The 62,029-nt window shown below is 44.2% G+C and overlaps 2 protein-coding genes across 5 annotated transcripts in view; both read left to right on the top strand.

Moving 5' to 3' along the window:
* Positions 1–10,095: 10,095 nt before the first annotated feature.
* On the top strand, positions 10,096–44,343 carry ABCB10 (ATP binding cassette subfamily B member 10). 3 transcript variants are annotated; one of them, XM_049645064.1, is made up of 14 exons: positions 10,097–10,816; positions 20,519–20,719; positions 21,585–21,787; positions 26,013–26,147; positions 27,168–27,314; positions 28,338–28,473; positions 33,409–33,504; positions 34,880–35,089; positions 37,128–37,207; positions 38,692–38,872; positions 40,299–40,342; positions 41,741–41,775; positions 42,225–42,283; positions 42,359–44,342. In XM_049645064.1, exons 1-14 carry the CDS (start codon positions 10,300–10,302, stop codon positions 42,442–42,444), a joined length of 2,130 nt encoding a protein of 709 aa, XP_049501021.1. In that variant the 5' UTR covers positions 10,097–10,299; the 3' UTR covers positions 42,445–44,342. The 3 variants fall into 3 exon arrangements, with proteins under 3 accessions (XP_049501020.1, XP_049501021.1, XP_049501019.1); XM_049645063.1 differs by having other exon boundaries at positions 10,096–10,816; positions 34,883–35,089; positions 42,225–44,343; XM_049645062.1 differs by having other exon boundaries at positions 10,098–10,816; positions 42,225–44,341.
* A 4,313-nt stretch (positions 44,344–48,656) lies between these two features.
* NUP133 (nucleoporin 133) overlaps positions 48,657–62,029 on the top strand; it is a 58,009-nt gene continuing 44,636 nt past the window's right edge. For both annotated transcript variants that reach the window (XM_049645065.1, XM_049645066.1), the window contains exons 1-8: positions 48,657–48,935; positions 51,474–51,592; positions 53,587–53,690; positions 55,752–55,859; positions 57,500–57,634; positions 58,257–58,427; positions 60,039–60,194; positions 60,494–60,564. In XM_049645065.1, the coding sequence (XP_049501022.1) occupies positions 48,754–48,935; positions 51,474–51,592; positions 53,587–53,690; positions 55,752–55,859; positions 57,500–57,634; positions 58,257–58,427; positions 60,039–60,194; positions 60,494–60,564 (1,046 nt within the window). In that variant the 5' untranslated portion in view covers positions 48,657–48,753. The remainder of the gene's footprint in view (positions 48,936–51,473; positions 51,593–53,586; positions 53,691–55,751; positions 55,860–57,499; positions 57,635–58,256; positions 58,428–60,038; positions 60,195–60,493; positions 60,565–62,029) is intronic.

Raw genomic sequence — 62,029 nt, forward strand, 5'->3', positions numbered from 1 at the left:
AAAGAAAGAAAGAAAGAAAGAAAGAAAGAAAGAAAGAAAGAAAGAAAAGAAAATGTATCCTTCTTCACAGTCAGTGCTTTTTTTGGCTTGAGTTCTATTTTGTCTGCCATCAAGATCACAGAACTTGCTTTTTTGTTTGTTTCCATTTTTCTGTCCCCTTTTTTTTCACCTTTCTTTTATATACAGACTACAGTTGATCTTGCTTTATCGGACACATTGGAAACCTTTCTGTTTCATAGATCAACCTTATCCATTCACATTTATTTATCCATCTTGCGTTAAAATTGCTTTGTATACATATAATTAGTTGAAATGCTTCTCTACATGTGTTTTCTTTGCTGTTTTATTTTTATTTTTATTATTTTTTTAATGTTTACTCATCTTTGAGAAAGAGAGAAAGACAGAGTGTGAGTGGCTAAGGGGCAGAGAGAGAGAGGGAGACACAGAATCTGAAGCAGGCTCCAGACTCCGAGCTGTCAGCACAGAGCCTGATGCAGGGCTTAAACCCACAAACCGTGAGACATGATCTAAGCTGATGACTGAGCCACCCAGGCACCCCCGCTGTTTTATTTTTTAATTTTCTTTTTTTACTTAAAATGTTTTCATGCTTGTTTATTTATTTTGAAAGAGAGAGAGCAGGGGAGGGGTGCAGAGAGAGAGAGAGAGAGAGAGAGAGAGAGAGAGAGACTCAATCAGGCTCCAAGCTGTCAGTGCAGAGTCAGACACAAGGCTTGATCTCTTGAAACATGAGATCATGACCTGAGCCGAAATCAAGAGTCAGATGCTTAACTGACTGAGCCACCCAGGTGCCCTTAAATTTTCTTTTGATATTTAGGAAACTTTGTAATTTTATACTAATGCTTAGTTTTGGAATTCTCTCCTTTATGTTCTTGTTTTTACTTTATTATTATTTTTTAATTTACATGCAAGTGAGTTGGCATTTAATGCAAGCATGATTTCAGGAGTAGAATCTAGTGTTTCATCCCCTGCATATAACACCCAGTGCTCATCCCGACCAGTACCCTCCTCCATGCCCCATATCCAATCAACCCATTCCCCCATCCCAGAGCCCCCCAGCAACCCTCCGTCTGTTCTCTGTATTTAAGAGTTTCTTATGTTTTGTACCCTCCCTGTTCTTATATGATTTTTGCTTCCCTTCATTTATGTTCATCTATTTTGTATCTTAAATTACACATATGAGTGAAGTCATATGATATTTGCCTTTCTCCGACTAATTTCGCTTAGCATAATACCCTCCAGTTCCATCCATGGAATTCTCTCTTTTCTGATGCCCGTCCCCTTTTACTTTCTGATTTGTCCATTTGTATTCATATCCACCGTTCCCATCTGTTGTCTAGACGATGAGTTTGTTTTGCTTTTTCTTTCTCTCTTCCTTCCCCTCCTATTTTAGTTGCTTAAGTTTTTACTTAGAACATATCACATTTATATATTACTATTTTATTCTCATTCCCAACTTTGTTTTGGCCTTAAATTTAATTTTTATTACATGCTCATCATCAGCTCGTTTGCTAACAATCTCTCAATCATCTCTTAGTTGAAGGTCACCCTCTCATAGACTCCTCAAGAAAGATTCATAAGTTCCATATTTCCCAAGCTTTTCCATGTTCAAAACGATTTTCCTATACTCTTGGTACTCAAGTATATTTGCAGATACAATCAAGGATCTAAGGATGAGACTATCCTGGATTTGGCATAGGCCCGAGGTCCAATGACTGGTGCCCTTATAGAGGAAAGAAGGTGAAATTTAAAACACAGAGGAACCTAGGGGAATGCCATGTGAAGACAAAGATAAAGACTGGAGTTACACAGCCCCCAAGGCAAGGGATGCCAGTTTTGTCAGAAGCCACCAACAGTTCAAGGCCAGCCATGGGACAGATTATCCCTCAGAGCCACCAGAAACACCAATGCTGCCATCACCTTGAGTTCAGATTTCTGGCCTCCAGAACTCTGAAAGAATAGATGTCCATTTGTTTTAAGCCACCAAATTCCTGGTAATTCATTATGATAGCCCTGCGAAGAGAACATAGACAGCTTGGCTGGTTATAAAATCTCTAGTTCATGCTTTCTTCCCTCGAGTTTCCTTTCTTTCTTTTAAAAACACTGCTCCTGGGGCGCCTGGGTGGCGCAGTCGGTTAAGCGTCCGACTTCAGCCAGGTCACGATCTCGCGGTCCGTGAGTTCGAGCCCTGCGTCAGGCTCTGGGCTGATGGCTCGGAGCCTGGAGCCTGTTTCCGATTCTGTGTCTCCCTCTCTCTCTGCCCCTCCCCCATTCATGCTCTGTCTCTCTCTGTCCCAAAAATAAATAAAAAACGTTGAAAAAAAAATTTAATAAAAATAAAAACGCTGCTCCTGGGGCGCCTGGGTGGCTCAGTCAGTTAAGCAGCCGACTTCAGCTCAGGTCACGATCTCGCGGTCCGCGAGTTCGAGCCCCACGTCGGGCTCTGGGCTGACGGCTCAGAGCCTGGAGCCTGCTTCCGATTCTGTGTCTCCCTCTCTCTCTGCTCCTCCCCCGTTCATGCTCTGTCTCTCTCTGTCTCAAAAATAAATAAAAAACGTTAAAAAAAAATTAAAAAAAAAAAACACACGCTGCTCCATAGCTGCCTACTTTGCATATTACTTTTGAAGAGTCTGGAGGCTGAAAGCTGTCTCATTCTCTTGCCCTTACAAGTCATTGGATCCTTTTGCCTGGAAGCTTTGAAAACATGTTTTTATTTTTAACGTTTAACCGTTTTGCTATCCTATGTCTGAGAATTGATTGTTCAGTGTCCATTTTCTCCAGTGGCTGTGGGCTTTTTAAACAGTAGACTCAGATTATTTTTATTTTTGGAATGTGTTCTTAGATTATAGGTTTTAATGTTAGTTCTGGTCTATTGTTTTGATTTGCTTCTCCATTATAAGAATCTTGGACCTTCTCAGCTATTTGTTCCCTTTTCTTTTATTGTTTTGCTGCTTCTTTCCAATGCTGCTCTTTAAATTTTTTATTTAAAACATTTTTCCTTGGGTACTTAACCATTTAGTCAATTCTTTTTTTTTTTAATTAAAAAAAATTTTTTTAAGTTTTATTTATTTTAAGAGACAGGATGAAAAGGGGAGGCGCAGACAGAGGAAGAGACAGAATCCCAAGCAGGATCTGTGCTGTCAGTGGGGAGCCTGATGTGGGGCTCAAACTCATGAACCATGAGTTCGTGACCTGAGCCAAAACCAAGAATTGGACGCTTAACCGACTGAGCCACCCAGGCGCCCTCTTCATAAAATTTATTTTTAAGTATTTATTTTTGAGAGCCACCTGGGTGGCTCAGTCAGTTAAGCGTCTGACTGCAGCTCAGGTCATGATCTTGTGGTTCCTAAGTTCGAGCCCCGTGTCAGGCTCTGTGCTGACAGCTCAGAGCCTAGAGCCTGCTTCAGATTCTGTGTCTCCCTCTCTCTCTCTCTGTCCTTCCCCCACTGGCACGCTCTCTCAAAAATAAATAAACATTAAAAATACTTAAAAATAAATAAATAATAAATATTTAAGACAGCTCCAGGGAGGGGCAGAGAGGGGGGACGGGGAAGAGGATCCAAAGTGGGCTCTGTGCTGACAGTAGAGAGCCCAACACAGGGCTTGAACTCACGAAATGTGAGATAACGACCTGAACTGAAGTCAGACGCTTAACCAACTGAACCACCCAGGTGCCCCAGAATCTGGCTCATTTTTTAGTTCTTTTGTTTTGGTCACTGGTTTGGCCCACAAGAACTTTCTCCCCACCCCACTGCCCCGCTCCATATTTTCATCTTTAAATTCTCCTTCGCTCTCATGACCTTAGGCCACTTTGAGACCCTTACATCACCCTCTTCTCTTGTTTTCAGTTTTTTAGGAGTCCTCCTGCCCCAGGTATGTTCAAAGCCTTGTGACAGACCTGGACAGATAGCTCTGGTAGAAACTGGTGTTGATTTTTCTATGTAATGGCAATATGAGGTCTGTAATTACATTATAGGTAAGAGATTTGTGTGTCTTTATTTGTTCTTTTTGTTACTCCATAGAGTTTTGGGGAGCAGGTATGAGAACCTTCATATTTAATCGGCTTCAATTACCAGACGTTTCCCTGGCTGCTTTATTTTTTTTATATCCTAGATTCACTTCAGCAAGTTTAGAAATTGCTTTTCATGGGTTTAGTTGGAATTATGTTAGATCTATAAATTAACGTGAGAAAACCAACTTGGCTGCTAGGCATGTGCTTTGGAAACTGATTGCCAGAATTCAAATCCTGCTCTGCCATCTACTATTTGTGTGATTTGGGGCAAAATGCCTCGCCTCTGAGGGCCAGAGCTTCTTCATTTGTTTAAAAACAAAAGAAAACAAAACAAGGGATGCCTGGCTGGCTCAGTCAGTTAAGCGTCCAACTCCTGATTTCGGCTCAGGTCAGGATCTCATGGATCATGAGCTCGAGCCCCGTGTTGGGCTCTGCATTGCAGGGAGCCTGCTTGGGATTCGCTCTTCCTCTCTCTCATCCCCTTTCCCTTAAACTAAATAAGCAAACATTAAAAAAAAAAAAAAAGACCCACCCCCTAAAAATGTAGTGCAATTATGTGTATAAATTGCTTAACATAGAACCTGGTACATATCGAGTAGTATTCAGTCTACATATCCAGGAAGATACTGCATTTCTTCATTTTATTTAAGTCTTATTTCTACCTAAGCACAGCTTTATTATTGTCTTCACATTTGTCTTGTACATTCTTTTTAATTTCTTAGGTGTTTTACCTTTTTATTGCAATTATGAATGCCATTTTTTGGTAGTGAATTCTCTACCTTCATACCCAGGAAAACCTATTTTTTGCCAATGTTGGGTTCAACGGTCTGGTAGAATTCTCTTATCGCTTCATTATATTTTCAGTTGACTCTCTTTGGTTTTTTTAAGAAGGATACAATTTGTCTGTAATGACAATTTCATCTTTTTCTTGTCCGTAACTACACCTCGCTTATTTTTGTCTCTTGCATTGGGTAGGACCTCCAGCACCACGTTTCACAGTAGCGGTGATAACTGGCATCTATGCTTTATTTCTGGTTTAGATAAGATGGTCTCTGTTAGTTCACTAGTAAGTTACCTAATGGCTTGATCGAGATGCTTTTTCTCAGGGCACTGATTGTGCAACGTGGCAGTTCTATTCTTATCATGTTAGTTTAGTAATAATGTGTTTTTTCTAAGTCTTTTAATATTCTGTCAGATATGATTTGCTGTGGTTTTATTAAGGATTTATATGTTGATATTTTCCTGTGTTTTGCTTTTGGTGGTGATCTTTGTTAGATGTAAATATTAAGGCTAATGAATTTCATAAAATGGATTAAGAAGTCTATCTTTTTCTTATGCTTCAGAATAGTTTATATACCACGGGAACCATTTATTCTTGAAAAATTTGAAAGAAGCCCTCGACACAAGTATTTGTAAAACTAAGCAAAAATAAAAAATAAAAATAAATAGCCCTCAACAGAAGAGTTTGTAAAGATAAGAAAAATAAATTTTAAAATTTTCCTCTTTTTTCTACATAGGAGGCTATCTTTTATTGTTTTCTTAATTTTTTAATAAATACTTTTAGCATATTTTTAAAAAAGTTTTGAATGTTTTTTGTTTTTTGGTTTTTTTTGAGAGAGAGAGAGCGTGAGCAGGGGAGGGGCAGAGAGAGAGGAGACACAGAATACAAAGCTGGCTCCAGGCTCTGACCTGTCAGCACAGAGCCTGATTCAGGACTCAAACCCACAGACCGTGAGATCATGACCTGAGCCAAAGCTGGATGCTTATGCGACTGAGCCACCCAGGTGGCATATTTTTTAATAGACATTGGAAAATCCAAAAAGACACATACCCTAATACCCTGGCCATTCACTTCTCCATAGAGAAAACCACTGTTCCTTGTGTATCCTTGCAAAGATACTCTGTTAATATATGAGTGTGTGTGTGAGTATATATATTTTTATTTTTTACTCAAATAGAGCATACTATACATGCAGCTCTGCACCTTGTTTTTTTCATTGTATGTCTTACGGTATGATTCCAAATTGGCACGTGTAGAGTTGCCTCATCCTTTCTAAAGATTGCATGGCCTTCCACTGCCTGAAGGTACCCCAATTTATTTAACTGATGCCTAATGCTAGACTATAGTTTCCAGGCTTTTTAAAAAAAAATTTTTTAATGTTTATTTTTTTGAGAGAGAGAGAGGGAGAAAATAGGGGAGAGGGAAAGAGAGAGAGGGAGACACAGAATCTGAAGCAGGCTCCAGGCTCTGAGCTGTCAACACAGAGCCCGATGTGGGGCTTGAACCCATGAGCTATAAGATCACGACCTGAGTTGAAGTCGGAAGCTTAACCCATTGAGCCACCCAGGCGCCCCCCCCTTCTTTAAATTACTTTTCCAGTCTTTTTCTATTATAAACAATACTGCAATGAATCTTTGTATAAATTTATCATTCCATACATGTGAGAATGTATATAGAATTTAAATTCCTAGAAGTGACACACCCATTGGAATGGCTAAAATCCCAAACAGTGATAACACCAAATTCTGGCAAGGATGTGGAGGAACAGAAGCTCTCATTCATTGCTGGTGGGGATGTGAAACAATGCAGCCACTTTGGAAGACAGTTTGGCAGTTTCTTACAACACTGAACGTACAATCCAGCGATCTCTCTCCTTTGTGTTTACCAAGAAGAGGTAAAAACTTTTGTTCGTATAAAAACCTGCATGTGGATGTTTATAGCATCTTTCTTCATAATTGCCAAAACTTGGAAGGAACCAAGACTTCCTTCTGTAGGTAACTGGATAAACTTCAGTACAGACGAGGGATTATTATTCAGGGCTGGAAAGAAATAAGCTATCAAGCCATGGAATGACATGGAAGAAACTCAAAGGCCATTACTAACTGAAAGGAGCCAATCTGAAAGGCTACATACTGTACATAGGACATTCTGGAAAAAGGCAAAACTATGAAGACAGTAAAAAAGATCAGTGGTTCCTGGGGCGAGGGGGAAGGAGGGATGGATAGGCAAAGCAGAGGATTTTTAGGCAGTGAAACAATTCTGTATGATGTTGTAATGGTGCGTACGTGTCCTTATACATTCATCCAAATGTACAACACCAAGAGTGAACCCTAATGTTAACTATGGACATCCATCAGTGGACTCTGGTGAGGGTGTTGTTAGTGGGGGGGTGGGGGGAGGCTGTGCTTGTGTCAAGGCACGGGGCAGGTGGGAAATTCTGTATCTTCCTTTCAATTTTGTTGTGAACCTAAAACTGCTCTGAAAAATAGTCTATTGTTAAAAATCCTGGAAGTGACATTGTGCAATCAAAGGATATATGTATTTTCATTGTTAATAGATACAGCAAGTGCTTTCGTGGAGCAATTGACATTTTTCACCAACATGTGGACACCTCACCCTCATCAAGGCAATGCAGTAAAACTTTTTGATCTTTATTCAAATGATTGAGGAGAATCATGGTATCTGCTTGTCATTTTAGTTTTCATGTCTTCTATTATAAATCAGATAGGGACACCTGGGTGGCTGAGTTGGTTAAGCGTCCAACTCTTGGGTTTCAGCTCAGGTCACAATCTCAGGGTTGATGAGTTCGAGCCCTTTGTCGGCTCTGGGCTGACAGCTCAGAGTCTGGAGCCTGCTTCGGATTCTGTGTCTCCCTCTCTCTCTGCCCCTCCCCTGCTCGTGCGCTCTCTCTCTCTCAAAAATAAATATTTTTTAAAAATTGATACCCTACTCCTACCTCAATATGGCTTCATCTTACTTTAATTTACTATATCTGCGACCACTCTGTTTCCAAATAAGGTCACATTCTGAGATACCAGGAGTTAGGATTTCAACATATCTTTTTTGGAGGAACACAATTCAACCCATAACAACCTTCCTCTAGAGTCTTTGGGGAGGGGGTGAGAGAGAACGTAAAAGCGAAAGATGCCGAAACCTTCTGCTTACACTGCATTCAGCCTGCCTGAGTCATATTGCTGAGATAGTTACAGCCTCAGCCTTCACTCTAAGCACACAATGCAGATGAGTTACCAAAAACTTCAATCTGGACTTCAGAGGAATTTACAAAACACTTCTGCCCCATGTAGATTGCACCCCTTCCTGGTTCATGCTTGAGGGAACTGTAGGCTCATCTTTCACCATTGCCTCGCCACTCCGGTCCTTGACTGGATAACCTGCAAGCTTGAATTAAGAGAAAAAGAAATGTACAAAGAAAGGTCAAATGACAGCCCCACCTCCATCCTTACCAGATCAGAGACCTCACACCAGGAAGATTTTTGTTTGCTTCTTGTGCTGCCCATGGGGCGGGGCAGGGCAGGGGTCCTGCTGTCCACATGAGCTCCCTATTCGCCCTTTGAGAGGTACAGGAACCCACAGGTGGAACTGTTCTCGAAGTAATTCCACTGCTCTCAAGTTTCCGTCAAAAGACGTCCTTTTTGAATTCAACACCTGTTACCCACTAAACCTATTAAGAGTCTATTCATGGAAGGCCAGATTTTACTGCTTGGTTCAACCACACCTCTACGAAGAGCCCTTTCTGTCTGTCATTGGTCAGGATTTGGACTTTCGTTTGTTGTCTCAGGATTAATGCACAGGCTTTTCTTGCTTTTCTATGGTGTTTTATACTATACGCTGCATCCTAGAATTTAGACACCGATGAGAGGCTACCCTAAGTCATGGTTAACTTGGGTGGGGATTCCATGCTCCCCTGGGTCTAAGAGGTTGGAATTTAGAGGAAGGCATGCTTCCTGCTCACTTCCTGCTCATCAGGGCATTTGAAGCACTATTTAATTCCACACCACCTTTCTATGATCAGTACTTCCTCTCAAAAGTCCTACACTCCTTACCTACCCGGGCCCCAAGTAGGGTGAGGTAAGTGAGGCACTCTCCTGGGGGTGAAACTTAAAGGGGCCTAAAAAGTGTCCGTAATCAAGATAAATAACACTTTCATGCAAAAATAGAATAATTGGCAAAGTAGGCCAGCTGCTAACTGCCTAATTTTGTGAATAAGGTTTTTTAGGGGTGGGATTAACGTGGGAGGAGAGAGGCAGGATTGTGCAAATGCAGAAATGCATTTGAAATTTTGATACATTGCTCATGATGGATTTTTTTGCATTAATTTTGATTTTAAAAAATATTGCATTAAAATATTTATCTTGATTATGGGGGTTTAGGGTTTTTTTTCTCGAATCCATACATTTTGCGATTGAAGCACGTGTCTCTCACTAGCCTTACCCTCGTATCGGCTTTGTAAAATTACGAGTCAACAAAAACTCAATCCACCTTCTTCAGCCACGCCTCATACGTGTTAGAGAATCAGGCTGGTCCCATCCCTAATCCCCCAGCGTACAGATGCCTGCACCTTGAAGTCTCCTTGCGTCCCGGTGGGTTTTAAGATCCTCTCCTCTGGCTTTCCTTGCACGTGCATTAAAATACTACATTGCATTTAGATTGGTCTTCTGCACTCTCAGCAGCCGGGGTGTCTCGACCATGTGTTTTTGCACTGCGGCTCAGGTTAGGAAATGATCTCTTCCTTTCCTCAAAGTTACCCAATTTCACGGCTCGCCAACCACCTCCTCCAACCACGACGCCTTCCATAACCGCGCTGACCCGCAGCGGTGTCCTCTCCAGCAACGTTCTGCGTCTCAGTCCGTGCTCGGCCCTGGGACGTAGGGTGACAGGACCGGCCCCAGCCAGGGTCGCCGGGGCCGCGGACCCTCCCCGAGCCCAGACCAGCTCGCTGTCGGGCCGCCGCATCCCTTCACCGGTCATCGTGTGATCCGGTCTGCGCGCTCCGCGGAGTCGTCCGGCGTGAGAAAGGGCTCGCAGGCTTTTACGGGAAGGGACTGAGAAGCGCGAAAAAGCTCCCCGCACGATAGTGCGCAGGCGCAGCAGCGCCCGACGCTTTCTTCAGCCCGGTCTTTGACGCCGCCGGCTCCGCGCCCCGCGCTCGGCAGCCCGGTGGGGGGCGCTGCTCCCGAGGCGGGAGGGGGCTCCTTGGAGGGGGTGTGGTGCGGCGCCCGGGTCGCCGCCCTCGGGGGCGGGGACCCGTGCGGGCGGAGGGCCGCGGCTAGGACGGGCATGGGGCGGGCGCGACCCGGGGCGTGCGCGGGGGCCGGGGGCCCGAGGAGAAGGGTGACGGCGGGTGACAACGGGCGGGGCTGCGGGCGGCGCCGCGTTCACGCCCTCTGCTCGGCCGGGCCGGGAGGGTCCTCGGCCTCTGTGCGCACCGGGCCGGGCAGGCTGAGGCGCACGGGGCGGACGCGGCGCCATGCACGGCCCCCCTGCTTGGCCGCTGCGGCTGCTCGTGTGGCGAAGCCCGGCCGCCAGAACGTGGGCCCCGGGCGCCCGTGTCCCGGGGCCCCGGCCGCAGTTGACGGGCCTTTGGCCGGCGCGGCCTTGGGGCGCGAGGCCGCGGCTCCTCGGGGATGCCGGAGCCGCGCGAGGCCCGCGCCGCTGGACTAGCGGCTACCCGAACGGGGGTCCCCGCGGCCCCGGGGGCGGAGCAGGCCTCGCGCGGCTCCTGGGGCTGTGGGCGCGGCCCCCCGGCGCCTGCAGGTGCTGGGGGCTCGCCGGGCCCGGCGCTGCGCGGCTCCCGCGCGCCGGGCTCCCGGGCGGCCCAGCAGTGGCCGCCCGGGTCGGGGACGAGGCCAGGCAGCGCGGGCCGGCTTTGCCTGCGGCCGCGGCGACTCCCAGAGACGACTCGCGAATGCGCTCCGCGGCGGCCAGGCGTTCGGATGCCCGGAAACTTCTGGGGCTGGCGTATCCGGAGCGCGGGAGGCTGGCAGGTAGGGCTTTTTCTCCGTCCGTTCTCTTCCCAACGCTGGTCAGCACCCCTTACAAAGCGCGTGGTCCCGCGACCGCCGAGAGGGGACACCGCGGGGGCTGCAGAGAGACCCTGGGACACTTGTAACACTGGCTGTAGGGACGGGCTGGCCTCTTACCTGGGGATCTCCACCAAGAAGGGCTGGGTGGAGCGCTCACCTCCCGGTAGCACTGTCGAGCGTTCAGGTTGGCCGAGTTGTGTTTTATGTTTCTCAGCTTGACACATGATACGAGTGGAGCAGTATTTCATTATTGGAAACTTTGGGTCTGTTCTGCTTTGGCATTTGCCAGTATTCTCAGAATGGGCCGCGTCCCCCGCCCTCTTCATTGTGAAATTTATTCTAGCCAAAAATATACCTATTTTGTATTATACACTGATAGTACTTAAAAACATTTTTTGCCTTAGACAAGTTTATTAAACAGCATTTTTTTTTTTTTTTTTTTTTTGCTATGTGAAGTAAAACAATCTAAGCCTTTCAGATTTGTCTCATGTGCTTTTTGCCTCCCTCAATGGTAAGCAGGAAGTTACTAGCTCTTCAAAAAAAAATCAAACACTGCCTACCATCAGTGATCTGTAAACTCCAGAAACTTTGAGCAAACTATAGACCAAACCCCAACTAAATCATAATTGAGTAATTTTTTAAAGAAATAAAAGTGAATGTTTTTAAATGTGTATTTTTTTGAGAGAGAGAGCGTGAGCCGGGGGAGGGACAGAGAGGGGGGCAGAAGATCTGAAGCAGGCTTCTTGCTGTCTGCACAGAGCCTGACTTGGGGCTGAACCCACTAATCGAGGGATCACGACCTGAGCCAAAGGCAGGCACTCAGCCGACTGAGCCACCCAGGCGCCCCAAAATGAATGTTTCAGAACAATTTTCTATAGCTCCTCGTTTTTCACCATAATTCGGGAAATGTTGGCCTTTTAAGATTTAAAAGTTTCTGAGATTTCCCTAAATCTTCATTTCTTTAATAAATATTTATTGAGCCCCCTCAGTGTCTGGTGGGCCATGGGGTTGCGTGGGTGAGCAGAAAGAAACACAGTTCCTGTTCCTCCTAGGGCTTTCAGCTTAGTGGGGAAGAAACATAAATGAAATAATCATATGACTGGAGAGAAAACTGCAACCGTGATGAGGGCTTGGGATCGAGGCCTGTGAGGTTGTCAGATGCAGCCCTTGAAACAGTGAGAATCCCACACACTTTGCCGCAAATGCACTGCTTTAGAAAAGATTTTCCAAGAGAGTCATTTGCAATGTAGGGCAGGTTGGTGCTACGGAGGAGGGCAGCTAGGGAGAGAATGTTTCTCTTCTTACTGTTGAAGCTTAGGGGAATTCTTGGTATCACGGAGGTAGACAGAATTTATGTCATGGCTCAGTTGATTGTATGTAGATTTTGATGGAAATAAAGATCTTTTATTCTATTAAAAGAACATTTTGAGGGGCGCCTGGGTGGCTCAGTTGGTTAAGCGGCCGACTTCGGCTCAGGTCATGATCTCGCGGTCCGTGAGTTCAAGCCCCACGTCAGGCTCTGTGCTGACGGCTCAGAGTCTGGAGCCTGTTTCAGATTCTCTGTCTCCCTCTCTCTGACCCTCCCCTGTTCATGCTCTGTCTCTCTCTGTCTCAAAAATAAATAAACGTTAAAAAAAATTTTTTTTTTTAAAAAAGAACATTTTGAGACTGGAAGATCCCACTGGACTGTGAGCTGCTTGAGAATGGCGCTGGGTCTAATTCTGTCTAGTTCTTAGCATGTGTGCTGCCTAGAGCAGGGGCTCCGAGTGCCTGAGGTAGAAGAATAAATAATGGTACAACCAGGCCCAGATTGAGGCCCAAATGTAGAGACCCTGAACCCTACAGGGTGTGTCTGCCATTCCCATATGCAACTCAAAGTGCCAGGAAAACCAGGGTTTTTTTAAGTTTATTTATTTATTAAGAGAGAGAGAGAGAGAGCGTGCGAGTGAGTGGGGGAAGGGCAGAGAGCGAGGGAGAGAGAGAAGCCCCAGCAGGCTCCACGCTGTCAGCACAGAGCCCCACGTGGGGCTCGATCTCGCAAACCGTGAGACGACCTGTGCCGGAACCAGGAGTTGGACACGTAACCGGCTGAGCCACCCGGGTGCCCAGTTTTGTTTTCTTTCTGAGATATGAGGCGCTGAGAAGGTTTTTTAGGTGTCAGGCTTTGCTGGTGCCCACGTGGGCTCGGCACCATGGGTAGCCTCGCCCCGCATCTCGCGTGCCCATCATCCCTGTACCTTCTTACTCTGTTCCCACATGTCCCACCACGCTGGTATGTGGAGAAGTAAAGCAAGGGCTGCACCGCCTTTTATTATAAGAAGAGCTGGTTTGATCTGCCTCGCTGAATAATTGTGAACATTTAATCCGAGAAAGGCTGAGGTTGGTTCACTAATTCTTTTCAAGAGATAATCAGCACGTGTTGTACCTTATAAGGAAATCTGATGGAAAACCCTTACTAGGACATACGGTTTCCTCAAAAGCCATTGTGTATGATATATTGAAGCCAATCTGGATGTTGGCATTTGTGGGATTAAAAGGAAGTGGGGTGTCCTGTCGTCATTAATTTGTAACTTATCATCATAAGGGCAGCCTCAGATGTTGGCACAGCTCTTCGAAATGCTACAGATAAAAAGCTGTGTGCGTGTGTGCGCGCGCATGTGTGTGTTATAATCAAGAGACCAAAAAAAAAAAAAAAAAAACCCCGAGCTGCAGAGAAGGAATTCCAGTGTTAACATGCTGGTTTTTAGGAACACAAACGCAAACGTCCTTTTTTAACAATTCAGCCGTACATCTGATTAACGACATTTTCCTCTGTCTTCAGCAATTTGCTGAGTATGCTACCTGAAGTGCGTGACCGGGAAAGTTGGATCTTAAGTAACTTGTGTCAGAAACTGTAACATCAGGGTCTGCCATTGGAACTGTTTCCAGATGTGTGTGTGCAGAGAGTGGTCGTAGCGTCACCCACCCCCCCCCCCCCCCCAGGTCTTCTAGAGGCACTGCAGCCCCTCACCCGCCCCTGTGCCCCCTCCCCTGCTACCCACTTGCTAGAGGAATCCGCAGCCCTTCTTCCTACAGCTGTGGCCCACAGCGGTGCTCTCCGGTCTCACTGATAACTCTTCCTCTTATCCCCTTGGCCAGAAGGAGTCTTCAGAGATACAGGAGCTCACTGAGGAGCCCCCAGTGGACTGCTGGGATAAGAAGTCATTTGTCAGAGCCCCTTGCTGCACCTGGCAGATAGAGGGGGGCGGTGGAGGACTCTGACCATCCCATTGAGTTAGGGGCAGGGAGCACTGCGTGAGCTGATCTCAGCCGTGAGGTGTGTGGGCCGTTGGGGTCCTGTGGGGTCGTGACCACAGTGCCAACCTGGAGGTGCACACAGAGACACCTTGCCAGGCAGGTTCCCGGTTACACTGTGCAAGATACACCACACCCCTCCACCCACACCGTTCAGTTGAGGCCTCTGTGGAGGACCTGGGAGGGTGCCTCTCACTTAAAATACTGATAAGGGCTGTGTGCTTTGAGATTAGGGCCATTCTGAGAACCCCATGCCCACCGGGAGCTTTTGCTGAATGTATAAGTTATATTTTATGAAGTGACCAAAAACAATGAAGTGATAAAGCCAGTGAATACGGTAAACAAGGAGCGGATGAGCCGTGCTGAGAGCGACTATTCCCTGAAGTCCTCAGTCAGGACAGAGGCTCTGACAAGGACAGTACTAACTGGCACATGAGGCTGTACCTTTGAAATGGGGACTGCTCCAGAAAGCGGGGGATGTTTGTTTGCTCTGGAGACACCATATATCAGAGAACGCCTTAACGTTCTGTAGCTGTGCTATGAAACGTGTTAGCATTGATTTAAGTGGAAAGTGCATACCAGATTTTAAAAGAACTTGGTATGAAGAAAAAAAAAAAAGTGAAATATCATTGTAGGGTTCGCTATTATTTTTATGTAGATTACGTGTTGTTGAATAACTTGGATATATTAGATCAAGTGTGTTGTTAAAATTAATCTTACCCACTCCCTTTTACTCTTTTAATGTAGCGATTAGAAGATTTAAAATGACATAGGTGGCTCAGTCGGTTAAGCGTCCGACTTCAGCTCAGGTCGTGATCTCGCGGTCCACGGGTTCGAGCCCCACGTCGGGCTTTGTGCTGACAGCTCGGAGCCTGGAGCACCTGCTTCGGATTCTGGGTCTCCCTCTCTCTCTGCCCCTCCCCCACTGGTGCTCTGTCTCTGTCTCTCTGTCTCTCTCTCTCAAAAATAAATAAACAAAAAATAAAATAAAATTACATAGGTGGCCGTCATGTCCACTGAGCAGAGAGTACTGGAGGCAAAGGCAGCCCCCCCCCCCCATTGCAAATATGACCCAGATGCCTCAGTCTTCAGCGCGTGCTGACAGTCTGGAAGGTCTTTGTTCTGCATGAACCTAAGAAGTTTCCTAAATGCTCTGCTTCCTGCTAGTCTGCCAGCCCCTCGCGTCTTCACTTCCTTCCCTATCCAGTTTAGATGCCAGGCTTCTTCACCTCACCCTCGAACCTGGAGTATCTTCTACTCCTTTGTTCCCCATGGTACCCACCTTGCATCCACGGAAATGTCTCCCAGATGCCTGAAAACTCAACATGTCCAAAATCCAAAGTTGCCTTCCTCCCCCAAACTGCCTTTTCTGCTGCCACTTCTCTCAGAGAGTGGGCTGCTGTGTGAACCCCTTTGCCAAAGCCAGAGACATTCTTGACTCCTTGTGATGAGGACAACGGAAGTGATATCTACTATGTATTGTTTGCTAGATATCGGGCACCGTACCAGATGCTTTACATGTATGTACTGAATTTTCTCCTTGTGGTATCTCTATGAAAGAGGTATTATTTTTATTGCCATTTTACAGATGAAGAAACTGAGGCACAGAGAGGTTGAGTGACTCACTGAAGGTCCAACAGCTAGATGGCAGAGCTAGGTCTCAGTTTAGAACCTACCCGCCTAACACGCTTCCCAAATCCGGTCAATTCTCGGGTCCTCTGGAGCCTCGTTCCTAAAAACATCTCCAGTCCTTGTCACCTTCCTTGTCCCCTCTGTCCCCACCCTAGTTCCCCCAGTCCCCCTTGCCTGAAACCCTGGAACACCACGCCCTAAGCAGTCTCCGTCTGCGGTCATGCTGGCCTCCAGTTCTCTCCTTTCACTCTGCAGCCAGAGCGGGACATTTAAAATGCAAAGCTGCCTGTAGCACTCGCCAGCCTAAAGCCCTCTGACAGCCTGCCATACTGCAAATTCCCTGTTCCACTTCATAATCTGGAGCCCCCCACCTCTCCACTTTATTTCTCAGGGCTGCTTTTGTGTCACGAGGTCCCTATTCCAGCTCTGTCCTGCAGCCCTTCTGCTGCTTCCTGGCCTGCCCCAACCCCAGGCTCATGCCGATTTCTCTGCTTGGAATGTAGGAAGAAGAGGAAGGCTTTGTGTCAGAACAGGGTTCTGTACTATATGAACTGGGTGACCTTGGGCAAGCGCCCTCACCTCTTTGCTGGAGTTGCCTCTAAAATAATGAGGATAAGAGGGGCGCTGGGAAGATTCAAGGAGATAATGCCTATCAGAGGCTTCAGATCGTGGTGGGGGCTCATTTTTGTGCTTCGTCTTTAGTCCTGGAACGACACTGGGGATAGCTGTACCGGCCTGATGGTCAGATGCGTCACTAAAAGATTGGTTCTATGTCCAGCAGCTGGGGGTCATGCTGTACAGCTTCTTCCACCCACCCCAAAACCTCTGTGCTTTCATGAGTAAACTCTGCATTTTAGGATTTCTTCCCTCCTCCCTTTGAAGAATATTTCTTGCACTTTTTGGATGCCGTGGTTCAGTAGAACGAGGATAATAGGAAGATACCTGAAGAAATCTGTCAAGAAATACATAACAGTTGCTGGGTCCCATCAGGCAAGAGGCTTAACCATGGAAAGCAGTTGAAGAATTTCAGAAGGGTTGCAGTGTCCTTGGCATGTTGGGTTTAGGGAGGAATCTGGAACAATAGTTCTGGTTCAAATCTAAATTATTCACTAATGTCAAAGACAGTGGTATGTAGGGAAGACGTCCATTAAAAAGAATCCATCTAACTGAAAGCTGAAAAAATCTTTTATTTTACTTTTGTCTACGTTCATTTACTTTTGTCTATTTTATTTTACTTTTGTGTCCTGCATTGTAGGAGAAGGACACAAATGGCAATAAAACAGGCTGATAATCTTTTTTTTTTTTTTAATTAAAAGGAAAAAGGGGATATCCTGGAATGAGTTTGGATTCAACTAAATTCTTTCCTCTTCGTAATCGTTATTATGACTGTGTCAGAACTCGGGTTCAGAATCTAAATCATGGGGCATTTCATTCACGAACTCCAGATCCTGATTTGGAATCATCCATTTGAATGAAAAGACGGGAGGAGGGAGGGGGAAATGGACCCGTCTGGCACGTCACATGCATTGCACCCGTGGAGGCGTTTGCCAGAGCGAAAGAGCAGACTGGAGAGACTAGCTAGCTACTGATGACAGATGAAACAGAAAGGCCTCTCGGGTTAATCCCTCGTTCCTCAGGACGCCTCTCTCTGGAGACCACCAGCTCCCTGAGGTTGTGCTGGGCGGAATCCCGAGTAAACGTTCTCTGTGCCTGGTGGGCTTTCAGTCCCTCTGGGCTCTTGTCGTCAGGAGCGTGGCATTTTGAAACAAGACCCCAGGTCTTGCATCAAAATGAAACAGCCCTTGACCAGGTTCACATTATTCAGTTAAACTGTGGTTGTGCGGTAGGAAGCCAGACACAGGAACTTTCTGGTTCTGTGCAAGGAATCATTTCCACGTGGACTTTCCGAGGCGCCAGATATTCCGTTCCTAGTTAGGCTCACTGAGGCGCTTCGGCATGATAGACTTTTGTGCCTTCTTTGCCCCAGTTCAGTTTATTTGTTTATTCATCCAGCAGATGTTTATTGAACTTCTCCTGTGTCTCTGTCCCCTAGGCGGTGGGGGGATAGCAGTGAACGAAACAGACAAAAATCTTTTAGGTCCTAGTGGAGAGTAGACAGTAAACAAGTGACACTTTTCGTTTAGAATGCCAGAAGGTGGCAAGTGCTAGGAGAAGAAGGAAGGGGGAGTGATGCAGGCAGTGTTTGGGTATTTGTAGTTTAACAAAGGTTGTCAGAAGGTTGTCCGCTAAGGTCTTCTCCAGAACAGGATGTCAGGAGGCCTCGAGGAAGGAAGAGAGCCATTGTGGGAAATGTTCCCTCCCTGAACGCCTCCCCTTTCTCCTAGCGCTCTGCCAGCCAAATAACCGTTGGCACTGAGTCTGCTCTTTGCTCTTTTTTAAGTCTAAACAAATATTTTTGATTGAAGTCTAGTTGATGTGCAAAGTTATATTCGTTCCAGGTGTAATATATTGAATCATCAATTCTGCCCTTTACTCCGTGCCCACCACGATAAATGTAGTCGCCATCTGTCACCAAACAGCATTTAGTACTGTATTATTGACTGTATTCCCCAGACTGTACTCTGCATCTCTGTGGCTTATTTATTTTATAACTGGAAGCTTGTTCTAGTTCATCTCCTAAATCTATCTCTCTCTCTTTTTTTTTTAATTTTTTGTTTAACGTTTATTCATTTTTGAGAGACAGACAGAGACAGAATATGAGCGGGGAAGGGGCAGAGAGAGAGGACACAGAATCTGAAGCAGGCTCCAGGCTCTGAGCTGTCAGCACAGAGCCCGACACGGGGCTCGAACTCACGAACTGCGAGATCATGACCTGAGCCGAAGACCGACTGTGCCACCCAGGCACCCCTGTATCTGTCTCTTGATACTCTCTCCCACCTTTCCTCTGGTAATCTCCAGTTCTCTGTATTTAAGAGTCTAAAATATTTTGTTTGTCCATTTGTTTTGTTTTTTATGCTCCAAATGTAAGTGAAATCACGTGCTGTTTGTCTTTCTTTGTCTGACTTAAACTTGCTCAGCCTACTACCCACTCGGTCCATCCATATTAGAGCAAATGGCAAGCCCTCGTGCTTTTTTATGGCTGAGTAATATTCCACTGTGTGTGTGTGTGTGTGTGTGTGTGTGTGCGCACACGCACGCGCGTGTACCACACTACCCATTCATCTGTGGATGGACACTTGGTATTGTAAATAATACAATCTGTATTCTTTTTATTGAGGTTACGTGAAAGTAATAACCTTTAACTGCAGTGTTAGCATTAGACAAAACACCAAGAGAAGCAATTGCTACTTGCAGGGTGTGAGAGCTCTCATCTCCTGGGGTTCAGTCCATGTCGTGTTCATCTAGGAGCCTCGCCATTGACTTTATAGTGGTGGTACTAGGTGGGTTCCTAATAGGACCAAGCTCAAAAGTACGCAGTAGCACATACCCTGTCCCCCAGTCACCCTGGTCTTAAGAAGGAACTTTTGTTGCCTGCGTCTGATTCCTCTCCTGGAGTTGTCCTGTGTGTATGCAAACTTCGAAACCAACAAGAAAATGTTAACATCTGGGTCCTGGGCTGCTTTCACTAACATTGTAGCTTGGTGACGTCAATACCTATAGAGTTGACCCATTCTTTTTAATAACTGTGTAACACTCAGAAAATAAATGCTCCTTTATTGATCTAACTTGTTCCCCATTTGTGGATGTTCCGCTGGTACAAGTAATGCTGTAACGAACATCCGTGAGGGTACATGTTTTGCATACACATAGGGGAGTATACATAGAAGTTAGAATCTTAGAGGCAGAATTGCTGGATCAAAGGGAATGTACATTCACATTTTAACCGGTATGATCGCATCACTCTCCGTTGCATTTGTACCACTTTGCACACCCACTAACAGTGCAAATGCCCCTTTTCCTACAGCTTCTTCCAGCACGGTGTGTTATTGATCTCTGATTTTGCCAATCCAGTAGATGAAAACTGGAATACCTTTGTAGTGTAGATTTGCACTCCCTTATTATGAATGCACTTACCTGTTTTATGTGTTGTTCCTGATTGGGTTTTCTCAGTATCTTCCTTTCTGTTAAGACTCTATCCCACTGTTTTTTAGACGGATGAACAATTGTGTTATTATCTATTGTCCTATCATGCCAGTACTCTGGTGCTTTATTCCCCAAAGCAGTAAGATTAAGAGGGAACATACCACATGTGTCATGGATGACAGCAACTGCTTTCCAAAGGTTATTTAAAGTTTTGAAATACTATACATAATTCAGAGATTTACCTGCGTTGCTTGATCTTCAAGCAAAGATACAGTTCAGATGCCAGGGAATAACCATGTGTAGCATGAATGTAGGAAAAATCTCATCTGAGATAAACACCAAGATCAAGCGGCAGGGAGGGAGGCCAGAACGGATTTTCAGATTTTCACAGTCAGCTCTTGGATATTCCTGGCAAGGAAGACAGGATCAAACCTGGGTAAAAGCAAAAGTCATCTTCTCTGGCTACTTGGGTATGCTCGGTCACCCTCCTCACTCTGTCCCTGGAAGCTCCTTGGTTCTTGCCTTTAGTCAAGGGTCCGGGAGCTGAAAGAAGGAAACCCGCAGCACCTGCTCTGCGCAAGCTCTGAGCAGCGCACGCTCTGAACAGCTGCTGCGGGCAAGACGCTTGGTGAATTCGGCGCCCCGCCCCTCGCCGAATCACCCCCGGGCCTGAGAACTTCCTGTGTTTTCTAGCCGCAGTTGGGTTTCTGGCCATGTCCAGTGTCATCACCATGTCCGCTCCCTTCTTCCTGGGGAAGATCATCGATGTCATTTACACAAACCCCACCGTGGACTACAGCTATACCCTGACCCGCCTCTGCCTGGCGCTCAGCGGCGTGTTCCTGTGCGGTGCTGCTGCAAACACTGTTCGCGTCTACCTCATGCAGACTTCAGGTAAAAGGGCCCTCATCTTGCCGAGCAAGGCGTTCCAGAGGATTAGCACTGGGGCTCACGTGGGGTTTCGTGCGCTCCAGGCCCCCTGTTCCTCTTTTCCCACAGTCCCATTCAGCGGGGACAAAGCCCCATGTCTGGCCAGACGTGGGAGCTACGAATATTTTTCGATCCGGCACTCACTTCTCAGCTCCCCTGGTACGTGGGTGGAAGGGAGGGAAGCCGCCTGTCTTACGGGAGGTTCGCGGGCGCGGCCCGTGGACAGGAGGCTGGAGTTCTGAGCCTTCTCCAGGGAGCTGTGGAAATCTCGCATGCTCCGTGTTTGTGTTTCCCCTCCAGTGGGCACTGGGGCGATGGTGTTTTACAGCCTTTCCGTGATGAGGCCTGGCTGTTAACAGGCCGGTGACAACCACAGAAATCACAGAGCCCGGGGTGCCCGACTCTTCCGTCGGCTGCTCGCCACTTAGCTCATAAAACGCTCTGCGGATGATTAACCGGCCCTTGCTGTTGCCGAGCTCAGTACAGAAAAGGATTGCCAAGGGGGAACAGAATCAGCTTTGGGGAAGTTAGCCTAGGAAGCCTCATTTGTAAATAGCACTGCTTAAAATGTCTCTCAGCGATCAGCGATCCTCTGTTTTATCCCCAGATCCCCTCCTGCGCATCCACGGTCTCCGCACGGTTCCTGAGGCAGAAAGAGTGCTCGTTACCAGTGTGTGCGTGTCAGTGTGCTGGGGCTCAGAGGGGCCTGTTGCCGGCAGGTGGACGCAGGGCCCCAGACGTGCTGGGAGGAGGTTGATGACAGCGGCCCGAGCCGCTGCCTGTTAGCTGGCTCGACCCAAGCTGATGCCGTTCTTGTTTGCTTTTGCAGGTCAGCGCATTGTGAATAGGTTGAGGGCTTCGTTATTCTCCTCTCTTCTGAGGCAGGAGGTTGCTTTCTTCGACAAGACTCGCACTGGAGAATTGATTAACCGCCTCTCCTCGGACACCGCACTCCTGGGGCGCTCAATTACCGAAAACCTGTCGGATGGGCTCAGGGCCGGGGCCCAGGCTTCCATTGGCATTGGCATGATGGTACGTCGGCCTGGCTGGCATCGGCGCCTTCTGGTCAGGGCTTTGGCCTGTGCTGGGCCTGTCAGTCAGGGGATGAGCTCTAGCTGAGCTGTTCTCATCGCCCCGTAAGCCACTTAGCCAGGAGTGCTGCCACAGAGGCACGGGGATGTGGGGCTTGCATCCTCCTGTGCGGCCTCCTGCACCCTTCATTTCTCCAGGATGACTTCTTATCTGGAGCGTGCACCATTAACATTTAGGAAAGATTGCATTATTGCCTGGGTTTTCTAAGAATGTGTGAAAGAATGTTGCTGAAAAAAGCAACAGGTGGAAGGAGCGCTTTGAGCGCCAAGCTGTGTGTTAGAGGAAAGGTAAGTAAGTTGCATTCCACCCGCCTCCCCCCGGCCCACACCAAAAAATGCAGTAAAGCTGCTATTGCTGTCTTGACAAGACCAAGGGATGGTTTCCTTTCCTCTTCATAAGGAAGACGATAAATTCTATCCTGTACACGAGTGGGTCTGTACTCCACTGAAGTGAGCCCTCTTTACTCCCGCAGCCCCTTTTCCTGCCTTAACCGGGTGGCTTGAGCACCGTCGTCTGTTTGCCTCGCCTCTTCAAACCCTGTTTCTGTTCAGACCTGTGCTGGTGGCCACTAGAATGTAATGCAAACTACATAGGTCATTTTAAACTTTCTAGTAGCCACATTTTATTATTATTTTTAAATGTTATTTATTTATTTTGAGAGAAAGAGAGAGAGTGTGAGCAGGGGAGAGGCAGAGAGAGAGAGGGAGAGAGAATCCCAAGCAGGCTCTGTGCTGTCAGCGCAGACCCCAAAGCAGGGCTCGATCTCATGCACCGTGAGATCCTGACCCGAGCTGAAGTCAAGACTCTGACACTTAACTGATCGAGCCACCCAGGCGCCCCTCTAGTAGACACAATGTAAAAAGCAGAAAGAAATGATTTTTTAAATGTTTATTTGTTATTCTTAAGAGAGAGCGAGAGTGAGAGCAAGCAGGGGAGGGGCAGAGAGAGAGGGAGACAGAGAATCGGAAGCAGAGTTTCCACTGTCCGCGCAGAACCTGACGTGGGGTTCGAACTCACAAACTGTGCGCCGAAGTCAGATGCTTAACTGACTGGGCCACCCAGATGCCCCAAGATGAGATTAATTTTAATAATGTATTTTACTTAATCCAGCATAACAAAGCATCAGTTCCACATGTAATTTTTGTAACAATTATTAATCTGATATTTAATATTATTTTTTCATGTTAAGATTTCAAAATCCAATGTGTATTTTATACTCATGGAGCATCTCAATCCGGATGCTAAATTTTCATTGGAAATATTTCAGCTGTATTTAGATGTCATAACATTTGCCATTGAAAAGGTAGATTGACATGCCAGAACTTGACCTAAACTTGACCAATAACTGAATAGAAATGAAATATTGGTTTTTAAGTTTAAATTTTAGTGAAAGCTAAACAAATTTAGGGATTCAGTTTCTCAGTCACACTGGCTCCATTTGCAGTGATCAGTGGCCATGTGGCCCTATCATTGTGAGCAGTGCAGTCCTAGATCCCCAGAGTGAAGATTCTAATTGATCCCATCTCCCAGGTGGAGCAGCTTGGGTTTTTGTCCTCTTTGCGGCCACGTAGCGCTCAGTCCAGAGCAGAAGGACGTACTGCCAACCTGAGCCGGTAAGATCTGATTTATGAAATGAAAAGCCGCTGTGAAATCCCGTGTTTTCTCAGGAAGACCCATCCTGCACTAAAGCATCATTCCTAAATATCGATAGTTCTGGGGCTCAGGAAAAGTTGGGAACCTCTTCCTGTAACAGTTTCAGACAGTTCAGAATAAGTCCGATGGCTAATCAGAAGGGGCCTTAGTCTGCTCAGGCTGTCTTAACAAAGTACCACAGAGCGGGTGACATAACCGACAGAGATTTACTTCTTACAATTATAGAGGTTGGAGTCGAAGGTCAAGGTGCTGGCCAAGTTGGTTCGTTGTGAGTCTCTTCTATTGGCTTGGCTTGTAGGTGGCCGCCATCTTGACGGGTGGTCACATGGCCTTTCCTCAGTGCTTGCGTGCAGGTTCTTAGGGGTCTCTTTTCTTAAGGACCCTGATCTCATCAGGGCCCCACCCTTATGACCTCATTTCACTTTAATTACTTCCTTAGAAGCCCCATCTCCAAATATAGCCACACTAGGGTTAAGAATTCAGCATATAAATTTGGGGAGGGCACCAACATTCAGCCTCATGAGTTGGCATCACCTGGGACCTGGTCTTTAGCCCTGGAGGAACAAGAGTAGCCTTAGTTTCTCACAAGCTCCCTGGACCTGACCTCTGATAAGTCTGCTGACAAGAACCTAGTAATGTCTATACCAGACTGCAAGTTCAGTAATTTACATTACGGGATCTTCCTTCCTACAGTAAGATGTGTGTTCCTGGGGCGCCTGGGTGGCTCGGTCGGTTGAGTGTCCGACTTCGGTTCAGGTCAGGGCCTTGCAGTTTGTGAGTTCGAGCCCCGTGTCGGGCTCTGTGCCGACAGCTGAGAGCCTGGAGCCTGCTTCAGAGTCTGTGTCTCCCTCTCTCTGCCCCTTCCCCACTCGTGCTCTGTATCTCTCCGTCTCTCAAAAATGAATAAACGTTAAAAAAAAAAAAATGTGTGTTCCTGCTCTTCCAAATGCTCCTTTTTTGGTGACAGGACCCTGCGTTAGGCTTCAAAGACTTACTACCAAGCACGGAACCAGAGCAGAGAGAGGTGGGTGGTGCCGAGACATTCTGATGGCTATTCCGGCCCCACCGCAGAGGACGCCCCATGCAGTTGGTTTGCTTGAGCTCTGTCGGATTCAGGCCCCGGAACTGTGAGGCCTGCCTTGATTGCATCCCTGCCCCTGCACATGGCCTGCAGGTGACCTGCTGGACTGCACGGCCTGTGTGCTCAGGGTGGATCGGACCATAAGTGGTCAAAGGTGCCAACCACCTTCCTGCCTCAGGGCCTTTGGGCACTTGCCCTTGTAAGACCCTATTACACCTGCAGTTATCCTCTGTGTGTCTCTCTCTTTTACCCATCTGCTATCTAGCTGTCACTCTGATAAAACTCCACATGGATCAGCTGTCTCCCAGGGGCCTGGAATAGTGTGAGCTGTCTGTAGGCGTTCAGTAACGGGCTGTTGAATAAACGATTGGCTGATCCATTTATCACTGTACGTTTCGGTCTGCGACTTTTCCTCAGCGTTTTAAGAAAGCCTCATGCCGACTATACTATTTCCCGTGCAGATGAGATTTGGCGGATTTTAACCATTTGTTGAAGAGACGCTGGTACCATTGAAAATCCAATCACCGAACTGCAGGGTTGGCAGGAACCCCATTATGTTATGTCTATAGAAGTTGATTATTTCCGGGGCGCCTGGGTGGCGCAGTCGGTTAAGCGTCCGACTTCAGCCAGGTCACGATCTCGCGGTCCGTGAGTTCGAGCCCCGCGTCAGGCTCTGGGCTGATGGCTCGGAGCCTGGAGCCTGTTTCCGATTCTGTGTCTCCCTCTCTCTCTGCCCCTCCCCCGTTCATGCTCTGTCGCTCTCTGTCCCAAAAATAAATAAAAAACGTTGAAAAAAAAATTAAAAAAAAAAAAAAAGAAGTTGATTATTTCCTCCTTGAGCAGCTCCAGTTGCTAGAAACTTCTTAGGTTGAGTCCACATCCCTCCTGCCGAGACTTCAGTCCTCTGAGCCCTGGAAACAGCTCCAGCTCTTCTTCCACTTGTTAGTCCTACTTTCACCTGATCGTCGATTGATACGGGGTTTTGTGGTGTCTTTGCCGTCTTGGCCATTTCAGTGCGACGTTGCTCTGGTCATTCAGTGCCTTAGAGGGGATCCAGACTTGAATACAGAATTCCTGGTGTGGTCTGGCCAGCGTAGAGCAGCCTGGGCCTCCTTCCTTCACTCCTGTCCTGCCTTCCCCCCCCTCTCTCGTTGGACAGCATGGTCTAATGTGCACACAGCACTGTACTGGCTGTGGTCCAGCACTGGACGGTAAAATATTTCCATCCTTTCTTCAGCAGCTTTGTCCGTATTACCCCTGTGTGGTGTGCTCAGTGCTCAGGGGATTTTATGAAGCTTGAAGGTGTCTGAATAACACACACACACACACACACACACACACACACACACACACACCTGTAGTAGGTAATGAAAGTGTCTTGCTGCTCTATGTAACAAACACCTAACACCTTTTGGCTTTTGTTTTTGACAGTTTTATGTCTCACCTCAACTGGCCACTTTTGTTTTGAGTGTGGTGCCTCCAATATCCATCCTTGCTGTGATTTATGGACGTTACCTACAGAAGCTAACCAAAGTTATGCAGGATTCCCTGGCACAGACCACTCAGGTAAAAGCCCTTCCCTTACGTGGTCTCCGCTTGGAGGAGATGTGCTTCTGCTTTTCAAAAAAGTACTGAACTTTTCCTTAAGGGAGCCCTCAAGAAGGCTAGAAACCCAGACTAGGTTTCTATAGGCTAGAATCCTATAGATTCTATCCTTCTAGAATAGGCTAGAATCCTAGAAACCTAAAATACCCTGCCTTCTAGACTAGATTACTACCCACACCTTGAAGTAGATCCCACTTGACTAAACATTGTGTGAACTCTCTAGTTCTTTACCATCACTGTTTCTTATAGGATCGAAAAGCTCATTATATTTTGAAAATAGTGTCTGTGTGACATTCTGTCCTTCGTTAATTGATAAGTGAAGCTTTGCAATGCTATCCAGTATTGCATTTTTTAAAAACTAAACATAGCTGTTACATTTTCATGTTACAAAAAACATGGGTGTTTATAATTGAGAACTTGAAAATATCAAGAGAAAAAATAACACATATAACTCTACCTCTCAGAATGAATGGTATTAACATTTTTGGAGTCTATCCTTTTTATCTATCTTTTTCTCTGTATAAAAATATATTTCACAGGGCACCTGGGTGGCTCAGTCGGTTAAGCATCCAACTCTTGATTTCAACTCACAATCTCACAGTTTTGTGAGTTCGAGCCCCACGCTGGTCTCTGCACTGACCACACAGAGCCTACTTGGGATTCTTTCTGTATCTCCTCTCTCTCTCTCTCTGCCCCTACCCTGCTTGTACTCTCTCTGTCTCTCTCAAAATAAGTCAACTTTAAAAATATATATATACTTCAGTATCTATTAGCCCCCATTTGCCTTTCTATCTACATATATATGGCGTGTAAATGTGTAAATATAACAAAAATATATTTGTTTCCAAAAATAAAATTGTTCATATACTCTGCTTTGTAATCTATTTTAATGTCTTAAAAATGAGAGCCCCATTTTAACTTAGCTCTAGAAATCTTGGAATGTGACTTTCCTCCCCTGAAATGTATTTATTATTCTCCCAGCTAGCTGAGGAAAGTATTGGAAATATAAGAACTGTTCGAGCTTTTGGGAAAGAAATAACAGAAATAGAGAAATACACCAGCAAAGTGGACCACGTGATGCGGTTGGCAAGGAAAGAGGCATTTGCTCGGGCTGGCTTCTTTGGAGCAGTAAGTAGATCATTTTGAAAAGAGTGCAAAGGACAGATGTTACGACTGAAACAGATTTGTATTCCCTTGACTTTGCCGTAAATAGAAAATAATTCTGTTCCACTTCAAGATTAGTTCTAAGAGTTCATTTTTGTGAAAGAAGAGGAAACCACTACATGGGACTAAGCGGCGGTGGGCGATGAGACCAACACGCGTGGGGGCAGGCAGATCCCCAACATGGCCCAGACCAGCCACGTCCGCCTCACCGGGGAACTGTCTAGAAGTGTAGACCCTCAGCTGCACCCCAGGCCTACAAATCCAATGCTCTGGGGCTGCTCCCAGCCACAATCTGTTTTAACAGGCCCCCAGGTCGCTTCTGATGCAGGCAGTTTGAGACCCACTGGGGATTAACCGAAATAACTTCAGTGTGTTTCAAGAAAAAAGTATGACAAAAATGATCTCATTGATCGCAATGAACTCAAATACAACACTGAACTAGAAAATCACCACGAGCGGGAAATCTATACCATGTTCAAATGGGAAAGAACTTCAGAGGTGATTCAGTAATGGTCATGATTTAGGGACACAGAGGAAACAGGCCCAGATGAGGCAGCATTACCAAAGACCATGTACCTAACAAAGCTCAAGGCAGATCAGAGACAGGACTCCAACTTCTTGTCTAGCCTTTGCTCAGGGCATCACATTAAGATACATAAATGCATATGCTTGCTGTGCATTCGTCTTGTTGTTAGGCAGGGAGGCCTTAATGTCGTGTTTTCCTTTGCAAACCGAGTCCGTTGAGTAAAATAGGAATCTGATGGGTGACTTAGCTTCTAGGTTTTCACGTTGATGAGATCATTTCCTTCAATACTGTGATCTTTCCAAAGTAGTTTTTTATTTGAAATTCAGATTAAAACTTAGTGTTCTGGGAAAACCTTGTTGTGATAGTTAAATGCAAAAAAGAGACTATAGGCCATATTTACACTTTTTGCATTTAGGTTTCTGGCTCCTACCTGAGGTGTCTTCATTTTCTTCATTTGACAGACGGGGCTCTCCGGGAACCTGATTGTGCTTTCTGTCCTGTACAAAGGAGGGCTGCTGATGGGCAGTGCCCACATGACCGTGGGTGAACTCTCTTCCTTCCTAATGTATGCTTTCTGGGTTGGATTAAGCATTGGAGGTATATAATTTAAATAGGCTTGGGAGTTACAAATTAAAACTCAGCTTATTGTCTCTGCAGTAATAATTTAACTTTGCCATTACACCACCTCTCGTCAGTTAACTTCAACTGAAAAAAACATTTCCTAGAATGTTAGTCCAAATTGCCTCTGAAAGAAGATGTAAAGATATGGGTGCGATCTTGCCATGTAGGTGAGCAGTTCCTTGGCTGGGAAGGTGAGGATTTTCATAGGCCTCTTGTGGCTCATTGAGCTCAGGGTCATACTGGAGCCGTATTTTCCAACTTGTATGTTAACACAGCTTGCTGGCTCTGGTCCTAGGAGGTGGGATCAGCAGGTGGGGGCTCCGGGACCTAGGAGGTGGAAGGAAGGACAGTACTGAACAGGTGTGCACACAAAACCCACGGTTCCTGTGGCTCTGGTAGTTACCCGACTGACAAATCACCGTGAAATAAAATTCCTTTTGTACCAAGTCAACCACATTCAAAACTGATGAATAGTCGTAAGTATAAATCAGAAAGTGCGTGAAGCAGAGTCGCTTGCCTTGGTCCAGAATCTCTCGAAGTTCAGCTTCTGTTGTTGAATCCTGGCCAAAGGGAAGCAAGTTCTTGGAGACAAGCTGTGTGAAGTCTATGAAAGTTTTCTTTCCTGTACCTCGCCTGCATGCCCAGCCAACAGGGGACAAATGATTTCCTGCCTTTTGTTTTCCTCCTTCCCTGAAAACTGAGATAGAAAGGTTAGATAAATAGCTTGAGGTCTGGCCAGCGGAACTCTGGTATCCCACCATGGCATCTCAACCCAAGACTTTTATTTTCAGGGTTAAAGCTAGAGGCTTTTCCTTAGACGTTGGCTGGCAAGTGAGGATATTTTCTGGACTGAGATTTTGAGAGATCCCTGAAAAGAGCATGTTAGTTCTGCGGGCTGCTCTGGAAGAAAAACCTGATTCAGACCGGTCAGGGTGCTAAGTGACTTGGGAAGTGAGAGGGTCAGTTCGAGAGGACCCGGTGAGGTGGGGTTGCTCTCCTCTCCACCCCTGGGATGAGCCTGCTGGGCCACAGGGTCTCACACCTGGGTGGTCGTGTTCCTTCAGTCTTCTGTCCTGCCCGACGGTGGATTTACCTTCTACCACTTACCCTCTCTGCGGCCTTTCTTTCACATCCCACGCTTGACTGCAGTCTGCTGTCCTCCCCAGCCTCCCCCAATCTTCTGTTTTCTGCCACAAGCTGCTTTGATCTTTCTTAGTCCCTCCGCTCCTCGCACCTGCTTTTCTCCAAAATTCTTGACCCGACAGAAGCTTTGTTTTGGGGTCTTCACTGCCTTAGTTTTTGTCCTGACAAGTTCGCAGCTGTGTCTCATACAGGAGTAGGTGGGAAACACGGTGTACCGGGTGACTGACTGGGAGTTAATTCCCTCCCCCAGTTACGGAAGCTGCTGCTGAGGCTTTGTCTGTGCTCGAGGTTTGAGGGTAACTTTGCTTTCTGAACCACAGTCTGTCCCATGACCTCTGGTCACTGCCTGATACAATACCTGCCATCTGGGGCCAGAGGGAGGAGAAAAGGTGCGGGTAGATGGGTGGGGATCTGTGACCACACGGTTTCCCCACATTTACAACCTAGATAGGTACTTAAGGCTATAGGAACTTGATTCAAGAAGCTGAAACAGATTTTAAATGTTTTTGTGAAGCTCACTGTTGAAAATAATCGCATGATGAATCTGTAAGCAAGAAATTCTATTTTGTTGATTAGAATGTATTTAATAATTAAATGTTAAAGAATGTTTAGATGTTTTCTGCTTAGAATAGCATACTGAAAAACAAATACAACAAATTCTATGTATATTCGAGAGAGGATCAGAAGGGCTGTTTGAAGAAAAGCATGCTTGTTTGTTTTGTGCCAGAGAATGCCCTTACATCTACCTAGCGAACCCCAATATCTCATTTCTTATTTATTTTTATTGAGGTGAAATTCACCTAACGTAACGTGAACCGTTTTAAGGTCTACAGTCCGGTGGTATTTTGTACATTCACAGGGTTATGCAACCACCGCCTCCCCTTGGTTCCGAAATATCTTCGTCACCCCCCACCCCCAGCCCAAAAAGAAAATCCCATACTCGTTAAGCAGTCGGTTTCCATATCCCTCCCTCCCCCAGCCCCTGGCAACCACAGTTTGCTTTGTGTCTTCCCGTCTTTACTGGAGTTCGCATAAAAGGAATCACATAATATGCGGCCTTGTATGTTTGGCTTGTTTCACTCAGCACGTTTTCACAATTCGCTCACATTGTGGCGTGCTTTGGTCCTTCCTTCCTTTTCACGGCTGAATAATACTCCGTTGTATGGGTGGACCACGTGTTGTGTATCCGGGGCCATTTTGCTTTGTTTTTATTTTCACTATGTTGAACTACCTCCAACTCCTTCCCTCCTTTTTTCTTTTTTTTTCTTTTTTATTAATAGAAGATTTGTTAGAGGAATTTTAGGTTCACAACAAGATTAAGCAGAGAGTATAGGGAGTTCCCACATGTTCCCTGCCTCTACGCGAGCACAGCCTCCCCATCAGCATCCCCCACCAGAGCGGCACATTTGTTATCATTGACAAAGCAACACTGACAGGTGATTATCACCCAAAGTCCAAAGTCCATCATTTACATTACGTTCACTGGTGTTGTATATCCCATGGGTTGGAACACGCATCTATCATTACAGTATCATACAGAATACTTTCACTGCCCTAAAAGTCCTCTGTGCTCTGCCTATTCCTCCCTTCCCTTAACCCCTGGTGACCACTGACCTTTTTACTGTCTCCATACTTTCACCTCTTCCAGAGCATCATCTAGTTCAGATAGGCATCTTTCATTTCATAGGTGGCATTTAGTGTTCCTCTGTGCCCTTTCAGGACTTGATCGCTCGTTTCGTTTTAGCACGGACTAATATTGCATCGTCCGACGTACCACGGTTTCTTTACCCACCCGCCTACTGAACGACATCTCGATTGCTTCCAGGTTTTGGCATTATGAATAAAGATGCTCTAAAGATCCACAGGCAGGTTTTTGTGCCAACGTGAGTTTTCCCCCTCTCTGGGTAAACCCAAAGGAGTGAGATTGCTGGGTCGTAGGCAAGAGTATGTTCGGTGTAAGGAACTGCCTTCCAAGGTGGCTGTGCCATCTCGCATTCCCACCAGCAGTGAATGAGAGTTCCCAATGCTCTTTGTCCTCGCCAGCTTCAGGTGTTGTCAGAATCTTGGATTTTCATCCTTCCGCTAGGTGTGCAGAAGTATCTCGTTTTATTTGCGTTCCCCCCGATGACATGTGATGTCACCTGTAGATCTTTAGTGAGGTCTTTGGGTTCAGGTCTTCTGCCCATTTTGTGATCGGGTGGTTTTCTTACTGTTGAGTATTAAGAGTTCTTTGTATATCGTGGATACCTTTGTCAGCTAGGTCTTTTACAAATATTTTCTCCCAGTCTGTGGCTTGTCTTCTCATTCTCTCTGGAGAGCACAAGTTTTTGATTTTAATGAAGTCTAATTTGTCAGTTCTTTCTTTCATGGATCATGTGTTTGGTGTTGTGTCTACAAAGTCATCACCAAGCCCAGAGTCACCTAGGATTTGTCCTATGTTAACTTCTAAGAGTTTTATAGTTTTGTTTTTTACGTTGAAGTCTGTGATCCATTTTGAGTAATTTTTGTGAAGGGCATGAGGTCTGTGTCTAGATTCATTTTTTTTTTTTTTTTGCATGTGGATGTCCAGTGTTTCCAGCACCACTTGTTGAGAAGACCATCCTTTCTTTATTGAATTGCCTTTGCTCATTTGTCAAAGATCAGTGGACTATATTTATCTGGATCTATTTCTACCCGGTGCATTTTTAATTCAACACGAAGAATTTAATCCACTGTATCTTGCACAGATTTCCACAAAAAATGCACCAAAATACCTTAGAAAGAATAGTTGAATTGCATTTTTGTGGCATCCTTACTGCATGTTACAAGTATATGTTCTTGTGGTTGGCATGGCCTAGTGTACTTGGAGTTTGTTTGCTTTAAGTCATTAATTCATTCACAGTTCAAAGGGGACTTTGGGGTACCTAGGTGTCTCAGTCGGTAAAGCATCCGGTTCTTGATCTCAGCTCAGGTATTGATCTCAGGGTCTGAGTTCAGGCCCCGTGTTGGGTTCCACACTGCGTGGGGAGCTTATTTAAAAAACAAACAAACATGGGGCGCCTGGGTGGCTCAGTCGGTTAAGCATCCAACCTCGGGTCAGGTCATGATCTCACGGTCCGTGAGTTTGAGCCCCGCATCGGGCTCTGTGCTGGCTGCTCAAAGCCTGGAGCCTGCTTCAGATTGTGTCTCCCTCTCTCTCTGACCCTCCCCCATTCATGCTCTGTCTCTCTCTCTCTCTCAAAAATGAATAAACATTAAAACAAACAAAAACAAAGGTGACTTTAAAAAGAGATTGTTGGAAAATTTAACTTTTCCAAATTCCTTTTCAGTTTTTAGCCTAGTAAAAGTTGTATTTGTCGAGTGCTTGAAACGGGGTTTGATTTTGCAGATATGAATTTAAAATGAATATTGGGATGTTTTATATTCCTTTTAAGTAAGCATTATATTCTATTTGTATTGCTCTGTTTTTTCACTAGGTAGCTTTTCTCTGTAACGTTGTGATTTTAATTCAGTGGTTGATTACTGTGGCTATATGCATTTGTAAATTCCCAATCAAACATGAAATCTGTATTAGAAATCAGTGAAATCGGAGGAGGAGAAGCTGAAGGCAAACAAGGGTATGAGATAGAGGGAATTTTGAGTACAGATTCCCAGGCAGTTGCCTCAAATCCTGTTTGAAAGTGAACAGATGTTATATTAAAAGCAAGTTACCGTTACTGTTTGCAGAGGGCTGTAGCAGATGGTTGTTTCCTGGCATTGGTGATGAGTATGTTTGCTTCTTGTCCTTAGGTCTGAGCTCTTTCTACTCGGAGCTGATGAAAGGGCTGGGTGCCGGGGGACGCCTTTGGGAGCTCCTCGAGAGAAAGCCTGAGCTGCCTTTTGACGGTGGGTATCCCACGGGTTTGTTCTTTGCTGGGATTAGACAAATGTTGCTTTGGGGGTGTCTGGGTGACTCAGTTGGCTGAGCATCCAACTTTTGATTTCAGCTCAGGTCATGATCTCGCAGTTCACGAGTTTGAACCCCCTCCCTTCCCCTCTGTGCTGGCGGCTCAGAGCCTGCTTGGGATTCTCTGCTTCTCCCTTGCTCGCTTGCGCTCTCTCTCTTTCTCTCTCTCAAAATAAATAACTAAACAGTTAAAAAAAAAATGTGGCTTGGGACAGTTAGACCAGCTCTACCTGTGAAGGCTGAGCATGACAAGGATGTTGTCCTTGCCACGTTACGGAAAGGGTGATCAGAGGGGCAGGTAGTGGGAGGGGAAAGACAAAGGAAGCGTGGGGGCTGACCATGCAGTGTGTCAGTCCTGCCGGTGATTTGTTACCACCAGCAGCAGGAAGGAAGCGAATACCACCCGGGGGTACAGATGGGAAGGGCCCTGGCCAGTCCGCCAGATTTGTCTTCTGTAGGGCTTTTGATGTTTGTGTTGGGGCGAGGGTGGGGCGGGGGGGGGAAAGGAAGGCAGGTCACACATTAAAAGCCTCCAAATTTCTTGGCTTGGGGAGGGGGGTAGGGCTAGCGGATGCTGGTGTTAATTGGCTAGAGCCATCTCCTTCGTCAACTCCTTCCCTAGAAGCTAGTGCTCCAGGGAGCTACGTGACCTAGAAGCAGTGGCCACTCCGTCACTCGCTGACTCCCAGGACACTGATTGCTGCTCAGCCCCAGTATTCTCCAGTGTGACAGGCTGGAGGAAGTAAGCCTGGCTGAGGGAGATGGAGTGGCTTCTCCCGAGTCATCGGCAGGGTGAGGAATACGAGGACAGAGCAGCCCTAGGATCCCTCTGGCTCTGCGGCTGGTGTACAATGCTCAGCCCTCTGTCATCCTTCTCTCAAGACATTTAGAGAAGAGAAGATAAACCCTGCACCCAAGGAACTCGAGGTGGCGGCACAGAGGGGGAAGGCAATCGGGTTCGAAACCAGACTGCCCTACGGGTGGACTGTAGCCCCGCTGCCCGTTGGCTTGGGCAGGTGGTTGTCTCTGAGACTCCGTGTCCCGTCAGTAAAACTGGGACAGTCAGCTGCCCATCAAGGCCATGAGGCTCAGACGAACGCAGAGGTATCGTGCCTCGCACAGAGTGCGTGCAGAGCAGGCTCCGGGCGAGCGTTAGACGGAGGCCTCTTCCTGGCTTGCCCGGGAAGGGCTCACAGTCCGGGGGAGTGTGGTGGCCGTGGCCCGGCACCGCCTGGAGTCAGACGAGTGGGAGAATGGAGTTCCGCTGTCCGTTCGATCTTTGCGTTAAGTAACTCGTATTCTGTCTTGTTTCAGAAGGGGTCGTTTTAAACCAGGAAAGTTTCCAGGGCACTCTGGAGTTTCGGAACGTGCATTTCGCCTACCCCACTCGCCCGGAGGTGCCTATATTCCAGGATTTCAGCCTTTGTATCCCATCAGCGTCGGTCATGGCGCTGGTTGGCCCAAGTGGTTCTGGCAAATCAACGGTGCTGTCCCTCCTGCTGAGGTTGTATGACCCCATTTCTGGTGAGTGGGTCATCACCTGGTAGGGTGGGAGGCCTCTCCAGAGCCCCCCTACCCCTGTGTTCTGGGAGAGGACCAAATTATGCAACGACTTGTAGTGTGAGACTTCTGGATGCCAGAGGGTTTGTTCCCAGGAAAGGAAGCCCCTATACAAGGGGGTCCCTCTTAAGAGTACACAGAAGCCCCGTCAGGCAGTTTGTAGAGTTCCTGTCTGGCCTCTTCAAGTCCCGAGTGACTTCCTGAATTCTGCCTCCTCTCCCGTGCCGGTGTCTCCTTCTGATGTCCCCATCCTGGGAGAGGACAGGCAGGGCTGCCCCGCAACTACGGGAAGGTGCCCCACGTGTGGCAGAGCATCACTGCCCAGCAGCCGCGGAGTAAGTGCCTCTCTGTGCCAGCCGCTCAGCTTGTAAAGCTTCTCTGGAAGCCTTCGGGCTGCATCCGCCCATGAACTGCCCCGTGGCCAGCGTGCAGACGGGTGATTTGGCAGTCCGTGGTTCACTTCTAGTTTGTGACTGCTTTCTTGAAGTCATTTTGAGGTAGTAGGAATTTTTTTAATGGATTTTTCTTGCTCTGGTTTTTATTTTGTTTTTAACTGGATCATAGCATCTTTTAGAGCGGAGAACATGTTATTTTACTTCCTTATGTCCTTTGTCAATTAAGATGTAATTGACATATAATATTATATTAGTTCTGGGTGTACAACCTGATTTGCTGTATGTATATCTTATGGAAGGTCTAGTTAACATCCATCACCACACATAATTATAAAGTCTATATCCTTCTTTACATCAGAGCCTGAAGTAGATAGTCCTTATGTATGGCTTTCATTCTGGATTGAGACAACAAGGATGTTTCTCAACAAGAAAACAACTGCTTGTTAGTAAAAAAACACATCATTAATTTAAAATGAATACGTCTCGTGGCTTTTGTAGCTGTGCTATTTGGTTAAAACGAGAGAGCTGGCTGTGTGCCAGATAAGTATTTGACTTGCGGATCCTGACCCACAGAATAGCCAACTGCATTAAAATGGGTGTTAGCTCCACTGTTTGCCTCTGAAATCCCCATTTTGATTCACTCTACTTGCTATAAAATTCTGAAATGAGAAAAATCCTAGTGAAGTGAATGCAAAGCAAGTCAGAATATTAAGCCTGTGGTTTCTTTATCATAAACTGCCTTATCATAAATCCCAGCCTTGGGTAGACTATATATAAATATATATACACTTGTACTTTTTAAGCCAAAGACCTCAGATGTTTGCCAGTTGGCGAACGTTTACAGCTGGCTTGTAGAATCCCACACCACTGAGAAGGAATGGCATTTCTGAGTCACCATCACCGTCACCACCAAGCATTACTGAGCGTCGTAGAATTAATTCTGTTAGCGAGGGTCGCAGGGTTACATCTGATTATTTAGATGTTCTGCTCTGGTATCAGATTCTCGGTGGCGGATAATGATTCTCCTCCAACTGCGTTTATGCAGGAAGAGATATTTTAAGGAAGAATAAAAGAGCCAAAAAAAAAAAAAATCACTGTCGGGGTTAAACTCCCAGGACACGTCTCGTAACTTCACTGCAGAACCAGGCCTTCGAGGTGGTTGCTGACGCTGACGTGGCCCGCAAGCTCCAGGATGAGGCAGCCACCGTCACAGGTGCCAGCTTCAGAGCCGTGCCACCACCGCCAGCGTCTGTGACAGCCAGCGGGCACCTCGCTGCTTGCCCCCTTCCATGTAACTCTCTCCTGAGTCAGTTTCGCACAGGTGCATCTTCTTGCGGGGCCCTGAGTCACTCCAGAAAGGAAGCTATTGCAGCAAAGTGAGCTGCGTGGTTGAGCGAGGAGACGGGCCGGTCAGCTACCCGCCGCAGGGAGACGGGAGACACGGAAGTTCCATGAAACATGTTGATTTTAGATTCCGTTTGGAGATTTTGAATGTACTTGTAATCTTTAAAAGAACCGAGTGTGGAATTTTTCCACCAGATCCTTTCTCTGTTGTCATGAGTCATTGGCCCCGTGACACTCCGTGACTTTCCTCTCCTCTCTACAAGGAACTATCAGTCTCGATGGCCATGATATCCGTCAGCTAAATCCAGTCTGGCTGAGATCCAAGATTGGGACAGTGAGTCAGGTAGGAAGAGAGGTTTCTATTTTTATTGTACTTGTCCTTTCACTTTGCTTTTATTATTTATTTTTGCCTTAGACTGACCCTCCCAAAGGAGAAGGAAGTTTTCCAGATGTACCGAACTGAGCTCACCCACGGGTTTTGTAGATTTGGAAACAGAGCTGTATCCTGCAGACCTTAAATACTCGATCCAATCGAAACCGATTTTTATCAAAAGCTGGGGACTAATGTTACTTTGTAGAGCAGATAGTCTAGAGGGTGAGGAGAAAACAATAGAACTTTTCTACGTTTTACTGACTCCTCCACAGTTCCCGTCTTTGTCACCAGCACAGTCTACGGTTTCCCACAATGGGCTTCAGGGATAGTAAGCAAGCCAAGGTTCGGGCGAGAGCCGGCGTCTCCTTGCAAAGAGGTCGCGGATTTCGAGGCAAAATTGTTAGTGTAATACGGCGGCTTTGATGGGGCTGTTTTCCCGAGACCCTTTGGCGCGGGGAATTTTTGACGCAGTTGTTTATATTTTTATTACCAGGCTATGTGCACAGCAGGCATATCTGAGCCTCCCCTCAGACCTTACCCCTGCCCCCACTCCCCTAGGCGAGGAGCAGGGGCGGGGGGTTGCTTGGTTGTATAAGTATACCAGCAGTGCATATTGTTTAGGGATGAAGAAAAGAAGCTGGAGGTTTATTTGCTTCTCAGGACTGTTCCACAGGGTTCTGTGAAAATGCCATGTCCCCACCCTGGTTTGTGTATATTTCTAAAAGTAATGAAGAGAGATGGATTCCCCCCTTGATTCTCAGTGGGAAGCCCCAGCTGGAAAATTCAGGTGGACTCGGCATCTTCCATACCTGACAATTCCTAAGGGGAGGAGCTTGCATTTATGAAGTATCTACCGTGTGCCAGGCACCTGCTGTGGAATCTCATTTCCTGCAGTATAATGATGAAATCAGTCCTGTTCGTGGAACAACATGAATTTTTTAGAAGTCGGCTGGGCGAATTTATGGAGAACGAGGGAGTAGAATTGAGAAAACAGTATACAGCTGGCCCTTGAACAACATGAGTTTGAACTGCATGGGACCACTCATATGTGGATTTTTATAGTGCAGGACTGTGAATGTGCTTTCTCTTCCTTATGATTTCCTAATAACATTTTCTTTAGCTTGCTTTATTGGAAGAATACGGTATGGAATACATAGAACGTACAAGATACATAGTAATCACCTGCTTTATGTTATCAGTAAGGCTTCCAGTCAGCAGTAGACTATTAGTGGCTAAGTCTTTGGGGAGTCGAAAGTTATACTCGGATTTTTGACTGCACGGGGATAAGCACCCGTCTAACCCTCATGTTACTCAGCGGCCGACTGTGTGTTCTTGGGGAGCAACTTAATAGTTTCTTAGATATAAGTACTGTATTAAGCTTCACTATATTTACTAGATATGTTTGAAGTCTGTGTTGAAATTTGCAATAAATATGTTGTATTTCCAATTTGCAGGAACCAGTTTTGTTTTCTTGCTCAATTGCCGAGAACATTGCTTACGGTGCGGACAACCCCTCCTCGGTGACTGCCGAGCAGATAGAAAAAGTGGCTGATGTAGCCAATGCAGGTGCTTTCATCCGGAATTTCCCCCAAGGATTCAACACTGTGGTCGGAGAAAAGGGCGTTCTCCTCTCAGGTACCTTTTTGTTACTGCTTTGTAGCGAAAACTTGCTGTTCCAAAGAACTCTCCAGCATTTCGTATGGCAGTATTAATTTCTAATTAGGCTCTTGTCCTTAGAGTTTATGCAATTTGCCTTTCCATTTTCTAAAATTTCTTCTGTATGTGGACTGCTCCCCAGTGTCCTTCACTTTCCACCCCAAAGGTGTTCCCAGATTCCCACGCAGTGTCCCACTGAGTAATAGCCACAGCAGCTTTTTTCTCACCTGAGAAAAAATGTGTTTTGCCACTTGAAATCCTTGAATTTTGCAGAAAAGAAGACAAACACAGGGTAGCAAGATGATCTGTCCAGGGAGGCAGAGGCTGTGAATCAGGAACAGAACTGAAATTGAAGAATTCTTTATTCCCCACTCTGTACTTTGCCCGTTAGACCAGGAGTTTCATTAAAGGGCCAGAGAGTAAATATTTTTAAAAAAGATTTTTTAATGTTTATCTAATTTGGATGGAGAGAGAGAGACAGAGAGAGAGAGAGAGAGAGAGAGAGAGAGACAAAGTGCAAGTGGGGGAGGAGCAGAGAGAGAGAGAGGGAGACACAGAATCCGAAACAGGCTCCAGGCTCTGAGCCATCAGCACAGAGCCTGATGCGGGGCTCGAACTCACAAACTGTGAAATCATGACCTGAGCTGAAGTCGGACACTTAACCGACTGAGCCACCCGGGCGCCCCGGTGGTTTATTCTCTTGGTTTTCTCCTGTTCTGTGCACGCACACAGACTGTTCCCTGTGCCTGTTGTCCCCCAGGAAAGGAAAGACAAGAGGACAGCATGAAGACGGAAGGTGTTGGGAGTAGCGCCCTGAGGTAGAACAGCAGAATGACAGGCCCCAGCACCACGGATGCCCTCTGCGCCCGTATCGGCTCCCATCCCCTTCACATACTGTTCAGAGACCCCTTGATGTCTTGAGTTTCTGGTTTCCTTGCCACACGGGATGTTCTGCAAGGGAAGCGGTGCGTGTAGCAGTTAAGAGCATAGGCCTTCGCTGTTGGTTCACACCTCCGCTCTGCCACCTACCAACTATAGACCTCAGACTGATTATTTTCTGCCTTGGTTTTTCATCCGTGAAAAGGGAATGATTACAGAATCTACTTCATAGGGTTTTTTCAAGATTGAACGAGATAACATCGTAACACATTCAGACAGTGCCCGGCACATCGGAACTCCTCAGTAAATGTTAGCTATGATAATAATGTTTGTTACTAATTTTGAGGTTGGTGAGGCGACAGTATATTTTAAACAGAGGTCTCTGTCCCCCGACCCACCTCAGCTGTGACTAACTGGAAGAAGCTGTCTTCAAACTGCCGCGTAGCTGATCAGAAAATCCTATTACCAAGAATTTCTGTTAAGGCTTTCAAGTTTTTTAAAAAAAAAAAAACATTGTCATTGTCAGGTGGACAGAAACAGCGGATTGCAATTGCCCGTGCTCTGCTTAAGGTAAGCTTCAAGCCACTTGGCCGGGATTTTTTGTTGTTCTTGTTATCATTTTTAATTAGAGAGCTTATCATTTGTAATTTACTACTCTTCTTCCTTTTGTTTTTTTTTGGAGGGGGAGGCGAGGTACGTGGTTGAGAGTTCTGGTGAAAGATGGGTGGGGAGTGTTCCACCGGCTACGTCTCGTCCCAATTTAACAAGTATTTCTTGGATATGAGGAGCCCAGGACTAAGCTAGAGTTGTTGGAGGGAGAGAAGTTTGGCACATGAACCTTCCATCCTGAAGTATACAGTCTCATGAGTGAAACAGTGATTAATTCAAAATATCAAACAATACAAGTATGATTCCTTGTATCGTCTATAGTCACCTGTTCAACTTAATAGTAGTACAGACTGGAAATACTTATACAGGACTCCTAAGAAGAGAGGGAAAGCCATTTTAGCTTAAGGCCCCAGACATTGTATTTCTTAGCAAATGATAGCCTTCCCCTTTGTTGTATAACTGTTTTCCTCAGGGTTATAGGTGAGGTTTTACTTTTAAAACTTTTTTTATGAAAAAAAATTTTGTTTAAGTTTATTTATCATTTATTTTTTGAGAGAGAGTGAGAGTGCATGGATGAGGGAGGGGCAAAGACTGAGGGAAAGAGAGAGATTTGTAAGAGGGCTCTGTGCTGACAGCACTGAGCTCGATGCAGGGCTTGAACTCACAAACCATGAGATGACCTGAGCCAAAATCAAGAGTCCGACATCTAACCAACTGAGCCACCCAGGTGCCCCTAAAACTTTTTTTTAAATGGTTACTTATTTTGAGAGAGAGAGTGTGTGTGAGTGAGGGAGGGGTGGAGACAGAGAGAGAGAATCACAAGCGGGCTCCAGCTGTGAGCTCAGAACCTGATGTGGGGCTCGATCCCACGAGTCGTGAGGTCATGACCTGAGCCAAAATCAAGTCAGACACTTAACCGACTGAGCCACCCCGGCGTCCTCTTAGGTAAGGTTTTAAAAAACAGCTATATTGAAGCATACCATAAAATTCACCAGTTTTAAATGTACTTTTCAGCGACCTTTAGGAAATTTACAATTGTTCAACTGTCACATGGTCCAATTTTAGAACATTTCTATCACCCCAGATTCCCTTATACACACTTGTAGATTTTCTTCTCCCCACCTCTAGTCTCAGGCCATCACCACTGTAATTTCTATTGCCTTGCTGGACATTTGAGATCAATGGAGTCCTACAGTTTGTAGAATTTTGGGTTTGGCTTCTTTCACTTGGCAGAATGTTTTCAAGGTTCATCCCCGTTGTGTCGTGTATCAGTACTTTTTTTTTTTTTTTATTCCTGAGAGTTTGTGTTTTCCTAATAAAATTGTGTTCCTTTTCTTTTTAACATTTTTCTTTCTTCAGAATCCCAAAATCCTTCTCCTAGACGAAGCAACCAGGTGAGGATATCTTAATCGTATGTATGATTGTATAAGCTACATTCTTCCTTTACCAAATATTACTCCTTACTTCAAAGTGATACAGCTGAAAAATGCCGTTTTCCCCCCTTCCACTTTAAAGTGACCGAGTGTGACTTAAGGAGGCCAGTGGACAGGCTGAGTCGTAAGTTGAGTGTTCTAGTCTCAACCTAGACACGCTTGTGACGAGCCCCGAGTCACTCTACTCAGCAGCGGTCCCGCAAGTTGTGTGGAAATCAAGGGTTCCGAGCTTCCTTTGTAGTATCTTTACACTATAAGAAGTAGATAGTAGACCCAAGAGGTTGTCATTTTGATCGCAGTGAAAATTCACTGCCGGTTCAGGACAGCTGTGTGTGCAACAGGAAACACGTAAATACGCAGTATGGGTGGCACTGACAGCTTTGCTTTCTCATGTGGGTTTCCTGTTTAAGTGCCCTGGATGCTGAAAATGAGTACCTCGTTCAAGAAGCTCTAGACCGACTCATGGAAGGTAGGACGGTGTTGATTATTGCCCACCGTCTGTCCACCATTAAGAATGCTAATACGGTGGCTGTTCTTGACCAAGGAAAGATCACAGAACGTGGGAGACATGAAGAACTTCTTTCAAAACCCAACGGGATATACAGAAGATTAATGAACAAGCAAAGTTGAGTCCGCATAAAGAAGTGGTTCCCGATGAAGTGAACGCGAGAGACTTTAGAGCGAAACATGGTCACAGGAATAAACGAACTTAGAGAGAGGATGTGAAATCTGGGAGTCACACTGCAAGTTATCTTAAGTATGCCGATTTGTTCCCAGGGTGGGTAAAATATTGTTTTGAGATGCACCTGTTCTCAAGACCTTTTTATTCAGAGTTTTAATCACGGTAACTTTCTAAATGTCTCTAGCACTGAGATTATTTTCAGGTGTTTTACTTTCTTTTATCTTGGAATACTTTAGTTAATATAACGTGGCACCTCATTTGTTTTTTCTTACCTGCCATTACAGATTGAAACTATTGTCACATGACAATTTTTAAAAGGGGATTTTAAATAAAAGGCTTAATCATTTTAGGTGAGTTTTCCAATCACTGTGTAATCCTCTCGGTAGTATTCTACCTCCTTTGTGTCTAATTTTACTAGAAGATGAAAATCTTACCTTTTTTTAATTCTGATAATCTCATGAAGTGAACCTCACATACAGACCTACAGAAATCGTAAACATCACATGACAAGATGGGAACATTTACATTCCATACTTCCTGTATTTTCAGAGGTATGAGAGTTTAGGAATATGTGTTCCTCTGGGATGAGACTGTTTGAATGTGTGTGGCTTTCAAAATCCTTAGCACGCGAAAGCCTGACGAGTTTTAAAAAGGGTTAAGAAGCCTATCCTTTGAATAAGAAAACTTCTATTTTCATTATTCACGCATTTGTTACTGTGGGAAGTGAGGCATGAACTGCCAGGTATTATTAAGAGGTAAAAATGAATTCTACCTTGAAGTCACCCAAAGGCATGTCTTTTGACAATTATCTTTAAAAAATGTATAATTCCTAACCAAATGTTACTTTCATCAGTTAAATACATTTGAAATTTCACTCAATGAGGCAAAAACCTAAATAATTTTCAACCCTAAAACATTTGAAAAAAGCTTAGTTCTTTCTATTCTGTACAATGTCATGAAACGTTAAGAACTTGTCACTCTTCTAAAAAGAGGACAATAGTCATTTTTATTTATGGTTATAGTTTTATGCACTCAAATGCCTCGGAACTCATAAAGCAATGCTGAGAGCCGTTAGATTTGCCATATTTCAAGCCAGTGCTGTTAATTTGCTGTTGCCTCAAGAAAAAGTGGTTTTTTTTTTTTTACATTGACGATGCCAGAATCTAAGAAATAACTATGTTGATGTAATGAAAATAGAGGTTTTCCCTTGTTCTACATATTTATTAGTTCACTGATTATACTGGAAGGAGAAATCACTACTTTATGACAAGCACAGAGTATTAGATTTCATTCTACATAAAGGAGTTTATTATTGAATAAAGTGAACTCAGTGAATGAACGAACTCTATGTTCTTTGAATTAGGAAGCAGTACATCTGTGACAATCATTTTCACAACCTTTACTTGCATTCTTTATACAATTTGCTGTTAGGGTGTGGTTCTCAGAAAGCAGGCAAAACACAACGACAAGGGTGGATCTCTTTGTGCCATAGAAGTATTGACAAAATTGAATTTGATCATTACATTTTATTCTCTAATACAAAAATGTTCAATTGTGTCTTTAGGGAACATTTTATATCCTGGATTAAAATTTATAGTGAACTTTATCTGTGTCTGTCACTTCTTACAGAACTTTATCACATTCAGTTTCTCACTAGAATTTGGCTTTGGAGATTCAGAAATAAGGGAAAAAACTGACATTACAAATAAAGTGAGTAGTAATTACAAGTTCCCTTCATTTCCTCTTTACCTAAGATTGTTACTGTCTTTTTTATTTTCTATTTATAAACTGTTAGAAGTTGAGGGAGGGATAGTAAAGTATCCCCCAAACTGAGACAGCATTGAAAGACTGGAAAACGAAGCAGGTGACTCCATTCAGCTTACACACAGTTTTATTCAAGGTAACTTACTGATGGGAGTTCGGGTGGACGACCATCCAGGCAGCTGCACAAATATTCTCCGCAAAGTTGAGACCTTAGTCTAGAGATTTTATAGGGCACTATAGTGAGATCAAAGGGCTTGCATGCACCTGACCTCGAACCTGTAATTAGATCTTGTGGCACCATCCGGGCATCGCGCAGGGGAAAGACTATGGTATCTCTACAAGATTTATGGGAGCCCAAAGCAAGCCTCCATCCCTCCCAGCCTTGGCGGTCATTTCTAAGGTATGTATGTCAATCTTCAAGGGGCCTGGAACACAAGGGAGGTCATTGAGCAAACATGAACAAGATGGAGGGCTAAAGGGGGAATCAGTATTGTCAGTAGTCCCACAGAAACATTGTAATTAGTTGCTTCCGTGCAAGAAATAAGTATCCCCTGCCCCTACCACGGACAAGGAACTGTGCTATGGAGTGGACAGATTAGCACCTGCCCTCAAGGGGCTTCTGTTCAGAAGGAGAGATGAGGCAGATAAAAATTAATTACAAGAAGCTAGCTAAATATCACAGAGGTGTCGCTGCCCATACCGTGGTGGTTCCTACCGCTTTGTCTCCTGAGTGTTTGCACGAGTTACCACGTTTGATACTTCGACGGTCCTGTAATTTAAATAAATACCTATCATCCCCTTTTCACAGAAGAGGAAATAAGAATAGGCAAGTTGTAATTAATTCAGCGTTGATGCCATATACAAGAAAAAATTAGAGAAATAGGAGCCGGATCATGGCGGGGGCGGGGGGGGGGGACCTTCAATATCATGCTGAAAATCTTAGTTTTCATCCTACATGTATGGAGAGCCATTGAAGGATGTGTATATTCATAGGGGCAATTTAGAAAATAAGCAAAAAAGGACATTTTAATCACCTGAAATTTTACATGTGAAGATAAAATATCACGTTAATGAGCTTAACATTTTGTTGTCCGCCCTCCCAGGCTCATCTCTATGTGCAAGGCCTTCTCTGACCGCGGACCTGACTGCTTCTCAGGGAATAATCACAAGCTAAATAAACCATTATAGGCTAAACCCTTGCAAATACAGTTTTATAAATTAGGGCTCTGTTTTGGGAAATCCATTTTATTCCATAAAAATGCCAAAGTGGCTAGAAAATAAAACAAATGTAAATGTTATAAAACATTAAGTATATTAATGAAAGGAGTATAGGACAACTACCTTGTAAATGTTCCTTTGGGGGTGTTCTCTGTGATTTATACATCATGGTATCATGGTAATCTATTCATTCAACTCATTCGAGAAACATTGATCATCCTCTATTTTGTTAGGTCCTATGCTAATAAAGGACGAGTGCCTCCCTCCTGAAACTAACCTGTGGGTCACCAAAGTGCAGCCTGCTGCCTGATTCGTACGGCCTGCAAGCTAAGGATGGTTTTTACAGTTTTAAATGGTTTTTAAAAAATCAAAAGAAAAACATCTCATAACACATCAAAGTTCTCTGAAGTTCAAACTTCAGTGTCCATAAACAGAGTTTTATTGGACCACAGCCAACTTGTGAGCAGTTGCAACAGACCGTACGGCCTGCAAGCAGGTGCTCTCTGGCCCTTGACAGCTTGCTGACTGCAGAACTAATGGAAACAATATGCGTGCTTCCCCGCTGGAAGGACTTGGAAAGCTGCAACGAAATTTAGCATTCTCTCAAGAAGTTCCACTGGCATTAGAGGGCAATTAAGTGGATACCTTGGACACTGGCTGGGGCATGGATGATTTCCATGATGAGTTCTCCATTGTTTCCCTGCCTTTCCATTTTAATATTATCACCGTTATGTTGGTGATCATGGAAGTCTAACAATTCCGCCACAGTCACGGGATGTAGTTCTGGCTACTATCCTCTTGTTCATTGCAGTGATTACTACCACATAAATCAAAGTTTGGTCTTAACTGGAAGGGTAGTACTTTAGGAAGGGTGTACAGAAGGGAGGCACGGGTTGAGGTTGAGCATCTCACACTTGCACTTACATGTCTATACTTAGGAGGTACTTTATTTCAGTTAAAAAAAATGGGCTCGTATTGGACATACTATTTTTTGACCAATCTGCTTTTTAAAGTTTGATATTTTCCTATATCCTTTAAGTATTCATTACACGTATCTACATGTAGTCTTTTTAACCATATAGAATTCTATAATGTGAATATACTATAAATCTATCATTGGGTATCCTTCTATATTCCTTGCTATTATAAACAATACTATCTTTGTTATGATGTGATTTCAGATAAACTTCTAAAACTTCAGATACATTTCTAATTGCCAAGTTTAAGGAACACATACAAGTTATAAGGCTTTTTGATAGATTGTCTGCTTAAAAGACTGTACTAACGTATAAAAATCTCCCCAGAAGTGTATACATCAGCGCCTCTTCCCCCCGCAGCCTTTCAACATGAGCTATTTTCATTTTTTAAAACCTTTCAGCTAGGGGCGCCTGGGTGGCTCAGTCGGTTAAGCATCCAACTTCAGCTCAGGTCACAATCTCACGGTCCGTGAGTTCGAGCCCCGCGTCGGGCTCTGGGCTGATGGCTCAGAGCCTGGAGCCTGCCTCTGATTCTGTGTCTCCCTCTCTCTCTCTCTCTGCCCCTCCCCTGTTCATGCTCTCTCTCTGTCTGAAAAATAAATAAACGTTAAAAAATTTTTAAAAAATAAATAAATAAAACCTTCCAGCTAATTCAACTGGCAAATAATACTGATGGATGGTTTGATTTGCATCTCTTAATAATTACTAGTGAAGTTGAAGACCTTTTCATTGTTTTTGGTCATTTGTAGTCTTTGACTTAATGCTAGCTCATGCCCTTCGTACATTTCCATCTTTTCCTATTGGGGTAGCTTGCTTACTGATTTTCTTTAAAGAGTATTATTTATTGGAAATGCTGGTTTTCAGCTTGTTTGCCCTCACTATGTTTGTGTTTTTTGACATCCACAAATATAGTCATATCTATATTATGTAATTCTCACAAGTGAGTACTATTCGTAATCTAATAAAGGCTCAAAAAGGTGACACAGATAGCAAATAGCAGAGGTGATTTGAAGCAAGTCCCATTTGATTCGAGTCTATGCACTCAATTACTACACCAGTCGTTATCAAAACGTCCCCAGATGGCAGCATCACCAACACCTGGAAACTTGTTAGAAATGTAAACACGCAAGCCTTAGCCCAGACCTAGGACTCAGACGCTGTGGGTAGGCAGCAATGCGGCTTCACAAGCCCTCCAGGTGATGAAGCACCCTTGAGTGTGAGAGCCACCGCACTACGCTATCCCCTCCTTCTTGATTTCCCCGTATGAGAGACTATACTATTTAAAATGAGGCCCAAAGTAAGGAAATGATTTTTTTTTTTTTAATTAGGAAATGGCAGCCACTAGGAAAATGTCGCATCCTCGGTAGTGATAAAGAAGCACTCCGCTGCCCCCAAGGCATAGTCCTGAGTATCTACTGTTTCACTCGCCCTCCCCACCATACACTGCGGGAGGCTGACATCCATGGACTGTACTCAGGAGCCACAGTGTACCAGCCTGTTGCAGTGGCGGGAAGTGTGAAGAATGACTCTAGGGTAGCGCCCTTATTTTTGACTTGGGTGATCGGCCAATTTTACCAAGTAGGGCAGAGGTGGTAGGAGAGGGGTCCAAAAGGAAAACAAGAATTTAGCAGGTGTACTGTGAGGAGTCTGCAGGACATGCAGGGCAAAGTGTTAGGAGCCCTCAGTTTTTGACCAAGATCCGGGATAGAGGTGGACTTGGGGTGTTACTAGCGTGGATGAGACAGTGCGGGGCTGAATGGGGAATGACAAACCTAGAGACCAACAAATACAACGCTAAGAGTGAAACCAGTGACAGCTTTTCGGTTTTTCTCCCTTCTCAGCGACGGACACTTTCCAGTTCCCCAAGAGGCTCAGAAAAGACCAGCGTGCAGAGAGGCTTTGCCTTCAGGGTGCTAGCGGGCCAGCCCCACCCACCGGAGTCGAGAAGGGCACCTGGCTTTCCAGTTTCACTTCTCCGGAGGCTAGAGACACCCGCCAGCTGCCTAGAACCCTCCACACTAGTCACCGCTGCGATCACGCCTCGCGGCGGGACACTACCCTCTGACGTCATTACGACGCGCCCCCTTCCAAACCGCCCCCACCACGCCCCGCGCCTCGGCGCTCCCCTTTGACGTCTGACCGCGCGCTCTCCCCCGCCACCTCGACCACGCCCCGCGGCTCGGCGCCGTGCTTTTAACGTCATCAGCGCGCGCCCTCCCGCTCGCGGGTGTTCAAGCTCCGCGCGCGAGCGGAGTTTCAGCCCCACAGGCGGAGTGTCCGTCGCCTCTCCTTTCCGTCATGTTCCCGGCCGTCTCCTCTCCGCGGACACCGGGGCCCGGGACTCGAAGGGGCCCGCTGGCCGGAGTCGGGCCGGGCTCCACGCCCCGGGCGACAAGCAGGAAAGGTCTATCCCTGGGGTCTGCAGTCAGCTCCCCGGCGCTCTTTTCGCCGGTCGGCCGGCGTAGCTCGCTGAGCTCGCGGTAGGTGATCGTCCCCGGTTGGGTCTGGTGAACAATAGAGTTAGTGGGCCTGATGGGGTAGTGTCTCCAGACGCCTTCGGAACGCGGAGGAGGGGGCGGGGAGGTAATGCCAAGGCTGGGGGAACTAGACCTTCGCCATCTTTGCGAGCCTCAGTTTAATTCATCTCTTAAGCCTTCACTTTGCACTTTTCATGGAATTACCTCTGTGTATAAGTGAACAAATTGGATTTCAGTCAGTGGTTACCTGCCTCCTTACTACCCCCGTCTTCCATTGTAAGTCAGTCATGATTCATTTGGTGAAATGGCAATAATAGGCGACCTGAGCCTGCTTCTCTTAAGGCCAAATGAATCAATACGAAAACCCTCGACGACGGTGGGAATGAGGATCTCCAATTCTGGAAAGTGATGTTATGCCTAACATAGTTACTGCCATTAATATCTGCTGACTGATAATTACATGACTTTTAGCAAGAGAAGTTATCTTTGCAGCTAAATTAATAGGGGAAAGTCTTTCCTAGCAGTGAGATAAGAATAGTAGTTTTGTTCCCAAATAAAAGTGTGGCACATCAGTCCACATCATTCCTTAAACCATACTCTGCATCCCGCTTTCATAATTAATCTAGAACTTTAGAAGGTAACATGTTTCTGAGTAGTTTCCTCCGAATTCATCTACGAAAAAAGAATTTTCCTTTGCAAGAAAAGTGTAATATTGGGTCTTGAGCTTATAGTTAAAATTTATCTATAGATGCTTGCAATACTTTAAAGGAGAAATGATTTTTAATTTTTTTAAGTTTATTTTACTTACTTTGAGAGAGAGTGTACACAGGAGGGGCAGAGAGAGAGAGAATCCTAAGGCTCCACACTGTCATCTCGGAGCGCGATGTGGGGCTCAAACTCACCAACCGTGAGATCATGACCTGAGCAGAAAAGAGGATTTGGTTGTTTAACCCACTGAGCCACCCGGGTGCTCCAAGGAGACATGATTTTTAAAGAATTCACTGCGTCTTTGACTTTTACATCTCGAAAGTGCTCTTCAAAGTGGTGATCTCCGGGGCGCCTGGGTGGCGCAGTCGGTTAAGCGTCCGACTTCAGCCAGGTCACGATCTCGCGGTCCGTGAGTTCGAGCCCCGCGTCAGGCTCTGGGCTGATGGCTCGGAGCCTGGAGCCTGTTTCTGATTCTGTGTCTCCCTCTCTCTCTGCCCCTCCCCCGTTCATGCTCTGTCTCTCTCTGTCCCAAAAATAAATTTAAAAAAAAATTAAAAAAAAAACAAAACAACAAAGTGGTGATCTTTCAGTGTTTTTTTTACTACCTTTGAGAAAAGTAAAGCTGTACTTTATTTAATGCGTTTTGTTTCAAATCTCTTTTTACCTTCCAGTGATCATTTAAAGAAAAATCTTTGTTGTAATACTCTCAAGAAACAAAGCTCACTTAATCCTCATGATAAGAGATGGAATAAATTTTATACTGGTAACTTTACATTATTTTTTGAATGTTGACAAGGTGAAAAGATCTAATTTCTACACTGTATCTGCTATTAAAGAACAGGTAACAGCAGATACTCATGACCCTATTTAATTTCTTAGTTATAGAAATCTGGTAGATTTCATGTAATCCTAGAGCTGATGAGGGCAAAATGGGTGAAGGGGAGTGAGAGGTACAGGCTTCCAGTTAGGAAATGGGTAAATAATGGTGATGAAAAGTACAGCCTAGGGAATATAGTCAACAGTACTGTAATAGGGTTGCGTGGTGACAGATGGTAACTGTCCTTGTGAGCATAGCATAGAGTTTCGAATCACCATGTTGTACATCTGAAACTAAAGTAACGTGTGTCAGTTATACTTCAATTAAAAAAAATTCTAGGGGCACCTGGGTGGCTCAGGTGGTTAAGCATCTGACTTCGGCTCAGGTCACGATCTCATGGTCTGTGAGTTCAAGCCCTGCGTCAGGCTCTGTGCTGACAGCTCGGAGCTTGGAGCCTGCTTTGGATTCTGTGTCTCCCTCTCTCTCCACCCTCCCCCACTTGTGCTCTGTCTCTCTCTCTCTCTCTCTCTCTCAAAAATAAACATTAAAAAAAAAAATTCCAGAGCTGATGAGAGCTGAAAGATAATCTAATCCAATGTTTGTAAAACTTTTTGGCCACAGTGTAGGATAAATTCTAGTTTATATCCTATTTTATTTTTCAGAAATGTTAATTGAGACCCTCACAGTGACCCACAATTTGGAAAATGCTGATCTAGTCCAACCTTTGTATTACATAGCGAAGGATACAGTCATATAAAGAGTTTAAGTGAACGGAGCATGCATCTGATTACTAGAGCATAAGAGTCAGAAGCCAAATTTTCCTATATCCTGTCAGTCTTTTTTTAATGTAAAATATATTTACACAGTACACATGAGCCAGAGTTTTCTTTTACTGCTACAGCTCATTTTTTTTCTTGTTTATCAAAGATCTTTTCTTTATATGAAAATAGTACATAAAAGTAAGCATAACGGAAAATTTTAAATATGATGCAAGTTGTATGGTCTCTTTTCTTTAGAGGAACACCTACACGAATACTGCCACACCACTGTGTAACTGAGTCTATGAACTATGATGTGAAAACATTTGGATCTTCTCTCCCTGTTAAAGTAATGGAAGCCCTAACATTGGCTGAAGGTGAGTGTCATTTCCATTTGCCTATATTAGCAATTCAGAATGAAGCCTGTCCCTGGGTCCGAGATTGAAATTTGTGCTTTTTCTGGTATACCTTCACTTAAATGGGGTAGAAACAGGTAACTTTTGGTTTTCCATGAATTGCAAAATGTAATAAATTTGAGAAGCAGAGTGAGTCCATTTTTAGCACAGATTACTTCTTCAGTGGTCGTAAACACTGCATATGCAAAACTCAGTCCAATTTCAAAATTTGATTGCGAGTGTCATGAGTATGGGTATAATAACCACTCTGTCATGTTATGAGTATGGGTATAATAACGTTATTGTAAGATCAAGTCTTACCTCCATTTCTGGATCCTTTGTAGTATCCCAGAGGCTATATGTACACATTTATGTTATCAGCGTAAAGTACCTTCAGGAGATTCTGTTGGCAGAGAATTAGAGTGGGAGTTTGGAAGATGCAGTCATGCAAGCGTCAGAAAGGCAACAGTAAGGATAAGGGGTTGGGTGACTGGCAGAACAAAGTTCACAGCATCCTCCATGATCTGCCCAAGTCATTTTTATTTATGATTCAATTCTAGATTTCTGTGATTTTTTTGGAACAGTGTTTTTCAAACTGTAGGTAGTGACTGAAATCAGTTTAGTGGTCATGGCCAGCACTTAAAAAAATTGAAAGCAAAACATCAGAGTGCGTTTTATGTCATAATGTTACATAAGTTTTGTGTGTTTTACTTAAATTACATGTGACTGCATCATGATATAAAATATATTTCATATTGTGAATGATGGTCAAATAAGTTTAAAGTACTCCATTCTAGAAGGAATATTTCTCATCAACTTGAACTACGTATCTTGCCTGTGAGACCTTGGGAACCCAGGTACAGAGGTTTTCAGACAACTAAACTTCCACTGTAACCTCCATCATGTACTTTTCTTGTTTTAATTATATATAGCATGTATTATATTTTTCTTTAGTCCTCTAAAAATTTCAGCTCAAATAGTATTTAAACCTTTTAACATACTCCTGGTTCATGCCACCAGACTGTTAATAACAAATAGTACACAGCCTCAGAGGAGAGAGTCCCTCAAAATCAAGATGTGTAAACTTAAGGGTGTGTAAACTTGAAGAACTTTTCTGAATATGGAAACCTACCAAGTGCTGTGTGTTAAGTCAGGGACCCCACAGGTTTGCCAGTAGAGTCTTTGGAGCTGCTATATTGCTTTCAGGAAATGAAAATATTGAACAGATACTCTAATTCAGCAAAAGCCCACACTTAGCCTAGGCATGATTTAGTATTTTAGCTTGTAGATTATTGATGCCTTTTATTTTGCCCTTCTACCCTGCTTTAGGCAAAGAGCAGAGCTCAAATTAATTAAGTTTCCAGGGCTAACACACTTAACTGAGGTTTACCGCCAGTGCTTATGACAGCAATATACTAATTTAGTTTTGTCACTTACTATGGAATGCAACCCTTGATGTCTACGTATAATGAAGTGATTTATCAAACTTTTAAAGAAGGTATTTGAAAGTCATGTTCTTTTGAAGGAATAATTTTTTCTTGAAATTCTTTATATATTTAATGAGAGAGATTATTATTTGCATTGCTGTATCAAAATAAAATTATGAATGTTACTAAATATTGTAGAAAGTAAGATACTTGTTTATGGCCAATATTAAAAGATAGTAAACCTAAGGCCAAAATATAAAAGGCTAAAAGGCTAAAAGTGGTTATCAAAGTTAAATGGCTCTCTTGTTTTGGATATTAATAACTCTAACTCTTGAATTACTCAAGGGCATTTTTTTCATATGAATGAATCTTTTTTATCTGTGGTAATTACTTTTTTTTTTTTTCAATAAAGAATGTATCCGTAAAGAAGATCTTGGTATAAGGAATTTTAACAGTTTTTCTTTTCTGTTTCTTTTTTTTTTTGTTACAGTTTTTCTTACTCGTTCTTTGAGGTTAAATATGTAAGTTATGTACTTTTTTTTTTTTTAGTTGATGATCAGCTGACTGTTCACATAGATGAAGGTGGATGGGCTTGTCTGGTCTGCAAAGAGAAACTCATTATTTGGAAGATTGCTCTGTCACCTATTACTAAGGTAATGGCTCTTGAGAAAGCTAGAAGGAGAAGAGGAAAGGATTACCAGTTGGCTCTTAATTTTTACTCTAAATTTTTAGAGTTGTTGGAGGACACAATCTGAATTTACTCATTAGATTTGCATTTTCGTAGTGGTATGAATTACAGAGCATACATTCACATTTTTATGTTGGGAAAAAAAGTTTCGGGGCGCCTGGGTGGCGCAGTCGGTTAAGCGTCCGACTTCAGCCAGGTCACGATCTCGCGGTCCGTGAGTTTGAGCCCCGCGTCAGGCTCTGGGCTGATGGCTCGGAGCCTGGAGCCTGTTTCCGATTCTGTGTCTCCCTCTCTCTCTGCCCCTCCCCCGTTCATGCTCTGTCTCTCTCTGTCCCAAAAATAAATAAAAAACGTTGAAAAAATAAAAAATAAAAAAAAAAAGTTTCTCCCCTTTCATAATTTTAAATAGGATCCATGTTATTAAAATTTTTAGTGAGTGTTATGAATGCCATGCCAGTCTGCCTAATGAAGTTTAAGAATAAATACTGCCCACATTAGCTAATGAACTGAACTTATTTCTTTTTTTAATTTTTTTCTTTTGAGAGAGAGCGTGAGGGAGAATCTTAAGCAGGCTCCATGCTGAGTGCAGAGCTCAATCCCACGTGATTGATGCTGGGCTCCATCCCATGAACCTGGTGTCATGATCTGCGCTGATATCAAGAGTCGGATGCTTAACTGACTGAGCCATCCAGGCGCCCCTGAGGTTATATATTTCTAAGATAGGACTGTGATTCACTGAGTCTACTGAATGGTGTTTAATGGGAAAAAAATGATACCAATTTTAGCAATTGCTAGTTTAACTTTCAGTTGTCGGTTTCTCACATGGGATTATCATTTGCGTTTCTAGGAACTTATCCTCAGCAACCTATTTTCCTGTCTGTTCCAGATGAGGCATAGTCTCTTGCAACCACTCACTGGTCACTGTTACTGGGCCATCGTTCTGTTGGACCTGGGGATTCTTGCTTACTTAAACTCTTCATGTCTGCTGGCCTCTGTACTTCTGCCGAGAAGATAGTATTTGTAGTTAAGAGCATAGGTGAGGGAAAGTTCTGGGGGCCATGAAGAGTTAGCAGCAGGAGCCTGATATTTGGCTGAGGCTAAGAAATATTTTCTAGACACCTTGGTATAATTAATTGCTCTGTAGTCATGCTGATTTTAGATGTCAAATAAATCAAGACTAGACTGGGAAAATTCCATAGGAAGCCTACATACTTCTTTAAGGGAAGTATGACTTCTCTTAAGTCTTGCAGACTTTTTTTAGTCTAGAAAGATACTGGGCTAGTTGATGTTCAGAGTCTGGTCTAGCTCTTAAGTTTTTCTGATTCTGTATCTCTTAAAATATTTTGCTTTAGGGGCGCCTGGGTGGCTCAGTCGGTTGGGCGGCCGACTTCAGCTCAGGTCATGATCTCGCTGTCCGTGAGTTCGAGCCCCGCGTCGGGCTCTGTGCTGACCGCGCAGAGCCTGGAGCCTGTTTCGGATTCTGTGTCTCCCTGTCTCTCTGACCCTCCCCTGTTCATGCTCTGTCTCTCTCTCTCTCAAAAATAAATAAACGTTAAAAAAAAATTTTTTTTAAATATTTTGCTTTAAAATGACTGAAGGGCCGGGGCGCCTGGGTGGCGCAGTCGGTTAAGCGTCCGACTTCGGCCAGGTCACGATCTCGCGGTCCGTGAGTTCGAGCCCCGCGTCGGGCTCTGGGCTGATGGCTCGGAGCCTGGAGCCTGCTTCCGATTCTGTGTCTCCCTCTCTCTCTGCCCCTCCCCTGTTCATGCTCTGTCTCTCTCTGTCCCAAAAATAAATAAAAAACGTTGAAAAAAAAAAAATTAAAAAAAAAAAAAAAATGACTGAAGGGCCTGATGAAAACCTGATCAAAAAGATGTGAGAAAAAAGTACGTTTGTAGAATGATATTTCCAACAATGACTCAGATTCTGAAACGTACAGGGAAGGGAAATCATGAAGTCGGGGTGCATATGCAAAGAATCGGTTTGATGTGAAAGATTTTTTTTTTTGTTTGGGTTTGTTCTTTAGTTATCTGTTTGCAAAGAGCTTCAGCTGCCACCAAGTGACTTCCACTGGAGTGCTGACTTGGTAGCTCTCTCTTATTCTGCTACCTCAGGTGAAGCACATTCTACTCAGGTAGGTGACTTAAATGCTTGATGTGTGTGTGTGTGTGTGTGTGTATTTTTTTTTTTTTAATTTAAATAAGGGAAGTTGTAACATTGGAGGAATTATCCAATCAACATTATCCAAGTTGATTCAGAGACATAACTGTAAAGCTACAGGAATTAAGATACTAGTATTGGCAAAGAGGTAGACACCTAAGGGCAACTGAACAGAATAGAGAGTGCAGATACAGATCAACAAAGAGGTGTCCCTTTGGTCTTTAACAGAGCTGCAGTAGCAATTCAGTGAAGTAAGGGTAGTCTTTGCGGCAAATGGTGCTGGGACCATTGGGCATCCTTATGCAAAAAACAAAACAAAAAAACACCTCATACCGTATACAGAGGTTAACTCAAAATGGATCATAGGTCTAGATGTAAAATGTTTAGAAGAAAACAGGAGAAAATCATCATGACGTGGTGTTAGACAAAGAGTTTTGGGAAATCACCGAAAGCATGATTCATAAAAGAAAAAAATAGATAAGGCAGACTTCATCAAAATTAGAAACTTGGTGTCAGAGACACTGACAAGAAAATGAAGAGACAAGCTACAGACTGGGAGGGAATCTTTCCAAGTTATATATCCAACAGAGGACTTATATCTAGAATGTAAAACAAACTCTGAAAGCTTAATAAGAAAACAATGCAATTTAAAAACAGGACACAGGACTTGAACAGACACTTTATCAAAGAGGATGTAAGGATGTCACAGAGATGTTCACATCATTAGTCATTAGAGAAATGCAAATCAAAACTAGAGTGAGATATCACAGTACTACGTATTACAGTGGCTGAAATACAAAGTACTTGAACTGGCAAGTGCTGACAAGGATGTAGAGCAACTGGAAATTGTGCATTGCTGGTGGGAATGCAAAGTGGGACAGCTACTTGACTTTCACTTTCTAGTAGTTAAAATACACTTGCTGTTTTGACCCAACAATTCCATTCTTGGCTGTTTACCTCAGAGAAATTAAAACTTACGTTTACACAAAAAACAGTACATGAATGTTACAGCATTCACATCACATTATTTATGATAGCCAAAGGTGGAAACAACCCAGATGCCCTTTAGCGAGTGAATGAATAAACGAATGGTTTCATCCATAGAATGGAATAGTACTCAGCAATAAAAAGGAATGAGCTCTTGATACAAGTGACAACCTGGATGTATCTCAGAGACATGCTGAGTGAGATCAACTAGTGCTTAAAGGTTACATTCTGTATGGTTTCATTTGCTTGACATTCTCAGAAAGATGAAACTATGATGATGGAAATAGTGCTTGCCAGGGTTAGGATAGGGGAAAGGTCTGATCATAAAGGGACAGATAGCACTAGGGAGTTTGGGGTGTTAATGGAACTGTGCTGTACTCTTATTGTGGTGGTAGTTACGTGGATCTTTGCGTGTGTTAAAATTTATAGAACTGCACAGCAAAAGGAAAAGAAAGTCAATTTTATAGTGTGATAATTTTTAAAATACAAAAATAGAGGTGGTTTTTCCCCCCTAATTTCTATTAAATAATAAATTGCCCTGTTTTCTTTTTATCAGTGTCACCAGATTGCTAGTTTTAGGGTCCTTCTTTTTACTGTGATTGCTGAGCATTATGATCTTGTTTCAAGGCTGTTGCTGTCATGGTTGCCACCAGAGAAGGATCCATCCGCTATTGGCCAAGCCTTGCCAGTGAAGACATCTACACAGAGACCTTCGTGGATTTAGGAGGTGATAAGACTTACAGCTTCCTAACAGCAGTGCAGGTATACAATAGATATTCTTTTATATTTATTGGAAAGCTGTAATTTGACTTGGAAGTGAGATGTGAACAACTAAAAATACAGGGTTTTGAATAGACCATACAGGCCAGAGAGGAATTCAGGAGCCAAGAGAAGAATGTAAGGGTCTAGGATTTGAACAGTTGGGCAAAGGAAAGCCCTTCTCCTAAGACTCTGAAATACCAGTATCGGATAGTAGCCAGCGGTATTCATTTCTTTCAGAAATATTTTCTGATGGTGGCTTTGAAGCCCTTAGACGTTATGAAGTCTGGTTTGCTAAAATACACTCTGTAGGTCGACCAAAGAATAAAATGTGGTACTTGATTTGTTGAACCTGTAATGTGATGAACCTGTAATTTAAAAATCAGAATTCAGACACTCAATGAAAAAAACAGAATTGCAACTGAAGGTTTCCTATGTAGAATTAATAGTATTATGTGAATGGATTCATAAGTAAATCATTTTAATAAAGTTTTCTTTTATTCTTTTAAATCTGTTTTAAGGGAGATGCTAGATCATTTATCTCTGTATCAAAGCATTTTTTGTTAATGTTCTTCATCTTAGTTATAGAAGCTTACTTAACGAATTTCACAATATTTGTTCATAGGGAGAAAGTTTTATTTTGTCCTCATCGGGAAGCCAGCTGATTCGACTGATACCTGAAAGTTTAGGAAAGATTCATCAACATATCCTGCCTCAAGGACAAGGCATGCTTTCAGGAATTGGTCGGAAGGTTTCTTCTCTCTTGGGGATTTTATCTCCAAGTACTGATCTCATCGTAAGTTGATGAAATGACGTTGTTTTTTGAGCCTGTTTCTTCATGAAATCATTAAGTTGGAAGTTTCCTATGAAGTTGATATTGCCTCCGTATGAACACTAGTGTATATGAAATAAAACCTTTGATCTTTTCAATGATGCATATTTATTGTGATCAAATGAGATGCCATACTAACCCTCTCACACTGTAACTGTAATATTCTTAAATAAATCATATGGATTCTTTTGAATCTTCGAATTAAAACTGTTTTGTAAAATTATAAATATGCTTAAGGACCAGTTTTGCTTTTTAGACTTAACCAAAAGTGTGTTCACTCCCATTACTGCAGCTGTTTGTGTGGATGACTCAAATCTGGGTCTGTTGGCTGGGCTTGTGCCTCAGGCTCTGGACTAGTGAAGGGAGGCGGGTGGGAGCTCACATTTATGGAGCATGGTGGGTGCTCTGTAGTTGTTATCTCAAGTAACAATTACAATCACCTATGATGTAGAGAGCTTTCTCCCCAGTTTGCCAACGAGAATACGGCCTCAGGGATGTCATGTAAGCTGCCTGAGGTTATGGAACGACTCCGTGCCCAGGCACGTTAGAATGGAAAGCACATTTTCTTTCTACTGTGCTCTTCCCTTCTAATTTCAGGTTGCTCTCATCATCTGCTTTCTTGATGCTCTTTGAACCTAAAACCTGACCTGTCTGAAAACAAATGGACCATATTCCTTTTTCTCTCCCATTTTCTACACCAAAAGTGTATATAAAACTTACTTCTCTTTTGACCTGTTTATTTCTGTCCATGACCCTGTTTTTTCAGTGACCCAGGTATAAACCTTGATTGTGTGTGTGTGTGTCTCTGTCTCCTTCTTACTTACCAGATACTGTAGATTTGATTTCTGTCATGTCTCATTTTCATCCCTCTTTTGCTTCCATTGTTATGCCCTAATCTGTACTCTTGGTAAATTTCCCCTAAGCTCTTGGTGCCAGTTCCGTTCACTCACCGTCGGCCTCCTTACTAGTGGCCAGAATCACGGTGACAAGAGAAACGGAGAAAATTAGGGCTTCAGCTCAAAACAGTCGTGTGCCCATCTTAAAAAAAAACACGTCTGTACTTCATAACCAAGTGTATACTTGAAAAGGCAAAATAATCTGCCTACATGTAACTAACTATACACATCCCTGCCACATTCACTTTCCTGTAACACAGCTCTTGAGTTCAAAAGCCATTGAGAATATCTCCCTTGCTTACTAGGTTTACAAACTCATATTCCTGACTCTCTGCCGTGTGTCCCTCATGTTTCATTTGAGCATTATTTCTACTTGTAACATTGAGCATTATTTCCAATGTGCTGGTTGCTCTTTGAAAGACCTTACAACTTTCCTAACTCCCAACTGTGCTCTTTGTGGGCTGTCTGCTTTCATATTTCTGCCTATGAAAATCTGACCTGGCTTTCAAGGTCCATTTGAGGATCACTCCTTTCTTTGAATCCTAAATGAAGAATTCTGCTAAGATTACTAATAGAATACTCACAAAATACATAAAATTTAGATTTCAGAAAAATAGTTCATTAACATTAGAACTAAAAAAAAATCTATAAACTTAACCTTTTTCTTCTCTCCATACAGCTTTCAAGTGTCCTTTGGGATAGAGACAGAGCAAGTTTTTATAGCCTGACAAGTTCAAACATCAGTAAATGGGAATTAGACGATTCTTCAGAAAAACAAGCACATAGTTGGGATATAAACAGAGCTCTGAAGGAAAACATTACTGATGCTATTTGGGTAAGGAACAATAATATTCATTTCTGTAATTCACATTTATGGTTATATGAGAATGCTAGTTTCTCTCATTATTTAGATGACATTGCAATGCACTGTTTTTAGACATCAGATAAACAGAGAGGGCGCATTCAATCTCTAGAAATAGTGGAACTCACTGATTTACCTAATAATTTTTAAAATGCATCCATTATTTTTATTTATTTAATAACTATTTGAACCGTTTAGTAGGTGCTGGGAATACAAAGTTGAAAAGAAATCCTTACACTCCAGGAGCTTACGTTATTGATGTTTTCACGTAGGGATCTGAGAGTAACTACGAAGCTATTAAAGAAGGGGTCAACATTCGGTATTTGGATTTGAAGCAGAACTGGTAAGCAGTTAGTTTGTCTCATAAAGAATATAGATCATTGTTTGGGAAAATAATGTTTATTATAAAATGATGAGCAGTCTTGCTATCTGTTCTTCTAATGCTAATCCTTTCATACTGTTATACTTCACTCAATGATTTTATGTTCTTTATCTAGAGATGCTGGTTCATTTGACAAATGTAGGCAGTTCTCAGCCTTCAGTTGTGTATTCTTATATTACTTGCCTGCCCTAGTTCAAGACTCATCTTTCCTGCTCTCATGGCTGGAGCTTCTCTTTCTTCGTGCTAAGAAATGCCCTCCCTGCTGCTGTGGGTGCTCCGTGCTGTCCTCCTTCTCTTCTCAGTGGAGATACCAGGCATATTTGTCCACATCTTTTGCTTTAGTAAGCCTGTGTTTGTGGCTGTATTGGAGAAAGGAAGGTGGGGTGAGGTTTTGTCTTGGCAATACACGTTAGAACTCAGAGTTTATAGTCCCAGTGAATTTCCTCTTAGAAACAAGGCTCTAAGTGGTACTTAAGATCCCAGGTTAGTCTGATAAAGTTAATATATCCTGTCTTACTTAGTTTTAATACCAAAGGTCATATGGAACTTAAAAATCATTCGTAACATGGCGTCCATGAGAAAGTTCGTAATCAGTGCCAATGTATGACTTGGAATCCTTCAAAACACAACTTACCAGAAGTTAAGGGCAGTTTTTATGTGTTTTAGGGTAATTTAATTTAGTAGAACAAATTCTTATTTCTTGGAAGGATATTATAGTTTTGCTGTATAATTTTTCTCTCTCAGGCTCTTGAGAATGTCAGTAAGATCCTTCTTTATAGTTTCTGAAAACCTTATATAAACTATCAAAGAGGTATAAACAATAGTATATACTGAATTCTCATGTATGGTTTAAGTAAATATAGTTTATCTGTTTTCCTTTATCTTTACCAGACTTTCAGAGATTTAGAACTGCTGGTAGGACGCAACCCACGTGGGCATACGATGCAGACATGTTTCCACATACACTTTTCAGAATGGAGACGTGGGCTGAAAACAGAAAAGAGAAACATACTTAGGAATTGCTGTACTGGGCCAAACCCCAAGCTCCTTTCCCCCATTTTTGTCATGCTAACAAGATGCTTGTGGGGTTTGCAAGACACGGCTCTTGTTCTCCTTCTGGACCCTCTAGTGATCCATATGGAGTATCTGTGTCTGCATATGTTTCTTCATTTAAGAATAGTGTTTGTTGAGGCACCTGGGTGGCTCAGTCGGTTAAGTGTCTGACTTCGGCTCAGGTCATGATCTCACGGTTTGTGAGTTTGAGCCCCCGGTCGGGCTCTGTGCTGACAGCTCAGAGCCTGGAGCCTGCTTCAGATTCTGTGTCTCCCTCTCTCTCTGCCCCTCCCCGACTTGTGCCTCTCTCTCAAAAATAAATTAGCTTAAAAAATATAAAATAAAATAAAATAAAATAAAATAAAATAAAATA

Source organism: Panthera uncia, chromosome D2, assembly GCF_023721935.1.
Source record: "Panthera uncia isolate 11264 chromosome D2, Puncia_PCG_1.0, whole genome shotgun sequence".
Classification (NCBI taxonomy): Eukaryota; Metazoa; Chordata; class Mammalia; order Carnivora; family Felidae; genus Panthera; species Panthera uncia.

Excerpts from the sequence above, each read along its gene's own strand:
- ABCB10 (XM_049645062.1), top strand. The coding sequence starts at position 10,300 with ATGCACGGCCCCCCTGCTTGGCCGCTGCGGCTGCTCGTGTGGCGAAGC. Across the intron at positions 35,090-37,127 it reads GTTGTATGACCCCATTTCTG|GAACTATCAGTCTCGATGGC; the intron begins GTGAGTGGGTCA and ends CCTCTCTACAAG. Across the intron at positions 38,873-40,298 it reads AAAGGGCGTTCTCCTCTCAG|GTGGACAGAAACAGCGGATT; the intron begins GTACCTTTTTGT and ends TGTCATTGTCAG.